Source organism: Ictalurus furcatus, chromosome 26 (assembly GCF_023375685.1).
Source record: "Ictalurus furcatus strain D&B chromosome 26, Billie_1.0, whole genome shotgun sequence".
Taxonomy (NCBI): Eukaryota; Metazoa; Chordata; class Actinopteri; order Siluriformes; family Ictaluridae; genus Ictalurus; species Ictalurus furcatus.
The window spans coordinates 135,999-206,159 of NC_071280.1; the positions used below are offsets into that span (position 1 = coordinate 135,999).

At 41.0% G+C, this 70,161-nt stretch overlaps 8 protein-coding genes and 1 long non-coding RNA gene across 12 annotated transcripts in view; 4 read left to right on the plus strand and 5 right to left on the minus strand.

Annotated features, from left to right (window-relative positions):
- Positions 1-2,203, minus strand: part of rnf175 (ring finger protein 175) — a 5,295-nt gene extending 3,092 nt beyond the window's left edge. The window contains exons 1-4 of one of the 2 annotated variants that reach the window (XM_053615172.1): positions 2,107-2,203; positions 1,218-1,255; positions 597-738; positions 1-134 (exon numbers count right to left, since the gene is read on the minus strand). The exon at positions 1-134 is cut by the window's left edge and continues 21 nt beyond it. In XM_053615172.1, the coding sequence (XP_053471147.1) occupies positions 1-134; positions 597-738; positions 1,218-1,255; positions 2,107-2,127 (335 nt within the window). In that variant the 5' untranslated portion in view covers positions 2,128-2,203. Of the gene's footprint in view, positions 135-596; positions 739-1,217; positions 1,256-1,947 lie in introns of both variants that reach the window. The other variant, XM_053615173.1, reaches the window with a different exon arrangement.
- A 1,922-nt stretch (positions 2,204-4,125) lies between these two features.
- Positions 4,126-18,460, plus strand: ifi44b (interferon induced protein 44b). The gene is made up of 9 exons (XM_053615572.1): positions 4,126-4,268; positions 5,355-5,399; positions 6,307-6,382; positions 8,072-8,105; positions 13,027-13,237; positions 14,282-14,434; positions 16,392-16,563; positions 17,351-17,451; positions 17,692-18,460. The coding sequence occupies exons 2-9, from the start codon at positions 5,379-5,381 to the stop codon at positions 17,863-17,865; spliced, it is 942 nt and encodes a 313-aa protein (XP_053471547.1). The 5' UTR covers positions 4,126-4,268; positions 5,355-5,378; the 3' UTR covers positions 17,866-18,460.
- A 613-nt stretch (positions 18,461-19,073) lies between these two features.
- On the plus strand, positions 19,074-29,107 carry LOC128602044 (interferon-induced protein 44). Its single transcript, XM_053615571.1, has 10 exons — positions 19,074-19,313; positions 19,616-19,683; positions 21,050-21,100; positions 21,257-21,320; positions 26,329-26,362; positions 26,475-26,679; positions 26,870-27,022; positions 27,127-27,298; positions 28,019-28,119; positions 28,395-29,107. The coding sequence occupies exons 1-10, from the start codon at positions 19,274-19,276 to the stop codon at positions 28,599-28,601; spliced, it is 1,095 nt and encodes a 364-aa protein (XP_053471546.1). The 5' UTR covers positions 19,074-19,273; the 3' UTR covers positions 28,602-29,107.
- A 9,089-nt stretch (positions 29,108-38,196) lies between these two features.
- On the plus strand, positions 38,197-41,348 carry LOC128602268 (uncharacterized). Of its 2 annotated transcripts, none has more exons than XR_008384824.1 (4): positions 38,197-38,357; positions 38,627-38,695; positions 38,881-38,992; positions 41,266-41,348. It is a non-coding gene; the product is annotated as an uncharacterized LOC128602268 (long non-coding RNA). The 2 variants fall into 2 exon arrangements; XR_008384823.1 differs by lacking the exon at positions 41,266-41,348 and adding an exon at positions 39,756-40,094 and having other exon boundaries at positions 38,199-38,357.
- On the minus strand, positions 38,986-42,819 carry si:dkeyp-75b4.8 (lipopolysaccharide-induced tumor necrosis factor-alpha factor homolog). Its single transcript, XM_053615961.1, has 5 exons — positions 42,714-42,819; positions 41,816-41,939; positions 41,286-41,381; positions 40,003-40,177; positions 38,986-39,857 (listed from the first exon to the last, which is right to left on the minus strand). Exons 2-5 carry the CDS (start codon positions 41,931-41,933, stop codon positions 39,752-39,754), a joined length of 495 nt encoding a protein of 164 aa, XP_053471936.1. The 5' UTR covers positions 41,934-41,939; positions 42,714-42,819; the 3' UTR covers positions 38,986-39,751.
- Positions 42,820-43,559: 740 nt separating this feature from the next.
- Positions 43,560-49,269, minus strand: pdia2 (protein disulfide isomerase family A, member 2). The gene is made up of 11 exons (XM_053615960.1): positions 48,886-49,269; positions 47,878-48,084; positions 47,608-47,741; positions 47,197-47,334; positions 46,965-47,081; positions 46,755-46,880; positions 46,482-46,676; positions 45,268-45,388; positions 44,957-45,138; positions 44,118-44,240; positions 43,560-43,885 (listed from the first exon to the last, which is right to left on the minus strand). The coding sequence occupies exons 1-11, from the start codon at positions 49,118-49,120 to the stop codon at positions 43,817-43,819; spliced, it is 1,647 nt and encodes a 548-aa protein (XP_053471935.1). The 5' UTR covers positions 49,121-49,269; the 3' UTR covers positions 43,560-43,816.
- Positions 49,270-56,184: 6,915 nt separating this feature from the next.
- LOC128602353 (protein PERCC1) lies at positions 56,185-57,219 on the minus strand. Its single transcript, XM_053616109.1, has one exon. The coding sequence runs from the start codon at positions 56,914-56,916 to the stop codon at positions 56,185-56,187; it is 732 nt and encodes a 243-aa protein (XP_053472084.1). The 5' UTR covers positions 56,917-57,219.
- A 3,665-nt stretch (positions 57,220-60,884) lies between these two features.
- Positions 60,885-68,221, plus strand: pgap6 (post-glycosylphosphatidylinositol attachment to proteins 6). 2 transcript variants are annotated; one of them, XM_053615706.1, is made up of 13 exons: positions 60,885-61,029; positions 61,338-61,515; positions 61,982-62,192; positions 62,491-62,615; positions 62,872-63,140; positions 64,075-64,364; positions 64,522-64,615; positions 64,744-64,861; positions 65,128-65,279; positions 65,375-65,553; positions 65,724-65,870; positions 65,994-66,110; positions 66,204-68,221. In XM_053615706.1, exons 1-13 carry the CDS (start codon positions 60,966-60,968, stop codon positions 66,495-66,497), a joined length of 2,238 nt encoding a protein of 745 aa, XP_053471681.1. In that variant the 5' UTR covers positions 60,885-60,965; the 3' UTR covers positions 66,498-68,221. The 2 variants fall into 2 exon arrangements, with proteins under 2 accessions (XP_053471681.1, XP_053471682.1); XM_053615707.1 differs by having other exon boundaries at positions 65,140-65,279.
- Positions 68,222-68,544: 323 nt separating this feature from the next.
- rgs11 (regulator of G protein signaling 11) overlaps positions 68,545-70,161 on the minus strand; it is a 10,676-nt gene continuing 9,059 nt past the window's right edge. Inside the window, exons 15-17 of the mRNA XM_053615709.1 lie at positions 69,761-69,899; positions 69,566-69,648; positions 68,545-69,402 (exon numbers count right to left, since the gene is read on the minus strand). Of these exons, the coding sequence (XP_053471684.1) occupies positions 69,294-69,402; positions 69,566-69,648; positions 69,761-69,899 (331 nt within the window). The 3' untranslated portion in view covers positions 68,545-69,293. The remainder of the gene's footprint in view (positions 69,403-69,565; positions 69,649-69,760; positions 69,900-70,161) is intronic.

A 70,161-nucleotide genomic window follows, 5' to 3' on the forward strand; every position in this document is an offset into this window, starting at 1 on the left:
GGTTTACGTGTGGCTCTGAATATCACGTAGCTGGTGATGACAGAGAACATGCCCCATGTGGACAAAAAACGCCACCAGTACAGCTTTATGGTAAAATACAGAGGCACCACCCACATCTGCAGGAGCGTCACTAACTGCAATCACACACACACACAGAAATATATGCAGCTGTTTTTTTTTTTTTAATTTATTTTAGAATCAAATTAAAGAATAAATATCTGTTCAGTGAAAAACCCCTGAATCCTTTTTTCCTCTTATAGTATAATATAAGATTCGTTCACTCCTGTTTGTTTTGTTTACACTCTCACTCTCTCTCTCCTGATTGGTTGTGGCTCCTGCCAGTCACTGTACAGACTTCTTTCATGTCTGAAGTTGGTGTTTGGACTGTGTGGAAATCACTGAAACATCATCAGAGACCCAACGTTACGTTTAGGAAAAGTTGCGCCGTGTGGAATTGAAACGAATCACTGATCCGCATCAGAAACTGTGAGTCATTACACACAGCGTATCTTTATCTTATAAACCTGTGCGCTGATAATCCTAGCCTCTTTCTAAACCTGACATGTCTAATCCATCAGTTCTACAGAGAGACTCACGGTGTAGGATCTGCAGTGTCGGTGTTTCCACTGGACCAGGACGATCTGAGCGACCACCAGCGTGGCGATGAGGATCAGGACCATCTCAGCGTGCATGGCCTCATGACCTCGGTGCTTAACGTGCAGTTTCTCATGCTGGACTCTACAGAGAAGTGCAGGTGAACACAAACACGTCATAAACACTCATATAAACCACAGGACACGTCTGCAGGGGCATGAGGAACGACCTCGCCCTGACACGAGCGTGCACGCTGGAACTCTCCTGTACACACTTTCATTTCACAGATCTGGGTCAGAGGAAGCTTTACTCATTACAGTGATATAATTATAACCACACACACACACACACACATCATTACAACAAAAACATAATGAAGTCTTGAAAACACACCGTGAGGACGTGAGTAACTCTATAAGTATAATGTTCTATAATCTATAACAATATAGATATTAAATCATCAGGATCACATTCCCAGCACTAACACCTGCTTCTGCTCAATAAAATCTCTCCGAGTCCAGAGCATAAAGATTATAAAGATTATTGATCTATAATAGAGGCTCCGTTATCTCTCACGTCTCAGAACGCAGACTGAACACAGGATCAATCAAAACCACACTCACTTCCAGTTTTCTCTGTAGGACATCTTCGAAAGCTCCTCCTGCATGAAGAATACACACAGTCTCATTTATACGTCTCAAAGGTTTAGATAAGAATACACACATCTTTTCTCCATCCTGTTAGTGATATTTTCCTCTAACAACATGCTGGGAAACGCTTTATTCCTCTTATTCCTCACTGATTTATCAACTATTCATGTTTCATCTGTTTATAGTTACTTTAATGTTGGGGAACGTTCGGTCAAAAACGTCCACATTCCACGTTCCTGTTCTTATCTTATAGCAGCTATAAACACTCCTTCCTTCACCATTCTCTCTCTATTCTCTCTCTCTCATTCTCTCTCTATTCTCTCTTCTCTCTCTTTATGCTCTCTCTCCCTCTCTATTCTCTCTCTCATTCTCTCTCTTTATTCTCTCTCCTTATTCTCTCTCTCTCTTCAAGTTAATAAAACATAAACACCTCTTGTTGTCTTTTGTTACAGAGAAACTGTAAAGAAGTGTAAACTCTCTGTGCTGAAGATGTGTGAGAACTTCCAGCTTCACCTCTGACTGTTACACAGCTCTGACACTGGAGACTCCTTCACCACATCACACGTGTTTAATCTGTTTATTATTAGTGGAGTGTTTATAGCTGCTGTAACACACACAGGAACTAATTTTTCTGTTTAAGGATGATGTTACATAGTTCAAGGTTATATTTATAAACTAAAAAATATAATAAAACCATGCTTACGTTGTTATCGCCACGTACACACGGATTAACGCTGCACACAACCGGATATCCGGTTTACGCTAACATATACTCAGCAATATCATGCATCAGAATAACACCGTCCCCGGATTCTACCCGAGGGTTAGAGGGGTATTTACAGTGCAGAGTGTCTGATGCTACCTGCGCCTGAAGATCAGCCATAGTCGGACATCTGATCTAACTACCGACATCAGACTCTATACTGAGCTTTGCTCATCATCATCATCATACCGCTGATCTACAGATAGTTATCACGGAAATGAGGAATGGGATATGAGAGAAAGATCATCAAAAGTGGGCGGGATGTTTGAACGTGGTCAAGCGGACACAAACTTCCGGTTCGACCACGGGTTTCAAAATAAAAGTCTCACATTGTCGGTTCCCTGTTTCTCCCTAATGCAGTGGTTTTCATCTGGACCGCAAGAGGGCGCAAAATCACAGAAAACAAATGTCTTAGGGAATGATCGGGGCGGATTCCCATCAAAAGTTATTTGGCTATTAGGTGAATCAAAACTTTAATTCATGAGACCATGGAGTTCTCATTAGGTGTGAAGTATTTTACAATCATTTTGTTTGGACTGATTGTATTATATACTGTAAATACTGTAAATAACAACAACAACAATAATACTTATTATTATTATTATTATTATTATTATTATTATTATTATTATCATTATCATTATTATGTTTATTTCTTTACATAAATACCTACAGCGTGCAGTTCTGTGTTATCCCCTGCAGTGATCTCTGGGTTTCAGCATGCAGCTCCGTATTATCTTCAGGTCAGACTGTGCAGTGCTGAGTAGCACCTCTAAACAAACAAACAAACAAACAAACAAAAAACAAACAAAAAAGATGGTCAATGTGGCGGTGGTTTGCATGGTCAAGCATCAGCTGTGGACGGAGAGCAGGCGGGTAACGCATGATGATTCTCACCTGTGTCTTATTACCGGCAGTCTACTTATCTGTGTCTCTTTGTGCTTTCAGATTTTCGCTGTAAACTGCGAGTTAGAGACAGAAACAGAGTGTGACATCGCTTGTCAGAGATTGTGAGACACACTCTCACTCTCACACACCGGGGTTCTACGGACAGTTCCTAATTTGGGAAAATATTGGTTTTGTAATAAAAGGATTTAAGTGTTAAGGTCTGTAGAGAATATTTATAGACTATTCTACTCAGCCTATTGCTACAGAATTTGTAGACATTTATAAAGCACACAAGCAAAAATGGTTTCTGCCATTTATTGTTGAACCCCTTAAAAAGTTACAGATATCAGTCCAGAGTGAATTATAACAGAAAGGTGATTTATTTACAATGAGATCCTCTATCCTGATGCCTCTGCCAGGTAAATTCATTACGGAGGTCCTTCATGCCAAAAACAGTTGGAAACAAGTACTATATCTGTCCATCATATCTGTACAGATACTCTAACCCAGTCATCTAGCCATCACAATTTGGCGCTTGTTAGAGTTGCTCGTATCCTTACATTTGCCGATTTTTCCTGCATTCAGCACATCAACTTCGAGAAGAACTGACTGTTCACATTCTGATGAATAAATCCCACTCCCAGAGCTTAATTTGTGCTGAATTCTGACAGAACAAGATCCGGCACCTTGAAAATGCATCACACCTGCGTTACAGAACCTTTTTATGTGGATTAATATGTAGCAGTGATGACTTATTTTCAAGGGAAAAATACATTTAAATATCAGGCAAAATAATCCAGACTATGGATTTTATAACTAAGCCTGTAGATAATATATAACCATATCAGAGATTATGTTTTACTCCCCTTCAAAAGACAGAACTAATTTAACTAATCATCAGCTTGTGATACCTCACCTACATGGGGTTCCCCCCCAAACAGATAATTCCAGAAGAAATCAAGCCTCTGCTAAAAATAATCAATTCTTCCCTTAGAACTGGTACCTTAATTCAATTCGAATCAATTCACTCGTGGGAATATTTTTTTCTTTTTTAACACATTTATTGGATAATTGAACACAACATGTATAGTATAGTAATAACACAAAAAGTGTGTAGGATATTAACACATCCTTTCTGAATGTGTATATGCACTCGTACGTCTTGATATACATTACAGGGCTGTTAGCACATTCATTTGTCTGCCAAATGACATGTAAATTTGCTGTGTCTCATAAATGTGTTTATGTGTTTCATAAATGAAAGTGAAAGGAAATATCTGGGAGGTGCCCAGGTACAACTTTATATCCCAGACTTCTTCAGTGAGGCAGACTCACAGCGTCAGAGCAGCTTTCCAGCCAGAGCAGAAGAAACAGTAAGTTAAAGAAAGACTTTCTGTAGCACTGAACATTAAGGTCAAAATATATTTGTTAATGTTTCTCAGTCTGAAATGGTCCTACTAACTGAATATATTACAATACCATGATTATGTTTCTGTTGTAACCAAGGATACGATTACATCCACTGGAAAATGAGATATTATGTTTATTCATTATGTAATTACATTTAGTCATTATATAAAAGATGGAGCTTGCTTTATTTACTGAGTAGAAAATAAAGCAACAATGCAAGCAAAATTTGCATAATCATGATTACCACATTAAAAAAAACCCTAAGAAAATAAAGCTGTTGATCTTGTTTGTAATTAAAAAGAAATCCAAGAACATTAAACTTTGAAAGGAAAAGTTAAAAATAAATTAAATAAAAAATACAGTAATCAACATAAACCAAAAGCTGATCAGAGAGGGAATGTGATATGAAAGAAGATATGAAAGGGATCACAAAGTGTGCCGTAAGCAAAATGGTGGACAAACACAATCTAAAGAATGCAAGGCAAAGAAGATTTATAATGGATATAATTTGGTTTTATTAAAATCTTAACATAGACCTCAGCATCAAATAAATCCAACACTAAATTCCTTATATTATAAATAGAAATGAATTCTATAAATATAAAGATAAATATATCATGGTCTAATCTTGAATTCCTCCTGTCCTTGTGTTATGGCTGACTGCTGCTTGTCTAATAGCCTTACTGTGCTACATTACATGTTATATAAAAATATGGTTTTTCCTCCTATACTGGTTTTAAGGTGAGGTCCTGCCATGGCCAGGTCTTTATTTTATAGTTCACTTTAAATAAGTCCCACCTCTTTCTCAAACCTACCACACAAAGGTGAAAAACAAGTCTAAAATTAAGCTTCACCCTTAGAGCCAACATAAAGGACGGTCCTCCGCTCTGCAAACTGGATTTAATTCTGTGCCTCTAGTGTTTTATACACTGCATTCAGTTTTCTGTACTGTAACATAATCAGATCTGTTTATGATGGTTGATAATTACTGTACAAGTGTCAAGGTGTTTTATAGTCAAAAGTTTACTGAGTGACACCTGTCTACACAGAACTAGAGCAACAACACATTTGCGATGATCAGTGTCATGCATCAGGTAAGAAAACTGACTACTTATAGAAACAACCACAGTTTTTTATTCCAAGTTTTGTTAACATTACTTACTTCCTAAATCATCATATGTCGGGTCGTATTCAGAGTAGAGTTAATTACTGAGTGAGGATTTAATACTGAAATTCCACACATCAGTATTCAGACCTTAGAAGTGACTACTGACTTTACTACAGCAGTGAGGTCAGAGTTACGCACATGGGGGCGGGGTTTGTCTAAAACAGAGACGTGTCTCAGAGTCAGGTGATTCCTACCTTGAGCGTTAGCACATTATTCTTGTGTGATATCTTCTCGAGCGAGGAGCAGTATTAACTCCAGCAGTATTAAGTCCACCATCTTACTGTTTGATGCAACCACAATGTGTCTTTTTTTTGGTACATCATATTATATTTGAGAATAAAGGGGGGAAAACACTTTTTCCCCCTTCAGTTTGCATTGTCTATCTCTGATTTATTTTTAGGGTTTTAGTGTTTAAAGATCTGTTAGTTTAAAATCTGAACATAAAAGCCAGAAAGTCAACTTACAAACATTTCCCAAACATAACTTTTGGACTAACGTGTGTGCAGAGGCAGGACCGAAAACGTCTTCGTTTAGGCTTCTACAAATCATCTTTATAATCTGATCAATGTTTGAACACATGCAGGCAGCATGAAAAAGGGATCATACATAATTATAAATGAAAAGCAGAAATGAATCAGGTGCACAGGCTCAGAGATGTAAATAAACGACTGAGATTTGTGACCTTCATCACAAACTCTGAATACGGCCCTGTGTGTGTATGGCAAAATACAGTGATAATACTTCAGATATTCTTCATGTTCAAAACCAGTGAAAGAGCAGTGAAATTTACGCTTGGGTCACAATGGTTTATACTAATATGCCAACTGGTTCAGTTGTTCAACAGGGTCATGAGTTTGAATTATCCAGCTGAGGGCGAGGGCTACCTCCAAGGCACAGGCCCAGGTCCTGGTAAGTTACTACAGACATGATATTTAAGTATAGTGACAACTTTACATTTACCGCTACTAAATTCTGTGCAAACAGTGTGCAATATACATGGTTGTTATAATAATGAAAGCACCCACTTCAAACACACTCACACAAATGTTTTGCCCATTCCTTCAAAATGGTGGTGCAGTGGCACCTGAAGTTTGTAAACACTTTAGAATTTTCTATATTTCTGCATAAATATGACCTAAAACATCAGATTTTCACACACGATCGAAAAGTAAACAAAGTGTCATGGTCCCAAGGGGCAAATCAAACCTGACTGTCCTTGCAGAACTTCTACTTCTGTTGTCTCACTGAGTTCTTGTTTTACCATGCTGACCTGTTTTTGTTGTTGTTGTTGTTGTTGTTGTTTTTATTATTTACCCTATATAAGTTCCCCATTATTCTCTCCTTTGTTGATGGAGCATTGCGTTCAGGTTATGGTTTGTGTTTGTACTTTATTTCCATTTGGTGTTTGTACTATTCATAGTCTTTTTGATAGTTTAAGTATTTTCTAGCCTTGTTTTTCTAGTATTGCTTAGTTTCTGGTTGTTCTGGTTCCCTGGTTTTCTGTTGTTCCTTGTTCCTCATGTCTGTTTCCCTGTGTTCTGTTCTTTTTAAATAAAGAAGTTCTGCATTTGCATCTGCATGGACTCACAATGTGACACAAAGACACAGAGACCAAAATATTATACTTGGTTTATTTATTGAGGAAAATGATCCAATGTTACATATCTGTGAGGGGTAAAAGTATGTGAACCGTTGCTTTCGGTATGTGGTGTGACCCCCTTGTGCAGTAATAACTGCAGATAAACGTTTGGGGTAACTGTTGATCAGTCCTGCACATCGGCTCGGAGGAGTTTTATCCCGTTCCTCACTACAGAACAGCTTCAACTCTGGGATGTTGGTGGGTTTCCTCACACGAACTGCTTGTTTCAGGTTCTACCACAACATTTCTATTGGATTAAGGTCAGGACTTTGACTTAGCCATTCCAAAACATTCTTTATTCTTCTTTAACCGTTCTTTAGAATGGTTAAATGGTAGAAGGACATGTGCTTCCATAATCATGTGTTGTGAAGATCAGACTCTGATAGATCCCTGTTTTTTAAATAAAACAGCACGCTCACTCACACCTGATCATCATCCCACAGACTGAAAACACCTGACTCTAATTTCACCTTCAGATTAAACTGCTAATCCTAGATGTTCACATACTTTTACCCCTCATATCATTTTCCTCAATAAATAAATGACACATGTAAGCATGTGTCCCTCCAGATGTGATGGAGAACATGCAGATGCCTTGGTGGAAGAGTGGAGGAACATCTCACAGCAAAAACTGACCAATCTGGTGTAGTCCATGAGGATGAGATGCACTGTAGTACTTAAAGCAGCTGGAGGTTACATCAGATACTGACCGTTCCTTCTGATATCGACCTCCACTTTGTTCAGGGACTCATTATTCCATTTCTGTTCATCAAACGTCTGCGAAACTTCTTGTTTACGTCTCAGTTGTTGAATCAATTTATGTTAATGCAAATATTTACAGTACACATGTTAAGAAATTTGCTGGAAATAAAAGCAGATGAATGTAAGAGGAAGGTTTATAATAATTTTATTGCTATAATTATAGTAAATATAAATATTTATTAATTATATTTTCACAGAATTTGATCAACCATGGCGGACAGTGACATGGAGGTAAGATCAATGACCATGGGATGTGTTTGGTGCTGAGTTCACCTAAATGCACTTAGTAGCAATAAGTACCACATTATAAAAAAATCTCTTGTATTAGCTAGGGTCAGAGAATGCTAATATTGAACCTACGAGTGTACTGATGTATATTGATGAAGAGACAGAGGGGTCACAGGAAGTTTATTTGGGTGAGGTTTGCAGGAGAAATTGGTATCACAATAAGTATACAATAACAGTAACAAATAACAAATCATCTTTTGTCAATATGGCTTATGCTGATATAGAACATTTTGCATAGTTATATAACTAATTGTTTAAAAAAAAAAAAGTGTACACTCATATCACTGTTATACAAGGAATGGTGTAATATGACAACATTAACTAATTTCCAAATAATTCATATGCACTAATATCTCAAGTCAAAGTACTTCCCCTGACACAACTAACCCAGCTAACACACACACACACACACACACACTTCTGGCAATATGCTCATTCACTATACTCTGTCTGGTTGATGCTTTCCATGTGATCAAGATGAATTGTATTGTGCAGTACGTGGATGAGAAGTAGTGCCACAGCAATACTATTAATACTGAAGTTGGCAGACATTATTGTGACCTGCTTGGCATCTAAAGTGTAAAATTGTAGAACAGCAGAAATATATTTAAGAAGGATAGTAATGAACACAATTTATTACAAAAAAATTATAAACATGTTTCACTGGATGTGCAGTTACAGCATCCTACTAGCATTCTGTCACGTAAGGAGGTTGAGGACAGATGCAAATGCAAATGCAAATAAGAGTTTTATTATAAGAGATCTAGGCAGACAAATCCAAAACATGAAACATTAGCGTGGTCAAAACAGGCAAATGGTCAGGCGATCAACAAACAGGATAAACTAGACTAAGACAAGACTGAATGCCTAGAAAGTCCTTTGAAAATGTGGTGTGATTGTGTGAGATTGGATATAGGTGTGGGTGATTAGAATGAATGTTCTTGGAACTGGGGCGGCTGTGGCTCAGGTGGTAGAGCAGGTTGTCCATTAATCGTAGGGTTGGCGGTTCGATTCCTGGCCCACATGACTCCACATACCGAAGTGTCCTTGGGCAAGACACTGAACCCCAAGTTGCTCCCGATGGCAAGTTAGCACCTTGCATGGCAGCTCTGCTACCATTGGTGTGTGAGTGTGTGTGTGAATGGGTGAATGAGACACAATGTAAAGCGCTTTGGATAAAAGTGCTATATAAGTGCGCCATTAAAAAAAAAAAAAAATTGCAGTCCATGGCGGCCATGTTTGTAGGCCGCAGTGCAGGATGGGAAATGTAGTCACTGGTTTGCTGTGATATGACAGAACTCCCCCCCCCGCGCGCCAAAATACACTGGCTTGAGAGGCCATCTCTTCGACCTTGGACATGAACTAGGCTTGGGAGGTCGTCTCTTCGACCTCGGACATGAACTTGGCTTGAGAGGTCGTCTCTTCGACCTCGGACAGAAACTTGGCTTGAGAGGTCGTCTCTTCGACTTCGGACAGGAACATGGCTTGGGAGGTCTCCTCGTTGACCTCTAGCAGGAACTTGACTTTATGCTGGAACTCTAGAGATGAGACAACCTCATGGGTCTCAGGTTGGAGCTCTGGGGATGAGACCACCTGTGGGTCTCATGCTGGAGCTCTGGGCAGGAGGTCACCACATTGACCTCCAACTGGAACTCTGGAGCTGAGACTACTTTGTGGGCCTCAGGTGGGAGCTCTTGGGAGGAGGTCTTCACGTTGACCTCAGACTGGAGCTTGGCAGGTGAGACCGCCTCGTGGGTCTCAGGTTGGAGCTCTGGGGAGGAGGTCGCCACATTGACCTCCGGCTGGAGCTCTGCAGAGGAGACCACATAGTGGGTCTTAGGCAGGAGATTTGAGAAGGAGGTCACCCAGTTTGCCTGCTCATAATAGATGGTGAATGGCAAGTCAGGTTTATCTGTGAGGCAGGCCTCCCCCAAAAGATCCTCCAGGACGGCCCAGGATTCTGAACTGCTGAACACCATCACGAATAGTCCCACAAACTGAGTTATATTCTCAACTCCCCTGGATCCCATGGCCACTAGACGCTGTGCCCACTGGTGGGCTGGGCCAAAAAAACTGGGACAACATGAACCTTAGCCTTTGCCTCTCGCCGGGCTTGGGGTCCGCTAGGCTTGCAAAATAGATCTGGCAGTCAACAAGAAAATATTCAGGGTAGCCTGATAACCCATCATACGGCTCTGGGAGATCTATGACCGTCCACTGAAGAAACTGGATCGAATCCACAGCTGGGATGGTTTGCTTTTTTTCCCCTAGCGTGACGTCTCCTCCTCTTTCCTGCTGCTTCCATGTTATAGGCGAAGTATTCTGTCATGTAAGGAGGTTGAAGATGGATGCAAATGCAGATAAGAGTTTTATTATAGGAGATATAGGCAGACAAATCCAAAACATGAAACAACAGTGTGGTCAAAACATGAATATGGTCAGGTGATCAGCAAACAGGATAAACTAGACTAAGATAAGACTCAATTAACAAGGACAAGAACCAGATCAAAACCATGAAACATAAAGCTATGAATAAAGGCTTGGTACACGACAGAGACTATGGCAACTGAGCGTAATACTTCGCAAAAAGTGAATGCCTAGAAAGTCCTTTTAAACTGTGGTGAGATTGTGTGTGAGATTGGATGCAGGTGTGCATGATAAGAATGAATGAGTGTTCTGGGAATTACAGTCCATGGCAGCCATGTTTGTAGGCCGCAGTTCAATTCAATTCAATTCAATTTTATTTGTATAGCGCTTTTTACAATAGACATTGTCTCAAAGCAGCTTTACAGAAATATCAACATGGTATACAGATATTAAAGGTGTGAATTTATCCCAACTGAGCAAGCCACTGAGTGGCGACGGTGGCAAGGAAAAACTCCCTAAGATGTTTTAAGAGGAAGAAACCTTGAGAGGAACCCGACTCAGAAGGGAACCCATCCTCATCTGGGTAACAACAGATAGTGTGAAAAAGTTCATTATGGATTTATATGAAGTCTGTATGGCCTTAGGAGCAGCCGTAGTCCCAGCAGTCTGGAATTAGAGAAGATTTGAGCTCCATCCAGAGGCAGAAAGGATCTGGATCTCTAGTATCTCCATAAATTCGTGTGGGGCTCGGCAAAAGGAGAGAGGGAGAAAAAAGATAATTATGACTGCGAAGTAGTAGAACAGAATCTAGTCAGGGTAGGCTTGAGTAAACAAATACGTTTTAAGCCTAGACTTAAACACTGAGACTGTGTCTGAGTCCCGAACACTAATAGGAAGACTGTTCCATAACTGTGGGGCTCTATAAGAGAAAGCTCTTCCCCCTGCTGTAGCCTTCACTATTCGAGGTACCGTCAAATAGCCTGCATCTTTTGATCTAAGTAGGCGTGGCGGATTATATAAAACCAAAAGGTCGCATAGATACTGTGGCGGGGGGCTGTTTAGTGCTTTATAGGTTAATAAAAGTATTTTATAGTTAATGCGAGATTCCACTGGGAGCCAATGCAGTACTGATAATATTGGTGTGATATGGTCGTATCTTCTGGTTCTAGTTAGGACTCTAGCAGCTGCATTCTGGACTAACTGGAGTTTGTTTATGCTCCTACTGGAACATCCAGACAGTAAGGCATTACAGTAATCTAATCTAGAGGTGACGAATGCATGAACTAGTATTTCTGCATCATGTAGTGACAATATATTTCTTATCTTAGAAATATTTCTGAGATGAAAGAAGGCTATCCTAGTAATATTATCTACATGAGCATCAAATGATAGGCTGGAGTCAATAATCACTCCAAGGTCTTTTACTGCTGTACATGATGAAACAGAAAGTTCATCCAGAGTTACTGTGAGATCAGAAAGATTACTTCTAGCTACACGTGGGCCTAATAAAAGTATTTCTGTCTTATCAGAATTAAGAAAAAGGAAGTTAGTTAGCATCCAACGTCTAATGTCCTTTACACATTCCTCAACTTTACTAAGCTTCTGTCTGTCCTCTGACTTCGCTGAAACATACAGCTGTGTATCATCAGCATAACAGTGGAAGCTAATTCCATGTTTACGAATAATTTGTCCTAGGGGTAGCATATATAAAGTAAAGAGCAGTGGGCCTAAAACAGAACCCTGTGGAACTCCAAAAGTAACCTCAGTACGCACGGAGAAATCACCATTTACATCTACGAACTGATAACGATCGGTCAGATAAGACCTGAGCCATGAGAGGACTGTTCCCTCTCCTGTTCCCGCAGTGCAGGATGGGAAATGTAGTCACTGGTTTGCTGTGATATGACAGTATAGTTACAACAACCTAGCTTTGCTTGATAATTTAGCTTATAAAAATATGGGCGGCTGTGGCTCAGGTGGTAGAGTGGGTTGTCCACTAATCGTAAGGTTAGCAGTTCGATTCCCGGCCCACGTGACTCCACATGCCTTGGGCAAGACACTGAACCCCAAATTGCTCCTGATGGCAAGTTAGTGCCTTGCATGGCAGCTCTGCTACCATGTGTGTGTGAATGGGTGAATGAGACACAGTGTAAAGCGCTTTGGATGAAAGAGCTATATAAGTGCGCCATTTAAAAAGTTCTTTTTGGCTAAGCTAAATTCCAGAAGACACTGAAAGAAAGTTTTTATTAAAAGTGTGTTAGTTTCTCGGGGTTGGTATTTTGATTGATTTCATCCTTGTGTTTCTGAGTGTGGGCGTATCTCTTCAGAGTGGTGTGGGGTTAGATAGTTACAGTTACTGATAGCTGTGTCCCCCTCACTTTTAAAATAGCTGCTGCTAATGACTGCAAAATGACACAAACCTGTGTTTTTAAAGCCTAAATTAATAGATCATGAGTTGTTTACTGTACAAAAATCTCTTGGTTTACTTCTTAAATAGTGAAGATTACAAGAATCAGATGTTGAAAAAACTGAAAGATTTCCAGCCAAGCACTGAAGAAATCCGTGAGCTGAAGATTCTGCTTCACGGACCAATTGGAGCAGGAAAGTCGAGTTTTATTAACTCCATCAGTACCGTCCTCCAAGGATACCACACTGCTACTGCACTGGCAAATTCTTCCAGGTCTTTAGGTCACAGCTTTAGTGTAAAGGTAATAACCAAACAGTAAAATATTTACTGTAGTGACTTCAAGCCTAGATATCTTTTCCCTGAACTTCAGTGAGTATTTGAAATGGTTTTGAATTACAGTGGTGTATGAAAGTTTGTGAATCCTTTAGAATTGTCTGTACAGGTGCATCTGAAAAAATTAGAATATCGTGGAAAAGTTCATTTTTGTCTGTAATTTAATTCAAAAAGTGGAACTTTAATATATTCTATATTCATTACACATAAAGTGAAATATTTCAAGCCTTTTTTGTTTTAATTTTGATGATTACGGATTACAGCTCATGGAAATAAAACATCCCGAAATATTAGAATAAAGAATTTATAATAAAGAATTATTACACGATATTCAAACTTTTTGAGATGCACCTGTATATCTGCATAAATATGACCTAAAACTTCACCAGATTTTAGGGTCGTTGTCTTGCTGCATGACCCACTTTCTCTTGAGACTCAGATGTCCTGACATTTTCCTTTAGAGTTCGCTGGTATAATTCAGAATTTATTGTTCTACAAGTCGTCCTGGTCCAGATGCAGAAAACAGGTCCAAACTATGACACTACCACCACCATGTTTCACAGATGGGATAAGATTATCATGCTGGAATGCAGTGTTTTCCTTTCTCCAAACATGATGCTTCTCATTTAAACCAAAAGTTCTATTTTGTTCTCATCCATCCACAAAACATTTTTTCAGTAACCTTCTGGCTCGTCCATGTGATCTTTAGCAAACTGCAGATGGGAAGCAATGTTCTTTTTGTAGAGCAGTGGCTTTCTCCTTGCAGCCCTGCCATGCACAAACTTTCAAGCACCACTGTATCTAATATGCTAAAATATTTATTGTTCAGGGAAATATTGTATTTAGCTAAATATATTACATTATTACTCTCTCTCTCTCTCTCTCTCTCTATATATATATTATTATTATTATTATTATTATTATTATTATTATTAAAAAAGATTACACTGTTTTAAAAAATCATCTAAGGCATAATATTTTCATAAGATACACCTCTGTATGTTGTGTCCAGTTTAAAATGCACAAGCTGAAGAAGGATGGTCCTCGATCTTTCTATCCATTTGTCTTTACGGACATCATGGGTCTGGAACCAGAGGACGAAAGAGGAGTGCATACTGACGATATAAAAAGTATATTACTGGGTCATGTGAAAAATGGCTACACTGTAAGTTCATGCCCATCATTTATTATTATTATTATCATTGTACTCTTCAGAATATGACATTGCAGAAGTATTTGTAAATACAGATAATGAGTCTTTATTGGTCACATATACAGTAGAGCACAGTGCCCTGTAAGGAAGCTGGGGTCAGAGTGCAGGGTCAGCCATGATATGGTGCCCCTGGACCAGAGAGGGTTAAGGGCCTTGCTCAAGGGCCCAACAGTGGCAGCTTGGCAGTGCTGGGCTTGAACCCCCGACCTTCCGATCAGTAACCCAGCCTTAACCTCTAAGCCACCACTGCCCCTGCCACTGTTTGCATGTTCTCCCCATGCTGCGGGGGTTTCCTCTGGGTACTCCGGTAGGCTGATTGGCGTGTCTAAAGTGTCCGTAGTGTATGAATGGGTGTGTGAGTATTTATGTGATTGTGCCCTGTGATGGACTGGCACCCTGTCCAGGGTGTACCCCGCCTTGTGCCCGATGCTCCCTGGGATTGGCTCCAGGTTCAACTGCGACCCTGAAGAAGGAGTAAGCGGTAGAAGATGGATGGATGGATTTACATTTACATTTATTTAGCAGACGCTTTTATCCAAAGTGACTTAAATATGAGGAAATACAAGCAAAGCGATATATCAAGCAGAGAACAATACAAGTAGTGCTACCATACAAGATCCGTTATTTGAGTTCCAGAAGAAGCAAAGTGCGCAGAGTAAAGGTGTAAGTGCCAAAAATGTATTTATTTATTTATTTATTTATTTATTTTATGGGTTGGTTAGGTGTTCACAGAAGAGGCGGGTCTTTAGCTGTTTTTTGAAGATGGTGAGAGATTCTGCGGTCCGGATTGAGGTTGGAAGTTCATTCCACCGCTGAGGAACAGTTAGTGTGAAGGTTCTGGAAAGGGACCTTGAGCCATGCTGAGTAGGCACTACTAAGCAGTGTTGTTGATTGATTGATTGTTGATTGATCACAGATTGCATGAGGGAACGTAAGCCTTCAAGAGAGAGTTGAGGTAGGAGGGTGTTGTTCCAGACAAGGTCTTGTACGTGAGCATCAAGGCCTTGAATTTGGTGCGGGAGGCTACAGGAAGCCAATGGAGGGAGATGAAGAGGGGTGTGACATGGGTTCTCTTGGGCTGGTTGAAGACGAGGCGTGCTGCTGCATTCTGAATCATTTGAAGGGGTTTGATGAGCTGGTCAGGAGGCCCGAGAGTAGTGAGTTGTAGTAGTCCAGTTTTGAGATAACAAGAGCCTGGACTAGTATCTGTGTAGCCTGTTCCTGAGATAGGGTCTGATTTTATTGATGTACAGGATGAACTTACAGGACTGTGCAGTTGTTGAGATGTGATCTGTAAAGGTCAAGCTGTCATCGAGAATCACCCCAAGGTTCCTGGCCGTCCTGGTTGGCTTGAGTGTGGTTGAGCCGAGCTGTACAGTGAGGTTGTGGTTGATTGAGAGACAAGCAGGGATGACGAGAAGCCCAGATTTTGCGAGGTTGAGCTTAAGGTTGTGTTCCCTCATCCAGACCGAGCTGTCTCACGGGCAAGCAGAGATACGTGCAGAGACGGATCGATCGTCAGACTGGGAGGACAAATAGAGCTGGGTGTCATCAGCATAGCAGTGATATGAGAAGCCATGAGACTCAATCACCTGCCCTAGAGATGTAGTGTAGATAGAAAAGAGCAGTGGAGCCAGAACTGACCCCTGTGGAACGCCAGTTGTGAGTTGCTGAGTTTCAGAAATACCTCCCCTCCATGATACCTTGAAGGATCTGTCTGAGAGATAACTATTTAATTCAAGTGATTAAATAGTTAAAGACCAGTAAAACTAATACAGCATAAATATATGGTATTTTGATATATACTGCACTTTGTTTGATTGTCCATTTCATGTATATTTTAAGGAAACTTGAGGTTGTCCTCCTCACCCCTGATCTTTAATTATTTTGACTATCTTTGCTTTTTCAGTTCACTGCACAAAAACCAATCGATAAAGATGACCCAAAGTACATCAGTGACCCTGGCCTGAAAGACAAAGTGCACTGTCTGGTGAGTGTTCTACCAGCTGACAGAATCTCCCTCATCAGTGATGAAGTTATGGACAAAATGAAAACTGTTCGGAAAAAAGCACGAGACTTGGGTGAGTTTTCACATACACTATCCAGCCAAAAGTATGTTTACCCCTGGCCATCACACCCATGTGAGCTCCATGAAGACATGGTGTGTGAAGGTTGGAAGAAGAACTCAAGGTTGGAAGAACTCAAGTGTCATGTACAGATCCCTGACCTCAACCCCACTGAACACCTTTTGGGTGAACTGGAACTGGAGTCTCTTCATGTCAACATTAGTACCTGACCTCAACCTCACTAATGCTCTAGTAGCTGAATGAACACGAATCCCCACAGCCACACCCCTAAATCTAGTGGAAAGCCTTCCCAGAAGACTGGAGCGCATTATAACAGCAAAGGGGAATAAATCTGGAATGAGATATTCAAAAGGACATATTGGTGTGATTGTCAGGGGTGCACTTGCTTTTGGCCATACTTTTCTGCACCTTGGAGTTTTCTACCCTAATACATGAGACTGTATTTTGTACATAATTACTGTACAATTTAATGCCGGAAATTGGGGATCAATAAAGTCTGTCTGTCTGTCTGTCTCTCTCTCTCTGTCTGTCTCTCTCTCTCCCTCTCTATCTGTCTGTCTCTCCCTCTCTCTCTCTCCCTCTCTCTCTGTCTGTCTCTCTCTCCCTCTCTCTGTCTCTCTCTCTGTCTCTCTCTGTCTGTCTGTCTGTCTATCTGTTTATGAGATATGGTTACCTACATTACTATTACTAATGTACCGTGTGCTATTACCATAGTCATTCATCTTCAAGATAAAAGTTAGACAAGATACACAAAATGTTTGTCTTTCTGTTGATTCATCAGAGATTCCTCAAGTCGTCATCATGTCGCTGGTGGACGAAGCATGCCCTCTAGTTAAAGACAACCTGAGTAAGATCTATACCAGCAAAAAAATCAAAGAGAAGGTGAGAACAACAGCAGCAGCCATCTCTTCCTCCGTGTATTCCTTCCTCCGTGTATTTACTGCCTGTAGGTCTCCAGGCTACTCTATGATCTTTTCCAACACCAGAGAACATTTTAACATCCATTTGCATTTTTTATACAACCTTCAAACTTGTAATTATTTGAAAGACATAAAACTGCACAGACATGGCTCCTAACCCCATTTCCGCAAATGTAAGTCATGTTGTATCTGTTTATTTTAGATGAAAGTGTGCAGTGATAGACTGGGAGTCCCAATGAACTGCATCTTTCCTGTGCAGAACTACCACGAGCAGATTACCAAAGACTTGAACATGGATATTCTGATTCTCATGGCAGTGTCTGATATCATTAGATTCGCCAATGACTATGTTGAAGATCAGGTTTACAATGAATAAGTTCCCTTACGTGTCTTGTTCAGTCTCCAACAGAGAAGCAACATGGAACTGGCTAGTTTCAGGAATTCACAATATGAACAGAGATGTGCTGAGAAATTGCTAAAATTTCATGTTTCATTTTCTCACAAATTTTCTGGCTTCATTTAAATGCAATTATTAACCTGTAATAGGGTATATTTATCTGTGCATGCAATAGATAAGGGATGTTGAAAAATCTCATCTTTTTGTTATTCTCTTTACCCCTTGTATTATTAGTTTAATGAAGCTCTCTTTAAGAATGAATTTTCCTGTATTATTAAGACAGATGTAATTAAAGAGAGACAAAAATCTTGAGTAATCTTTGTCTGTCATTATGGTATTATGGGCTTTATATATTATGTTTGATTTGTAAAAATGTTTGGTTAAAATATAAAAAATGACATTTAGTGCATTCATTCTGATGAGTATGATCAAATAAATAATCAACAGCAAATGCAGTTTTGTATGTTTTTGTATTTGGAGGAATTAGACGAGAAACAATTCAATTTGGTGAGTTAATGGTTTTAATATGTATTCATTCAGTAAGTAATTACATTCACATTTCACAACTGAGTTGTTTTCCTTAGCTTGACGAGAATTTCTATTTACTGCTTTGTGTAGTAAATGCAGTAGCCTGCACTCTCTGTACAGATCACAGTCATCAAATGTTGTGATGTTGTGAATCACACTACCTGACACACTGAAAACACCACAAGCTGTTGATTACAAAGAGCCATGTGTGTGGATTGTTGTGTTATAACATCTAGACAATGCAGTTCCTTCAGACAGCTCCCTGCTGTTGAACCCCAAGCCCAAAGAAAAGCACGGGCTGAGGTTCCTGTTGTCCTGGCAGCCAAGCCTGCCAGTAGGTGGAGCTCCTGGGTACCACGAGGAGCCTAGGCTTAGGACACATAGCCGACTTTGTATGCCTCCTGAGAGCAGTCTTTGGGTAGCCTGACTTTAACCCCGAATTAGACATTTTTTGGGGTGATGCTGAGGCCACTCTGCCATTTATGAGCTACTACGATGAAAGGAAGGCTGGAGACATAGAGAAGGCCTCTCTAGCAGATCTCCAGCCCGAGGCCAATGGGGTGGCCTCTCCAACTGAGCTCCCTCCCTCGCCAGCTAAGCCCCAGCCAGAGGCAGCCTCCCATGCACAGCTTCCTCCTGAAGACGGCAAGGTGGCCTCCACAGTCAAGCTCCTCCCTGAGGCTGACGGCAAAGCCTCCCAAGTCATATTCCTGCTTGAGGCAGATGGTGCGGCCTCTCACGACCTGCTCACACCAGAGGCCCTTGGCGTGGCCTCCCACATCCACCCAGGCCAGAATGCCATAGCTCTGCCACCTGAACCTGGCCTCCTAATTTATGACAATTAGATGGTGTAGATAATATGGAAGAAATAAGGAATAGTTGGGGTTGTGTTGTTATAGGTAAATAATGTTTCTATCTGAAAACAATGTGTTATTATAGAGTATATTTCATATTTATTTACACATGTAAGTAATATTTCTCACATATACAGTATTCTGATTTTTTATTTACCATGGCAACAACATTCATAACATTCAGATATAATCTTACAATTCTTGAAATGTTCACTGAAGCTGATGATTAAGATTTTTACAAAGCAGCAATCATTTCGGCTCATGAGTGTAAGAATTACTGCAGACCTGTGAAAGAGAAAGTAAAACTAAGGTACACAGGACCAGTGTTATACACAACACTTTTTCAGAGACGCAGACGCACACACCTGGAGCAGCGGCGTACAGGTACAGCTCTACAGCCAGAGCAGAAGCAACGGTAAGTGAAAGACAGACTTCATTCTGTACCACTCATTTATACTCATTTATTTATTTATCATTCATTCATATTAGATTTAACATTTCTCAGTCCTTCTTATTGAATATATTAGAATACCATGATTATGTTTTGGCCCTGGCCATGGATACGATTAAATCCACTGTAAAAGGATATATAATTATTTAATTCTATTTATAACATTAATGATGGAGCTTGATTTATTCACTAAGTAGAGTTAAAGCAAGATGGCAAGTTCAGCTAAGTTTTCATCACCTTCACCTTCACTTCCAGCTAAAAAAATCAAAAATAAACCTAAGAAAAGTAACCTTTGTCTCTTCTTTAGAATTTAAATCTGAAAAAAAAAAAAATTATATTTAAAGTAAAACTAATTAACCTAAAAGCTGGTCAGAGGATATGAAAGAGATTGTAGATAATGCAAATCCAAGCTCAAGATATTTGAATATTTGAATAATTACTTGAATATTTATTTGAATATTTGACCATGTTTGTTGTGATAATAATAATAATGATAAACATTCATAAAACCTAACACCAGACATGTTGTTGCTTGCTCCCGTCACTGGGATGTGGAGCAGCGGCTTCTCTTTTGCTCATTTAGCATTAACGCATTTCTAGTTAACTGAAATATATATGGTGTTAGGTTTTATGAATCTATTGTCGGGTTCCTTTTGAGTCTCATTCCTCTCAAGGTTTCTTCCTCATATCGTCTCAGGGAGTTTTCCTCACCACCGTCGCCTCTGTCTGCTCATTAGGGATAAATTCAAACATTTAAATTCTATATCCTGAATTTCTATATTTCTGTAACGCTGCTCTGGGACAATGTCCACTGTTAAACATGCTGTACACATAACACTGAACTGAACTGAAAATATATGGTCATTTCTCCCAAACCGGTTTGAAGGTGAGGTTCTGCCATGGTCAGGTGTTTAGTATACAGAACAACAGCTCCAGTGAAAATATGCCCCACCTCTTTCACAAACATGGAGCAGGAAAGGGTAGAAATGAGAACGAAGTTGAGCACAAAAGACAGCTCCACCTTTAGAGCCACCACAAAAGATTCAAGATTTCAAAGATTTCAAGGGCAGTCCACTTTTCTACAGACATCCTGAAAACACCCTGTCTTCTTTCCTAAAGTTGTCCATTACAGCTGCTTTTATTTCCGGTTTTATACACTGCAAAATTACAGAATTAGATCTGTTTATAACGACTGATAATCACTGTTCAAGTGTCACGGTGAAATAAATACACTAGTTATGATTCCCTGTATGTGTTTTATTGTCAGTTTATTAAAAAGTTTATTATATAACTTTATTATAAGTTTATTCAGTGACACATTTCTACACAGAACTACAGCAACAACACGTTTGAGGTCACAGAAGCCAGTGTCATGAGTTGGGTAAGAAAATGAACTACTAATAGAAACAGTTTTTAATCTAAACCAATAAGTTAAGCTTCGTTATTATATTATATTATATTATATTATATTATATATTTAAATCTAGTGAAAAACAATATCTACACTTATTTTATACTGATTTTGCATTTTGTTCAGGTACGTAAAGCAGTGAAAGGTTTGACAAGTCCATCTCAGAGTCCGGCCCCAGGCCCAAATCCTGGTAAGTTATTTCAGAAATCTGATGTTAAATAAAGGCCATAAAAATAAACACAACTTTATCTTTACAACTAATAACAACTTTAAATCTGACATGTTGGTAGCCCGCTAGCATCACCTACCGCTAGCTTTGTTTACGTTTCACATTTCTCACTTACCGCTGTTCTGTTTTTAAAAAACAACAAAAAAAAAAAAACAAACATGTCTGCTGTCTCTCCGGTTTTGAGTGCAGATGAGGACTCGCTCAAGCTTCACATGGTGCGGCTGGAACTGGAGGATGTGGAGAAGCAGATCCGCGGCCTACTCGACAAGCAGGCCCAGCTGCTGGAGCGACAAACTGCGCTGGAAACATCTTGTGCCTCTGCCCACATATCCAAGGTAAGCACACAGCGTGGTATTTCCACTCCCAGCCCCTCTACGCCGTGTGTTTCTCTGTGCAGGGACCGTGCACCTTTCCCAGCCGTGGTCTCCGTCACGCCGGCGCCAACACACCTCGGGCCTTGGGTGAACCAGCGGCGGAAGGCGCGGGCTGGACCCTCTCCACCTCCGGTGTTCGAGATTCCAACCAGGAACCGCTTCGCCCCTCTCCGCCAGACCAGACCCAACGCTGTGATCGTCGGGGACTCCATTGTGCGGAACGTCCGTGTAGCCTCATCTAAAGGTAAGGTGCGCACACACTGTTTTTCTGGTGCTTGTGTCCTTGATGTCGCTGCGCAGGTATCCGGGATCCTGAAGAAGGACGAGCACATTGGAGCGGTTGTGCTGCACGCGGGGACGAACGACACCAGGCTGCGGCAGACGGAGGTTCTGAAGAGGGACTTCTCCAGCCTGATCGAGACGGTACGAGGCAGATCACCCACCGCGAAGATCATAGTCTCTGGACCTCTTCCCACATACAGACGTGGAGCAGAAAAGTTCAGTAGACTTCTAGCATTAAATGATTGGTTAGTCTCTTGGTGTAATGAGCAGAATCTGGTGTTTGTCAATAACTGGAATCTGTTCTGGGAGCGTCCTAGGTTGTTTCGTCCTGATGGCCTGCACCCCAGCAGCCTTGGGGCGGAACTGCTATCAGACAACATTTCCAAGGCGCTACACTCCAAGTGACTGCCTAGCGTAAGTACATCTTCCAATAATAACAACATTCAGTATAATCAATGTTCAATTAAAAATCCGGCACCGGTAGTACATACTATAGAGACTGTGTCTGTTCCCCGAGCTATACAAATATATAGAAAATCTCGGAAAGTCTATCTTCGTAACCTAATTAACATAAAATTAAATCATATTGAATGCACAGCCAGCACTTTTGATCTGAAGCTAGGACTATTAAACATTAGATCTCTTGCGTCTAAGGCTCTTATTGTTAACGACATCATTACTGATCAGGAATGTAATTTAATGTGTTTAACAGAAACTTGGATTAAACCAAACGAGTACATAGCATTAAATGAAGCCAGTCCTCCTGGATACAGTTATGTACATCAGCCTCGTTCAACTGGTAGAGGAGGAGGTGTTGGTCTCATCCATAGTAAAAATCTAGTCGTCACACAAAAACCTAAGCATAAATTTAATTCTTTTGAAATTCTTTATACCAGTATAAGTTATGTAGCCACAAAAAATAAGTCAATTCCTCTAATTATTATTTACAGACCCCCAGGGCCATATACTGAATTTCTTAGTGAATTTGCAGACTTTGTCTCAAACCTGGTTGTGTCTGTAGATAAAGCATTAATCGTCGGAGACTTTAATATTCATTTTGATAACCTGGAAGACCCTCTAAGATTAGCGGTTGTGTCCATCTTAGATTCAGTAGGGATTAATCAGAACGTAATCGGGCCTACTCATAATGGTGGTCACACTCTTGACCTCATACTAACATACGGACTAAGTATAGAAAATATTATCATTCTTCCGCAGTCTGAAGTTGTCTCAGACCATTATCTTATCTCGTTCATAATACGAATTGATCATAATATTTCCACCTCGCCTCGCTACCGCGTAAAACGTACCTACACATCAGCTACTGCACCGAGCTTCATAAATAACCTCGCAGAAACATCAATTAGATTTGGATCACCGTCAGATCACATAGAACTCGATCAGGCGACTGAAAGCTTGGAGTCAACACTCCGCTACACGCTAGATAGAGTGGCTCCACTCAAAAGGAAAATAATTAGAGAAAAAAAATTAGCACCCTGGTATAACGATCAAACACGAACCTTAAAACAGACAACTCGACAATTAGAACGTAAATGGCGTCACACCAAACTGGTGATATTTCAAACAGCATGGAAGGAGAGCCTACTGAAATATAGGAAATCTCTTGGCGATGCTAGAAAAATCTATTTCTCCACCTTAATAGGAGACAACAAAAACAATTCTAGATTCCTTTTCAACACAGTAGCAAAATTAACTAGGAATAAAACCACTACAGAGAGAAACACTCAATCATTACATAGCAGTGAAGATTTCATGAAATTTTTCATCGATAAGGTTGAAAATATTAGACGTGAAATACAGGCCATTAAATTAAAACCGGACAGTACTGTAACAAACCCATTACATGACAATGTAGCAATATCAGATCAATGTTTAGAGTATTTTGTTTCGCTTAGAGAGACCGAACTAGCTACATTAATCTCTTCAGCCAATTCATCAACTTGCATACTAGATCCTGTACCTACATGTTTGTTTAAACAGATTTGTCCAGGAGTAATTGAACCACTTCTAAATATAATCAATTCTTCCCTAAGCACTGGCTATGTACCTAAATCACTTAAATTAGCAGTTATTAAACCCTTGATTAAAAAACCTGATCTTGACCCGTCTCAATTGTCCAGCTATAGACCAATATCAAATCTCCCCTTCATCTCTAAGATTTTAGAAAAGGTTGTAGCAAAGCAGTTATGCTCGTACTTAGATAGGAATAACATTCATGAAATGTATCAGTCAGGGTTTAGACCTCATCATAGCACAGAGACAGCATTAGTTAAAGTAGTAAATGACCTTCTACTGACCTACGATCAGGGTTGTGTCTCTCTGCTTGTGTTACTCGACCTTAGTGCAGCTTTTGATACTATAGATCACACTATTCTCCTTGATAGATTAGAAAATGTTGTTGGTATTAAGGGAACAGTCCTCTCCTGGCTCAGGTCTTATCTGACCGATCGTTATCAGTTCGTAGATGTAAATGGTGAATTCTCCATGCGTACTGAGGTTACTTTTGGAGTTCCACAGGGTTCTGTTTTAGGCCCACTGCTCTTTACTTTATATATGCTACCCCTAGGTCAAATTATTCGTAAACATGGAATTAGCTTCCACTGTTATGCTGATGATACACAGTTGTATGTTTCAGCGAAGCCAGAGGACAGACAGAAGCTTAGTAAAGCTGAGGATTGTGTAAAGGACATTAGACATTGGATGTTAACTAACTTCCTTCTACTTAATTCTGATAAAACAGAAATACTTTTATTAGGCCCACGTGTAGCTAGAAGTAATCTTTCTGATCACATGGTTACTCTGGATGGTCTTTCTGTTTCATCATGTGCAGCAGTTAAAGACCTTGGAGTGATTATTGACTCCAGCCTATCATTTGATGCTCATGTAGATAATATTACTAGGATAGCCTTCTTTCATCTCAGAAATATTTCTAAAATAAGAAACATATTGTCACTACATGATGCGGAAATACTAGTTCATGCATTCGTCACCTCTAGATTAGATTACTGTAATGCCTTACTGTCTGGATGTTCCAGTAGGAATATAAATAAGCTCCAGTTAGTCCAGAATGCAGCTGCTAGAGTCCTAACTAGAACTAGAAGGTACGACCATATCACACCGATATTATCAATACTGCATTGGCTCCCAGTAAAATCTCGCATTAACTATAAAATACTTTTATTAACCTATAAAGCACTAAATGGTCTCGCGCCACAATATCTAAGCGACCTTTTGGTTTTATATAATCCGCCACACCTACTTAGATCAAAAGATGCAGGCTATTTGACGGTACCTCGAATAGTGAAGGCTACAGCAGGGGGAAGAGCTTTCTCTTATAGAGCCCCACAGTTATGGAACAGTCTTCCTATTAGTGTTCGGGACTCAGACACAGTCTCAGTGTTTAAGTCTAGGCTTAAAACGTATTTGTTTACTCAAGCCTACCCTGACTAGATTCTGTTCTACTACTTCGCAGTCATAATTATCTTTTTTCTCCCTCTCTCCTTTCGCCGAGCCCCACATGAATTTATGGAGATACTAGAGATCCAGATCCTTTCTGCCTCTGGATGGAGCTCAAATCTTCTCTAATTCCAGACTGCTGGGACTACGGCTGCTCCTAAGGCCATACAGACTTCATATAAATCCATAATGAACTTTTTCACACTATCTGTTGTTACCCAGATGAGGATGGGTTCCCTTCTGAGTCGGGTTCCTCTCAAGGTTTCTTCCTCTTAAAACATCTTAGGGAGTTTTTCCTTGCCACCGTTGCCACTCAGTGGCTTGCTCAGTTGGGATAAATTCGCACCTTTAATATCTGTATACCATGTTGATATTTCTGTAAAGCTGCTTTGAGACAATGTCTATTGTAAAAAGCGCTATACAAATAAAATTGAATTGAATTGAATGTTGCACTGGTTTAATAAGATATTAAAATGTCTTTAAATTAAAGGCAGCATTTTTTCATATTAGGAGGTCAGGAGTTGGTAGTTGAGGCAGATGCAAGTGCAGAAATATGTTTAATTACGAGAAATAACAAGGTTAGACAACAGCACGAACATGATACGCATTAAGGTGACAACGACTAAAGACTGACCAGGAGTGCAGTACAATACGTGGCTTAAATACCAGACAACAAATGAGGTGTAGATGCTGGTGGGTGTGTGACGTGGTGTGTGCAGTAAACATGCGAGGTGCAGCGGCTGCTGTTGCTGTAGTCCTCTGCAATATTGGAGCTACTATGACACATTTTCTTTGATTGGCATTTAATATTTTATTGAATTGAACTTTCTTCACAGAATTTGATAAACCATGGCGGGAAGTGACATGGAGGTAAGAACAATGACTGAAAATAGACGCTATCATTGTGTGCTTGAAGTCAACATTACTAGATCACAAGACCTTGTTCACTGTACAAAGATCTCCTGGTTATTCTCCTTTTAAGTGGGGAAGAAAAGAGTCAGATTTTGAGAAAACTGAAGGATTTCCAGCCAAGTACTGCACAAGTCCGTGAGCTGAAGATTCTGCTCCACGGCCCAGTCGGAGCAGGAAAGTCGAGTTTTATCAACTCCGTCAACACCGTCCTCCAAGGATACAACACCACCGGTGCACTGGCAGCATCATCAGCTGGTAAAAGCTTCACTGTAGAGGTAATAACTAACAATAAAACATTTACTGCAAGTCTAAAGTTCATCTTCCTAAACCGCTGTCTGATGTTTTGATCTTATCTGACATACTATTGTTGTATGTAGCTAGATAAGATCTGACTCAAGATTACACTGTTGTAGAAAGTCTTAATAGAATCTTTGTATAAGATACACTCCTGTATTTATCTTTCAGTTTAAATATCACAGGCTGAAGAAAGATAAGCCTGGATCTTTCTATCCATTTGTCTTTACTGACATCATGGGTCTGGAACCAGAGGATTCAAATGGTGTGCAGACTGAAGATATAGTCAAAATATTACAGGGTCATGTGAAAGGTGGCTACACTGTAAGTTCATTTCACTTAGAAATATGGCATATTTATATTTACTGCACTTTGATAAGTAATATTCAGTCTCATGCACATTTAAAATGAGATTTTTGCTCTTTCAGTTCAATCCTTTAAAAGTAATCGATAAAGACGACCGGAACTACATCAGTAACCCCGGCCTGAAAGACAAAGTGCACTGTCTGGTGAGTGTTCTACCAGCTGACAAAATCTCCCTCATCAGTGATGACGTTATCAAGAAAATGAGAGCTGTTCGGGAAAAAGCTCGTGAATTAGGTGAGTGTATGTGTATATATATATATATATATATATATATATATATATATATATATATATATATATAGATATGTTTATGCACAGAGATATGGCCATGTACAGTGTGTTTCATAAGTATTAACACCCCCAGAACTTTCTGTGTTACAACATGGAGCTGAAATGGGCATAATTGGGAATACAGTCATGAATCTACAGTTGAGGCCAAAGGTTTTCAGACTGCCTCAGACTGTTTATGACCATATAATGTTAGTACAAAGAAATTAAAGAGTTGAATTCATGTCACGGTTTTTGTGTGATACATAGAATAATGTTATCACAGTGACTCCTCCTCCACTGCCTGTGGGACAAGGGCAAAGTCTTATATACAGGTGTATCAGGGAGGGGGCTGGGGAAGAGAGGGGTGGGGCGGGGCTAACATTTAATCCCTGATCAATTTCATTCTCAATAACAACTTTAGTTGCAAGAGATCTGCTTTTTAACAGTTCTAGCTTCAGATCAAATGTGCTGGCTGTGTATTTGGTTAATTAGGTTGCTAAAACAAACTTTAATTCAGGGAAGTTGGAACCTGAGTTTCGACTTGAGGCAGCTAGTAGATGAACGATTTAGCCTGCTTGTCTGCTCCCTGATCTGAGACTATGAGCTATTAGCCTACATCTTTAGGATGAAAGATATATTCTGTATGGGATAAACACAATGTTTGCGCTTTTGGTGATTCATCAGGGATTCCTCAGGTCGTCGTCATGTCACAAGTTGACAGCGTGTGCCGTCTAGTTCAGGAGGACCTGAGTAAGATCTACACCAGCAGAAAAATTAAAGAGAAGGTGAGAACAGCAGCAACAGCCGAGTCTTTCTCTGTTTATTTACTACCTGTAGGTCTCCAGTAGGGATGTCACGAGAACCGATACTATCGTGACATCCCTAGTCTCCAGTCTACTCTATGATATTTTCCAACACCACAGAATATTTTAACATGCATACGCATTTTTCTTTTAATCCTTAACTTGTGGATATTTAAAATACAAATGAAACGACATGGAACATGGCTCCTAACCTGATTTCAACAAATAAAACTACATGTTGTATCTGTTTATTTTAGATGAAGGAGTGCAGTGATAGACTGGGCGTCCCGATGAACTGCATCTTTCCTGTGCAGAACTACCACGAGCAGGTTACCAACGACTTGCACATGGATATTCTGATTCTCATGGCAATGTCTGATATCATTAGATTCGCCAATGACTATGTTGAAGACCAGGTTTACAATGCTAATGAGTATGCTAAAAACCAGCTTTACAATGAATAATTTCCCCCATGTGATTGGTTCAGTCTCCACCAGAGAAGCAACATGGAGCTTGATAGTTTCAGGAATTCACAATACACTGAAACAGCATGTTTAATCTTTTGACTTTATTAGATGTGATGGACATGGCGTATATTTATCTGTGCATGTGATAGGTGTTTTATTGCCACTCATCTCTTCTGTTATTCTCTTTACTACTTTTTGTCTTATTGGTTTAATAAAGATCACTTTAGGATCAGTGATAAGTCACTGTTACCTGGAGTGAGCTTTACTATAATCATTATGGGCTTTTGTAGAACCCTATGTGTGTGCATACAGGCTAACTTTAGACCTAATTATGGGAGGATTTTTGACAGAGCTTCGGGGCTCACATTACACTTCATCTTCAGCACTGGTCTTAGTACACTTTTCAAAACTCAACAGAAATACGAACTAAAATACCATCAGTAGTTCACAACTTTCACCCAGTGACTGTATAAATGTGGGGTGGATTGTAAGAAAAGTGAAATAAAACATGTCTGATGCCCTCTAGTGGCTGGCTGCGAAACAATATTTTAACCCCACGGATTACTATGTTAGTCAACAGGACAGGTAGCAAATTTTAAGTTACATTTTAAGCTCCACAAATTATTTCCGGGAATAGTGATCTATCATTTTTACAGGCTCAGCTGACCATGAGATCTCCCCCAGTATTTTTCCTTATGATAAACGCTTTCATCTGAGTCATTTGGTGATAAATAAAAGGGGCGGGGTCGATGAGACAGTGTTGGACTTAACAGTCGAGCCTCATGAACATCCAACACACTTTCCAACATGGACCTGAAGCTCAAGCCATGTCCTGTTCCTCTGTAAACTGTTCTAACAGAGCCTCAGTGGGGAGGTCTTTGCAGTTTTTCCTTGTATGTTGCTCATTTTGATGTCTTAGCTGTAGCTTGTTGTACTGATATTATAACTAGCAAATCATGACCTTAGCAGACACTCAGGGTAGCTTGGTATTCATTGTTAAATGAATTCCAGCGTCAGAAGGACCAGAAGTGTCAGAAGAGTGCGATTCAGATGGGTATCTTACTGCAGGTGTCAGAGCTGATGAAAATCTTGAAAAGCAGTGATTTTTTCTTTCACAAAAATAGTTTGTGTCGAGAGTAAATGGTGACGGTTTATATTTATGATCGGTATGTTACATTAGTTACTTACATGACTTTGAATACAATGATGGATAATGTCTGCTAGATAAAGTCTAGACTGTAAACCTAGTCCAGTGTTGTGTTAACAGTTTTGTGTTCGGTAAAGGTGCGGATCTGGAGGGTCCGTGGGTGTTTTTGGTAAACTGGGATGTTTGGATGCTGCCGTGACCCCCATATACTGTAAATGTAAACAATTTTATTTCAGTATAAAAAAAATGATACTGTATAATTACTACACTTGTTCTGATCAATATGCTAAGAAAAATAAATGCAACAACAAATACAGCATGGTTTTGAATGGGTTTTTTATTTGGCTCTTTATCGTTATTAGGGGAGGAACACCCACGAGTGAACGTCTCTGTCCCTCAACATCAATAAATCTCATTCTTGACTACAGTGAATGGATTATTTGCATTTGGATATCTGAATATACTTTTAGATTTACCTTCATATTCATGTCTCATTTTCATAAAGCACAATTTTTCACAAGTGTTGCTATAGTGAGTGAATAAGAAACCTGAGCAAAGAAGGAAATGACCTCTGTTCTGCTCTTTTGTATTTGCCTGGTTGCTCATCCCGTTTCATGTGTTTGATTATAACCGCGCTCTAATGTTTTAATACTTAACTAATGATTTTATAATGATGAATTAATACCTGCACTAATCCTTATCACAGGAAATAATGAAGCGTACACAGGAACAGCCTCAGTCATGTGCTGTGTAAACAGGCATTAATAATGGTAATAGTTTAGCATTAACATCATGCTAATTAATATCATTGTTACGTCACGGCCGGCAGATGGCACTGCGGCGCAGCTTCGGACTATACACGTGACTCTTGTTTTGGTTCTTTCGTTTCCTGCTTAGACATTGGCTTATGGGCGAGGCTGTAGCTTGATTTGAGGCAGGTGTCTGTGTTTAGTTTAATTATGTAGGCTATTTAATCTCCTCCTGTGGCTGCGCACTTCGCGCAGTATTGGTTGCAACGTTCGTAATGTTTAGCGCGTGTAGCCATAGCGCCGAGTGTTCGTGCGGTAGCTAATGCGTGTAGCATGCTAGCGGTCTCATGTCCCTGTTCTGTTCTCGAGTAATGCCTAGACTACAGTCCCATGTCTGATCCTGATAGCCCTGTTCAACATAGACCGCGTTTCTTGTGTTTGTTTGTTTATTAATAAAGACAGCGCTCCTGCGCTTACTTCCTGCCAACTGTCCTGTGTATCGTTACAATCATGACTTTCCATTATTAATAAAGATCTTTCACATAAATAATGGTGTGTAACAGTTATAGGTAAAGCTCATTATTATAATTATTATATAACTGTGTAACAGTTAGAGGTAATGACCTGAGTAATCCACTTGATTCTGTATAGTGACAGAGTTACTGCAGTGCTGTGAAATGAAATATCCCGTTACACCCAGTTCCTGTTCCATGTTGCCAACAGATGGCACTATGACTATAACTGAATATTGAGTTACAACAACTTCCTGTTTCATGGCATTAATAGCATCCTTTAGCACTTAGCTGTGGTGTGACATGCTTCTAGCATGTTGCTGGTACATTTTGATTTGTTGTTAGGAATGTATTATAGTGTAGAACGTCACTTCCTGTTGGCAGCAGGTGGCACTATGACTATAACTGAATAACTGTGGGTCTCAAAGCGGTAGTCATTCTTAAACGTGACCCGAACTCACAAAAAGGTTAAGAACCACTGGTATACAGTTCTAGAACAGTAATGATTTGTAATTGCACTCTCTGGTGTCACCCAGAAGACGATGGGTTCCCTTTGGAGTCTGATTCCTCGTCGATGAAACGTCATCGTCACGTTCGCTGGGCTGATTTCCACCGAAACCCTCACCCAGGTGTTCCACGGCGGATCGGAGAGAGAAGCAGAGCACGGCTCGTTCCCGGAGCAGTTCGCTGTAATCGCTGAGCTCTGGCCCAAAGAGGCGGAGCCTAACGTGATTGACAGCGAGCAATTGGTCACGGGAACAGTCTGTACAGAGCACGACTGGATAAAGACGTCCAGCTTGGAGGAGAACTCAGGAACAAAAACCCTGCAGCAGAAGATTAGACAGAAATATTTAATAAGATAATACAGTTCTGTGTTAGTGATATATCTCTCAAACACCATGGCAACGTCCTATTGCCTCGTTTACATGACAAAACACAACACATTTAAACAATTCGAGAAAGTAAAGTGTTTGTGAGCAGGAGATTCGGGTTTATTTCAGTTTAATGGGACTATTTCTCAACACAATAATGTTTATCTATACTTTGAAAAAGAGATGCAATAAGAAAACAGTTTACAGGAAAAGAATTAACTTCGAGGGTCATAACAGAAACTCTGTTGTTAATTATTTTCCTATAACAGCACACCCCATGTGTGTTATTCTTTATTCACGTTTTATACAAATCATACCTTTCAAACTTTAGAAATCAAGCTTTTTTTAAAAGAACTTTTAAGCATGTGTACCAAGCAAGCTGGTCTATAATTAAAAAATTAAATCAAATTAAATAAAAGTATTACGACACTGACAGTCAGAGCTTAGTTTAGCTACAAAAAAGGTTCCTGATCTCCAACATTTTCAGTTTTATAGAAAATGTAGAGTTTCTCTAGAATTCTATTCATAGTTCACACACACATCATTGTTTCATACTCGCATGCCTGAGATGGTTTGTGGAATGTTGGTTTACAGGTTTGGAGTGTCATCAGATCTCCTCACGTACATCTGATGTCCCCCCCCCCCCAACACACACACACACACACACACACACACTGAACGGAGTCTGCTGATTCTCTGCTGAGTCTGCTGATGTCCCTGATTCTCATCAGAAGAGAGCAGTATCAGCACTCAAGTGATTCTTGTTCCCAAATAAGACCATTAACAGTGTGTGAGTCGATCTCATCCTCGATCATACTTGAGTATCTATCATCCTCAAGAAAAAACAATATGGATGATTTAAGGATGGAAAAAAGGTCCAAATTAAGGCACTTCATGTATGTACTGTCCAGGAAATACAGCAGGAAGTGTTAGGAATGTGACGACTTAGTATTATCACTCGGCTAGGCAACACATACACACTAAAACATCACTTGCGATGGAAGGAAAATGCCCTGGCAGACCCCGACTTATCCATTCAACCATAGATGCTTAAATAATCAACTTTTCACGTTTTTATCTGTTGAATTCAGCAATAGTGGCATTTTTCTTTTTAAATGAAAGCATACCAACAACCCTTATTCTCATAAATACACACCTAAACGAAACAGCATTTTTAAAATACCAGTTTCACTGCAGTTAAACTGAATGTTCGCTGATAAGAACATTTGAGGTGGTCCTCCTCACCCCTAAATATTAAGTATTTTGAGTATTTGAATATTTAGCATGAGTATTTTTGCTCTTTCAGTTCAATCCTTTAAAAGTAATCGATAAAGACGACCCGAAATACATCAGTAACCCTGGCCTGAAAGACAAAGTGCACTGTCTGGTGAGTGTTCTATGATGAAGCATAGAACATTTTAACAGGTACGTGCTCCAAACTTGACTTCCTCAAATACTGTGTAAGTCATGTTGTATCTGTTTATTTTAGATGAAGGAGTGCAGTGATAGACTGGGCGTCCCGATGAACTGCATCTTTCCTGTGCAGAACTACCACGAGCAGGTTACCAACGACTTGAACATGGATATTCTGATTCTCATGGCAATGTCTGATATCATTAGATTCGCCAATGACTATGTTGAAGACCAGGTTTACAATGCTAATGAGTATGCTAAAAACCAGCTTTACAATGAATAATTTCCCCCATGTGATTGGTTCAGTCTCCAACAGAGAAGCAACATGGAGCTTGATAGTTTCAGGAATTCACAATACACTGAAACAGCATGTTTAATCTTTTGACTTTATTAGATGTGATGGCCATGGAGTATATTTATCTGTGCATGAGATTGGTGTTTTATTTTTTAATTGCCACACATCTTTTCTGGTTTTCTCTTTACTACTTTTTGTCTTATTGGCTTAATAAAGATCACTTTAAAATGTTAACAAATTTTAAGTTACATTTTAAGTTCCACAAATTATTTTCGGGAATAGTGATCTATCATTTTTACAGGCTCAGCTGACCATGAGATCTCCCCCAGTATTTTTCCTTATGATAAACGCTTTCATCTGAATCATTTGGTGATAAATAAAAGGGGCGGGGTCGATGAGACAGTGTTGGACTTAAAAGTCGAGCCTCATGAACATCCAACACACTTTCCAACATGGACCTGAAGCTCAAGCCATGTCCTGTTCCTCTGTAAACTGTTCTAACAGAGCCTCAGTGGGGAGGTCTTTGCAGTTTTTCCTTGTGTGTTGCTCATTTTGATGTCTTAGCTGTAGCTTGTTGTACTGATATTATAACTAGCAAATCATGACCTTAGCAGACACTCAGGGTAGCTTGGTATTCATTTTTAAATTAATTCCAGCATCAGAAGGACCAGAAGTGTCAGAAGAGTGCGATTCAGATGGGTATCTTACTGCAGGTGTCAGAGCTGATGAAAATCTTGAAAAGCAAGATTTTTTTCTTTCTCAAAAATAATTTGTGTCGACAGTAAATGGTGACGGTTTATATTTATGATCGGTATGTTACATTAGTTACTCACATGACTTTGAATAAAATGATGGATAATGTCTGCTAGATAAAGTCTAGACTGTAAACCTAGTCCAGTGTTGTGTTAACAGTTTTGTGTTCGGTAAAGGTGCGGATCTGGAGGGTCCGTGGGTGTTTTTGGTAAACTGGGATGTTTGGATGCTGCCGTGACCCCCATATACTGTAAATGTAAACAATTTTATTTCAGTATAAAAAATATATATTCATGTTTTAGATAAATCAAACCTTTAAAACTTTAGAAATCAAGCTTTTTTAAAAAATAAGAATTTTAAGAATGTGTACCAACCAAGCTGGTCTGTAATTTAAGCCTATTTAAATCAAATTAAATTTCTCTAGAATTATATTCATAGTTCACACACACAAGTCATTGTTACATACTCGCATGCCTGAGATGGCTCATGGAATGTTGATTTACAGGTTTGGAGTGTCAACAGATCTCCTCACGTACATCTGATGGTGGATCTCAGACACCAAGGTTATTATAGTTTTGCATTTTCATTAGTTTTTATTTTTATTTTGTTTTGACTTTATGTTTTCAAATTCAGTTTAGTTTTAATTAGTTTTTAAAGCGGGTTTGCTAGTTTAGTTTCAATTGAAAATGCTTAGTTTTAGTTTAGGTTTTTATTAGTTTTAGTCTTTTGTAATATGGGTTATTTGTCAAGGCCAGAAAAAGTATTGTGTAATTAAAAACTTAACAAAAACATCATACAATTTTAGAAATATGTATTCAACAATAACACCAGTACATAAAATGTACATATGGGCACAAATTTGTAAACAGTCTACACAAGACGCCGCTGTAAGTGCAAAATGTGTTAGTGACGTGTGCCAGGAAAAACCTAAATAGGCAATAGACTAAAGAAGACATACATGAACAGCATGTATTCAACTCATTCGTGAGCCACACATGGCATTGCTTAAGAGCCAGGAGTGTCAGGGAGCTCAATCTGAGAAAAGAACATGAAATAAATAAATAAATAAAAAAAATTCTAGAGGGTCAACTCATTTAGACCATCTCAAAATTAACTAGGCCACTCAATGAACTGGACTGCCCAGCATTAGATGCATGTGCTGCAGCACTATGGCAAATCATTGCAGTTCCATAGCAATACAATACCGCATCATTAATTAACAGTGAATATTTTGGACACTTCAAGTACACATGTACCTGGTAGTACACTGAGAGCCAGACAGCTGGCAAGATACTGCTCCATCTCAGCTAGAAGCTGATGTGGTTTGCCTTTCTATGTTAAGTTTACATAGACTTGTGTCCAACATTGTAAACAAAAAATGTAAGTCCCTTGCATTAATGAATCAGCTGTTTCAAATACAGCTTTTTAATATTTCAAGTGTGTGTGTGTGTGTGTGTGTGTGTGTTTGCATGGGTGTGTGTGTGAGAAAGACAGAGATGGCTTTGGTTCGAGTAAAGTGGTGAACTTTTTAAAGGCAATCGACTCACACAGTTGTGTAGACATCCCAGTATCAATAAACATATTAACCAACGCTTCCTCCTGCTTGTGGAGTTCCTGCGTATTTACAGCAGCTATCGGTTAGCCGGTGGAAGCTCTGCTGTAGTGTTCTCTGTCCTGCGGTAGTCTCCGTCATGCTACCTAGCTCTGTACTCTGTAGCTTCTGTTTCGGGGGAGGGGGCGTGGCGTTCTCCTTTACCTTATTAAGGTAAACTAGGTTAGCCTCCTTGTGCACGCTTCTCAAATGTACTTTCAAATTCGTGGGATTTTTCCCTTTAATAAATTGTCCACATATTTCACCGCCTTCCACTGCAAGGCACTTGCTTTAATCTGACACACAGTCATATTCAAAGTAATCCCAAATAAGACTCTGCGCTTTCTCCCGACTTTCAGTACCGCCATGATCACAGGCGAGGAGCATGGACTATGCTGTGTTCAATTTGACATGGAATGTTGTAATTTCTGGGTTCCCAGTCGGAATTGTCAACTCTGAAAGATATTTGCTCTATGAAAGACATTGTCAAAGACGAAAACTAAGGACATTTACTCTATAATTGTATTTTATTTTAGTTAGTTTTGCAAACAGACAATACAATTTTAGTTAGTTATAATTTTTTTTGTAATGAAAACCTAGTTTTCGTTATTTCATTCATTTTCGTTTACGATTATAACCTTGTCACACACACACACACACACTGAACGGAGTCTGCTGCTGAGCGAGTGTTTGATTGAGTAGCCATGCACTCCTTCTACTCTGGCTATCTACTGAATTCTGGATTCTGACTGGTAAAAAGGAGAGCAAGAACAAGCCTTCTCTCTCCTCTAGGAGGCATTTACTACTGCCCTCATCCATCAGCACCCAGACCCCTCCAGAGAGTTCTTCGTTGAGGTTGAGACAGAATTGGGGCTGTGTTGTCTCAACGATTTGAAGACAAACCCAAACTTCAGCTTGTCGGCTTCTTTTCAGAAATGATCATCAGCTGAAAGGAAAATATCCATCCATCCATCCATCTTCTACCGCTTACTCCTTTTCAGGGTCATGGGGAACCTGGAGCCTATCCCAGGGAGCGAAACAAAATATGACACTGGTAATTGAGAACTGTTAAACTGGTACTGGAGGAACGGCGCAACTGGCTGGAGGGAGCCAGATATCCTTTTACCATCTCTACTGACCACAAAAATCTTGAGTATATCAAGAAATCAAAGCATTTTAACTCTCATCAAATAAGGTGGACTCTATTCTTCTCCACGTTCCACTTCTCACCTTTCTACAGGCCAGGGTCCAAAAACACCAAATCACACTCTTCCCTTTCCCGCCCAAAACACCCAATGAAGAATGCATTCTCCCAGAATCATGCTTTATGGGCATGATTTCCTGGGATACTGACATAGAGATAACTCAATGAGAAGATCATAGGAAGGATGTATGTGCCCACCATGTCACACCTCCCCTGCCAATGAACATCCAGGGTTTCACAATACCTACCAGCTCCTCCATAATAATTATTGCTGGCCAAGCATGTTTACTGACATCAACAGGTTCCAGCATTATTATTATTAATTAATTAATTAATCAATTAATTAATCAATCAATTAATTAATTAATTAATTAATTATTATTTTTATTATTGACTTGCATAAAACATTTCTGACTGTTATAACTCCACTAACCTGTTCATTTTCAGTAGTGCGTTTTAATCCCCAGTAATTCATACAGTTCGCGTAGGGTACAGGACATAAATGAATATGCCTTGGTGAATTGGGAACTTTTTCAAGATCTCAACTCAGGAAATTACTCAAAACAGTGCGTCAGCTACACTCTTCATGTATACCGTTCTCAGAGGCACAGTTTCAGGATATCGTACCACATCGTCACCACAACTAATACAAAGAGATATCCCCTGTGCTAAGCTGTCTAACGGCCTGTCAAGATCCATGCCAATTCTTTCTAAAGGAATATCGATAAGAAGGTGAGGGTGCAATGGCATGTTTGCAGTAGCCAGTGAATTCACTAGCTGGCATTTGCGGTAAAACACACACCACCGACATACATTGAGTACACTGAGGTGGTACCGGTGAATATTTACAGATAAATGTTCTTGTCTTCGGTGGTTAAGGCCAAATGACACACAGACACGCAGAATTCGAACGGCAAGATCTTTGATGTATTCAAAGAAAGACAGAGTGTATTTATCGTGCTTGACACACAACAGAGAAAACGGGTTAACTATCGATTGGCTACTGGTGGAAGAGTTAAGAAAGGAACAAAGAGGAAAAAGAGATAACAAGGGAACAGAGAGTGTAGAGTGTTCATAGTAAACTTATCAGATAGTGAAAGAAATATTAAATATGTGGGTGGTGACCAGTTCCTGTTATATATCCAACACTTCTTCAGACTTACACAGTCGGAGCAGCAGCGTTCAGGTACAGCTCTACAACCAGCGCAGAAGAAAAGGTAAGTGAAAGAAAGATTTGGACATTCATTTATATTATTTCTCAGTCCTAAATGTTTTTACTTATCAGATATATTAGAATACTAGGATTATGGTCAGCGCATGTTAAAGAAGTCCCACTTCTTCCATAAACATTTCAGGATTTATAACCCCAAGTCTTAGGTGTGTTTCGCATTGCATTCAGTTTTCTCTACTCTAACACAGTGACTATTTCCTGTATGTATGTGTTTTATAATGAACCAAGTTTATTCAGTAACACATTTCTACACAGAGCTACAGCAACAACAGATTTGAGGCGCTGTTCACAGAAGCCAGGATAACTCCAGACATGTGCTCGCGTGTAAGAAAATGAACTCCTAATTGATATGATCACAATTATTATTATTGTTGTTTTAACCATTTCTGAATTCCTAAGTTAGACTTTATGAATATGTCAGATTACAGTGACAGTACTACAGTGTTTCTATTTAAACCTACTAAAAGAGGAATTTAATTTATGCTTATATTCCACTGGTAATGCCTCAGTGGGTGTTCGATAAACCACGACAACAAGTACAAACCCGATCAAGAGCCCAAACACCAGTCCAAACACCAGCATACATACCAACTGAAACAGCAGTCCAAACACCAAATCCTGGTAAGCTACTGCATAGTCATGGAAGTAAACACTTGCTTATAGTGACAGAGACAATTTCATGTAATATTTAATATTTAATCTAATGAAATTCTTTCTTTATTTTCTGTGATATTGCATGTTGAGGTCATGTTAAAAGGTATTTTCCTGTACTCGTCCTGTAAAGTCATTTTGGGTCATTTTCAGGGTATGTAGTGTAGAAGCAGTGAGTTAGTGAGTAATCAAGACTTGCACCATTACAGCCTAGACACTGTACAATAAAAACTGCACACATTCATGTTTCATATACAAAAAACACCATTTACTGCAGAAACACAATGAAATCTATACAGGAAGTGACATCTACAGTAAAGAAATGTACAGGCTGGAGTAAAACGAGTGAGCTTTATATAGCAGATGCTTCAGACAGAAGTCACAATGCAGTGTGAGAAGTGTGTTATTAATACAGTAAGTTCACCTCGGTCCATCACTCTGTAAATACCCAAATCCAACCGAGGCTCATTATTTAATAATATACAAGAATTCATATTCTGGGTATTGATTAGATTCATTTTAGTTTCTGCGCCTATTAATTCATCAAACGCTTCTGCTGTCTACATCCACTCAGAATGCATGAGCGCGTCACATTTATCAATTTAGTGTTCATACAGATCATACCATGATCCAAAATATTTATATATTATAGTTTATAATATATATATATATATATTATTTATATTATAGTCATGTGTGTGTGTGTGTGTGTGTGTGTGTGTGTGTGTGTTAGCGAACATATGTCCCTAAGAATCTTTTACAGTCAGGACATGAATGATGAACATCCTGGAATGCTTGAATGCAGCAGGGAATCAAGCAGCATCCACAGATGAGCCTGAAACACACAGTAGACGTCTATCAGTGTTTTTCCACATGAAATAATCACAGTCTCACCTCCACACTAACTCCTCTGTGCTGCCAGGACTTAATCACGTGACTGACTGAATTATTTCCGGAGTTACTCTGATGTTGTGTCTTACCCCAGAAGTGTAAGCAGACAGCACATGCCCCATGCTGCACATCCGGGTTTATAAAGCACACTGGTGGTAATTTGGTGATGGCAGTGCGGGCAAATAATCACAGTGGGAGCATCACCCAGTCTTCCACCCAACAGCTGCGGTGGATTTACCTGATGGGGTGAAGGCTGAGCAAACACTGAGGGACAGAATACGACACACATTCTGTCAGGGTGCAGAAGAAATTATTTGTAAGACAGAACCTCAAGTGGGATGTCACGGTCACAGATTTGTGTACCAAATTGGGCTTGATTTGGAATAAGAGTTCGGGCGGAGGTGTTTTGGACTAGTTTAAAAATATTCCGCGGCTGCTAAGACCTAGCATTAAGAAAAGAATGAAAATCATTGATATCTCGGGAATTTCCTCAACAAAAACTAGGAAAGCACTAACACTAGCTCTGTAGTCTGAAAGGAGATCCAACAATTGTACTTAGTTTTATCAAGTGTCTTTTATTCCAAATTAAGAATGTTTATTGAGATATGAAGAAAATGAAGCATGTTTATTCATTTCCGTCTGGTGACTAAAATAATTACTTGGTTTATTTATTTTTTTTTTTAGATGAATGATTGAATGAATATACTACTCATATACTGCCGGGATTGTTGGGCTGTTTTCAGATCTTTTTGCTCAGGTTTTGAGATGTATTTGGGCTGGATATGTTGCTGACACCTGGCAACCCTGTGTATAAACAGACAAGACTGAAATAACGCTGCGTTGTCTGGCAGATACAAGATAAAATAAAATGCCATGGTGTGTGCATATTTCTTTATTTGTTTACTTAAATTAATGTCCAAAACATTCAAATAAACACACTGTACTTCATTCATTAATGGACAAACGCATGACAGAACAATTGACATGTTCTGACAACGTTGTTGTAACAGAGAGCTCATTAAGGCTGAGTGAGGGTCTGTTATCCAAATCATAAGCAAGAAACAAGGCAAGGTCACGAAACCAGGAATCAGAGGCAGCGTAATAAACTACCAGACTTCATGTCCATGTGCTTTTTACAGTGTATGATGGGGAATGATGGGAATAAACGAGGAAGTGGTTTAAAACTGGGGCGAGGGTGCCCTCTGGTGCTGTGTAGGGGAATTGAATGGGCTAGATGTCACAGTTGTATCTTCATGTAGATATTTCATAGTAAAGCTATTCTGAATAAAGCTAAATGATACTGAATAACAGTAAATATAGTTTCATAATGGAAAGTATCAATCATTTCGCAGGTAAAAACCGAGTCACTGACCTTGCTGTGTTTGATGTACGGGCGTGACCTCTGTGGGAATGCTGAGGATAGGATAAGGAGACATGGTGTTGTTCAACTGCAGAGGCGGGACACCCACTACAAATAAAAATCTAATGGATTACTTACTTACTTCTGGATTGTGATTGGGTCAGTAGGTGACCCTAACCCTAACCCAACCCTTCTTTCTCCAAACATGATGAGCTGAATTATTACCCAAGAGTTCTAGTTTAAGTCTGAATTCATTTGAAGTTTGTTTAAATTTTGGGAAATAGAACCAAGTAAGTAAAATATGGCAAGTAGATACACACAAAGATAATGATAAAAAAACAAAAAAAACAGTCCATTATCAGTTGAGAGCAATTATGAGCTGGAGTGATGCAGTTGAGTTTGAGGAACTGTCAGAGCCAGAATTCACGCCCCATGCTGATTCATGCTGATCGCAGTAATTACATTACACCTCGAGTACAAAAATAAGATGTTCATTACTGAGAGCAGAGACGTCACTGAGCTGCATGACGCCTCAGACTCACCTGCTTCCCCATAAGTAGGAGGTGGTGTTAAAGATTGTGGACTCTGAATAGCTTCAGTATATGAGGGCAGTGGAGGCGTGAAAGCAACTGCAGAAACAGTGGCTTCAGGAAAATCCATTTACGCCTTGAAAGGAAGAAAAAGACATTCATTCATTCAGCCATGTTGATACGCCAGCTGTTATTTCACTGTCAGTCCATCACTCTTAATAAACCGAAGCATCTCGATCAAACAGATCAAATACATAAAAACAAGAAAAGAAAATACTATATGTACAGTACATAATGGCTGAACAATACATATCCTGTAGCTGCTACAGCAAACACCCAAGCAATACGATATATCTTTAAAAACAACTGTAATGGGACATAATGTACAGTTCTTAATTATTTAGTAAAGTTGCGTATAAATTGTCTTCTGGCAAAACTGAACTAAAAATTCACCAAAAAAGTTTGCACGTGCGCTCCGAGTCCAAATCCAGCAACCGGCATGTTATTATATGGGACGTGGGAGGAAACCAGAGAATGCAGAGGAAACTTTAAGGCAAGAAATCCCAGGACCCTGATCTAAAGCAGTTTTTTTCCCCAACTCTCTACAGAATACAGAGAATAAACTCTTAAGTGTTGGTCTGTGTGTAGATGGGTTTTACTGCAGGTTTTGTTCTAGTTCAGCTACAGATCTGACGATCAAACAGGCGCTGAATGAGCTGACGCTGTGTCTGTAAAGGTTTCCCAGGACTCTCTGATGTTAGGAATGACAATTCTACAGCGTTATGTTATTATTCACATGGTAAAGCAGGAAACACCAACCGCAGTGATCTGCGTTAGCTCCCTAAATGTCTTACCGGATTATTCTGTAGCTTCTCTGCAAACCTGCTGTATTTATTACTGAACAACTTACCGCACTTTTCTTTTGTCTTCTTTTCTTTTTTTTTTACTCCTCCAGCGTGTCATTCTTCCTCGACGATTTACTTTTATCTCTTGCTCTCATGTTGATCCTCTCACTGCTGTGTGTTTATCTCCGAACCATCCGTGTCAAATGTACTTCCATTGTATTTATGATCATTAGCATACAACATACCGACCAAACCAGTTCACCTATCTGATTTTGCATTCCATTGCTATGAACTGCCATGGGTGTGTGTGTGTGTGTGTGTGTGTGTGTGACAAAAATTTTGATTGAAACACGCAGTTATATTTGACTAATCTCCTGAAGCTTCTCTAACCCACTCCAGCGTCGCTTATTCCTGTAATGGCTCACGTTTTTACACCTGCTGCTCAGGTACGTAGTGGTGGCGAGTTTCCGTGTCTGAATCCTCACGGCTGTCCAGAACAATTATCATATACTGTATAAAGCTCCTTTTTTAAAAAAATAAACTGTAGCCTAAAAGTACTCGAATGAAAGAAAAGTTATCTAGTAAAATAAAAATCTTATATATGCTATACGCTCAAAAGTATGTGCACCCCGATTATCTAACCCACATGTCTTTGTTGAACGTCTCATTCTCCACGCACCACTCTTCTGGGAAGGATTTCCACTAGATTTTGGGGCGTGGCCGTGGGGATTTGTGTTCATTCAGCTACAAGAGCGTTAGTGAGGTTGAGGTCAGGCGCTGATGTTGACGTGAGGAGACTCCAGTTCCTGTTTGTCCCCGCCAGCCGAGATTGCGTAGAATGATTCAACATCAATAAATGTTTTGATTTTTTAAAATTCCGTTTTCAACAGGATTTTTAAAGATGTCTCAGATCAAACTGTTTAAATGACTGGACACAAAGCCTTTAGACGGCAACCAGCGGGTGTTTTTTATTCATTTTATATTAAAACAACACGTTGTACATGATCGATGCTTTTCCCAAGTCAGATGACTGAGATTGAATGGAATGTAAGGAAAGACGACGAAGAATTGAATTTGTTCTTATCCATAAACAGATAATACTGAGTACATTCAGTTTCAGTAGTTTCACACAGATCTGAATCAGCGTTAGTTCACGTGGGAGATGTTTTCAGAGCTCGTCTTTGCTGCTGGATCTGTTCGACGCTTTCTCTGACTCTTCTGTGGATTCACTTGAGACCTGAACAGAAAAACAGTTCAAACATTACAGAAAGGCACCTTCCAGGTAAACACAGCGATTCTCTCGGGCGTAGAGGATCGTTTTTGTAATAAGGGCACTATTACACCTCAGAGACCAAGCTGTATTACAGACATTCCTTGAAATTAAAGTGGAAAATGTATACTGTATTTACACTTTATTCATTAATCGATTTTACCCAAGATACTCGGCGGCTATATAAGACATGACTAACCTCATCTTTGCTTTCCTGGTCCTCATCTTCATCCTCATCGTCTTCTTCCTCTGGCAATACTCCACCGTTATCCAGGAATTTAACAAACGTCTCCAAATCCCTGTTTCCGTTATAATCAATCACCTGATGTCACAGGGTTTAAAACTGGACGTGATCCTTTTGCTCAGAAACAAATATTTTATATATCACACATCCACAAAGTTAACACACACACACAGAAAGTTCTAGCATCGGCACTACGCCGTAAGACCAGGGTTTTACAGCTGACATGTTTTATGTCATCAGTTAAGTTCTAGGATTGAAGATTTGACTTTATTTTGTAAGAGTGCATTAAGACGTGGTCTAATATGTAAACGTACATGTGAATGCTCGCTGCTGTTTGAATATGTTAATGACTCGTGTGTTATTTTACGCTCGTACTGCTGTTAATAATATATATACAGTTCTGTGTAGGTGGTTTCATGATTATTTGCACTTATTACCGTAAAGGTAATATGAAATAGAGTTGATCAAACATCATTGGCTTCTCAGCAGGTGTTATTTCTGAAATCTGGCCCAAAAATACCTCTTATGTTTTCTTATGACTTTAAATTAAAGGTCAGAATTGTGAGAGGCTCAATTATTTTGGGTAAAAATTAATTAATTTGGGTAAAAACTCTCCAAACAGCATTAAAGCTATATGTTATTATTGATATTAACTCAAAACTGTATGCAAACAGAATGCTTAATAACCAGCCACTGAGTTCAAATGTTGATGGAGGGATAGTATGTGATGAACACGGTGCTAATGTAGTAGAAGCGGTGAGAAGAGTTCAGTGTTGGTGCAGTTGGTTGCTGACCTTCCTCTCAGTCCCTGCTGGAAAATATTTCAGGGTGGGATAACCCTGCACCGTCACGTCCTCTACGTCATTGGCCGTGGCATCCATCTTGGCTATGATGATGTTTTCATGGTCCTTGTACTTTTCCCCAAGCTTTTCCCATTCAGGGGCAAGTTCCTTACAGTGGCCACACCAAGGGGCATCTGAGAGAATGGTGTAATATCACACATACACACGCAGACAAACACACACACCGTTCAAACACTTGACCGTGTACACATACACATGAAGCTGACTTTAGGAAAAATTCCAGAATGACGATTCCCGCTTACAGAATTCCACAAAGACGTTCCTGGTTTCATCAAAGACGACTTGTTCAAAGTTTTTTCCCACGAGGACTTTGACAGGATTCTTATCCCAGTCCTCGGGAATGTCTTCACTCTTCAAATGAGGCTACATTATAATAAAAAAACATTAAAAGAGTAATAATAGAGATCATTTGGAAACTAAGCAAGACATGTATGATCTTAGAGTTTATAAATCAATGTTTAACACTTTCTTAACTCTGTTAACACAGGAAATGTGATTTTGTCCAAATCATTTTTTTTAAAAGCACAAGCCTTTATGATAGAAATCATGCACAAGAAATCCTTTAAATTGTGATAATGTATTGCAGATAGTCTTAGTATTAAAATGTAGGAAAAGTTCATTAGTGCTATATTAATGATCTGATTTAACATTCAACACAGACATGTCCATGCCTGGACCACCAGAGGGCGCCCTCCTCTGTATTTCAAACATCTTTGGTTGTCATAATTATTTCCTGTTTGTTGTGTATAAAGGACACACAGAGCCGTGGTTTTGTGGATGGGTGACCTGTGCATGGCCTTTGCCCTGTCTTGGCTGGGGTTTTTTTGCCCCTGTCTGCCCCTCTGGATTTGTTCTCACCTCTGATTTCCGGGATTTTTGCCCTTCCCTGTTTTTTCTCACCATGGTTTTCGATGTTTCTGATCATTTGGGGTTGGACCTGGGATGCTTTTGACCTTGTGTCTTGTCTCAATAAACCTTTACGTATGGTGGAACACCTTGTCCGAGAGCCTTTTGTCACATGGACACGGGGAATTTTAACCTACAGTATTTTTGAAATTTAAAAAACAACACACGTCTGTGACGGAGGATTTTGTTTGTGATTGTGTACCACGTACATACAGGGAAGCAAATTAATAGACTGGGACAAACAAATTTTGTGTCTAGGGCTTGTAGTTTTCAGTCATAATTTCATAATGCTGACTATTTCTTTGATAGAAGAAAAGGATCACACACTCCTTCATTACTGTTAGTCTATGTTAATGCGCTAGCATGCGATTCATTATTAAATTACACTAGCTACCCCTTTTTAGCCTAGTCACATTTAAGGGCAGCCAAGAAATGGGACCGAGCGGCACACTGGCTTTCTGCGTGAACTACCAAGGGTCCAAGCCTGCCATCTTCTAGGTCGCATCCGAGTCTTTGATCATTTTATCAAAAGAGCGATGAAATGCCTAACCTTGATTTTGCCATCCAGTACGTCCTGACAGAAGGTTTTCAGCGTGTCCTTGTTGATGGCTGTTTCTGCCATGGCGAACTTCTTCAGTGTGTCGGTGTTAATCAAACGGAGAACTGGGGCTTCACTCGCAGACAGACCAAAATAGTTTAGCACATGGGAAACATCTGTGGTGATGTCTATCTTGACGAACAGGATCTATAATCACACAGAGACACATTACTGTAAAGCATAATAATGATGGAAGGCCAACGTGGCTGCTTGCGGGAAACGTACTTTCTCTTTAAAGTCCTTGGCTACGGCTCTGTAGACCTCCAGCAGAGCATTGTGGGACTCGATGCTGGTGTTGATGAAGAGAAGAAGGTGGTTGTGGACTTTATTAGAAAAGATCTTGTCTGCATTCTGTAGAGACGGAACAGGAAAGAAATGTTACGTGATCACATTGCAGCAATTATTTACTGTGCTTTAATTGGTTTAATTAATTACCTCTTCATTAAACTCAATAATGAGCTCAAGGCTGTTGGTCTTGATGAACGAGACGAGCTCATCCTTGTCCAGCTTGTCCTCCTCAGACAGAGGCATGTCTGCTCGCTTGTCATCAAACTGCAACACACCAAAAAAAAAAAAAAAAAAACATGACCGTTGTTTAAACTCATTGAAATTCTTATTTTAATAAGAGTTAATAAAAATGGCTGAACGGTTCGATTGATCACATCACCTTTTTGAAAAGCACGACGGATTCCTTTTCTACTTTGTACTTCTCGAAGAGCTCAGGACTGCTTGTGATGCCGAAGTTAATGTCCACGATGTCCAGCGCAATATCATTAAACATTTTGGCTTTCTCTCCTTCCAAGTCCTGAACGAGAGAGAGAGAGAGAGAGAGAGAGACAATATCAGTGAAAAACACGCCCCATGATGGAAGAATAAAAAACAGATAAATAGAAAATAGTCCTGAGAAGCTACACCAAGTACTATAAAGAATGACAGAAATTAAAGTGGGCTTGAGTTAACCTGGATTGTGAAAAGCCTCGCAATTAATCTGCTGAAAGAACTGAGATTATTTAGAAGGTTTAAAATACAGTAAATTGGATATTCCTGCTTACTAAAATAACTTCTACGGAAATTTTACCTTAAAGAATCCGACCACGACCACACTGTGTGCATCGAGCAGCTCCTGAGCGGCTGCGTAGTCCTTCAGAAGAGCAGCGCTCGGTCCCATGCGCCGCTGCAGCCACTCTATAATCCCCTTAACATTGCGCTTTCCTTTAACGCATGAAACACGCGCGTGAGTACTTTCATATACGTAGGTTGTATTAACAGTCACTACATCCGTACTAAATCCATTAATTCCTCAAGTAATTGTTTTAAGAAAAATTCCAGCTTCACCGACTTCACGTACCTGTAAACTCGGTGGCATTCTGTCTGCGGCCTTCCGTGAACAATTTCAGTGTCGGAAAGTTGTTGACCTCAAACTCTTTAGCAAGTTCCTTCTCCTCCGTCGCGTCGACCTTGGCCAGTCGTACAGGAGAGGACTGGTTCTTCAGCTGCGCTGCGGCTTCGGCGTAAACCGGCTCAAGGGCCTGACAGTGGCGACACCACGGAGCGTCTGCGTACGCGAGAGGAAGAGTGAACACCAGGCACGGATCTACAGGACCTCTTACTGCTGGACGATGGAGTCACCGTCACGTTCACACAGAAATAAATAACGCCGTAACACACTCTTAATACATTCATAATTAAATATATTCCATCTTCATCAGTAATGTTGATTATAACCGAGATCCCGCGTGCTTTTCTGAGAATTTTTACTCTGCATTGTTTAAAGTGGTTTAAGGGGCAGTGTTTGAAGCCACGGGTAAATCAACAACCGAGAGTGATACGTGTCCTTCCTAATCTCGGCCATGTCTAACCTCACACCATGGGAGAATGTACATCTGTGCTGGTGGACCTGCTCTAGATAAGATCTAAACCTGGACGTTTTCTCGCAGTGTGCTAGGCCAGCTGTTCGGGAGAAAGAAGAACTGGAGGCTGAGACATTTCTATAGTCTGAGACCAGAAAAGTGTAGTAAAGTATCTATCTGCAGCATAAAAACGTCATCATCATCATCATCATCATCATCATAATATTAGGGTTAGTAGGGTTAATAGTAGCCGGAATAAAAATAAAGTGGTAGTAGTATTAGTTTTAGATGCAATAGCAGTAGTAAGAGTAATAATTTTCTTAATATCTGTGAAAATAAATACAAACATGAAGGATTTGAAAAGAGCTTTTTAGAGGAGCACAGCGTCACCAGGAGAAAATAACATCTGTCCGGTGTAGTCAGCATTTATGACGTATATTCGTGTTTAAATAATAATTCAACGTAAGGTATTATTGTCCAGGGGTTAAGCAGGCGACAACACTTACAGAATTCCACAAGCAGGTACGTGTTCTCACTCAGAGCCCTCGCGAAGTTCTCCTCATGCAGCACCAGGACATTCTTCTCCTCAGAAATTTCATCTGTCTTTTCCTTTTTCTCAGTCTCAGTCTCAGTCTCACTGTGGGTTTTGTCCTCTGTGCTGGGATTCTCCTCAGCCACCTCGGGCTCGGCCCGCGTGCACAGCAGGAGAAGAGCGAAGATCAGCGCGCATGAAGGCTTCATAACTCACACTTTTGTCCTGACACTCTGTCCTCACACCGCTGATAAACACGTGTGAACAGTGACGAGTCACACACAGGAGAGTGCGTGGAGCAAATCTACTGGCCCTCTGTTCAACTCTGCACTCACTGAGAGGAGGACATGTCTGATCTAACACACTACGGTCAGTGAGAAGAGGAGAACATGTCTGATCTAACACACTACGGTCAGTGAGAAGAGGAGAACATGTCTGATCTAACACACTACAGTCAGTGAGAAGATGAGAACATGTCTGATCTAACACACTACGGTCAGTGAGAAGAGGAGAACATGTCTGATCTAACACACTACGGTCAGTGAGAAGAGGAGAACATGTCTGATCTAACACACTACAGTCAGTGAGAAGAGGAGAACATGTCTGATCTAACACACTACAGTCAGTGAGAGGAGGAGAACATGTCTGATCTAACACACTACGGTCAGTGAGAAGAGGAGAACATGTCTGATCTAACACACTAAGGTCAGTGAGAAGAGGAGAACATGTCTGATCTAACACACTACAGTCAGTGAGAAGAGGAGAACATGTCTGATCTAACACACTACAGTCAGTGAGAAGAGGAGAACGTGTCTGATCTAACACACTACAGTCAGTGAGAAGAGGAGAACATGTCTGATCTAACACACTACAGTCATTGAGAAGAGGAGAATGTGTCCGATCTAACACACTACAGTCAGTGAGAAGAGGAGAACATGTCTGATCTAACACACTACAATCACTGAGAAGAGGAGAATGTGTCCGATCTAACACACTACAGTCAGTGAGAAGAGGAGAACATGTCTGATCTAACACACTATAGTCACTGAGAAGAGGAGAATGTGTCCGATCTAACACACTACAGTCAGTGAGAAGAGGAGAACATGTCTGATCTAACACTACTGCAAGTGAGAGGATGAGAACATGTCTGTTCTAACACACTACAGTCAGTGAGAAGAGGAGAACATGTCTGATCTAACACACTACAGTCAGTGAGAAGAGGAGAATGTGTCCAATCTAACACACTACAGTCAGTGAGAAGAGGAGAACATGTCTGATCTAACACACTACAGTCAGTGAGAAGAGGAGAACATGTCTGATCTAACACACTACAGTCAGTGAGAGGAGGAGAACATGTCTGGTCTAACACACTACAGTCAGTGAGAAGAGGAGAATGTGTCCGATCTAACACACTACAGTCAGTGAGAAGAGGAGAATGTGTCCGATCTAACACACTACAGTCAGTGAGAGGAGGAGAACATGTCTGATCTAACACACTACAGTCAGTGAGAGGAGGAGAACATGTCTGGTCTAACACACTACAGTCAGTGAGAAGAGGAGAATGTGTCCGATCTAACACACTACAGTCAGTGAGAAGAGGAGAATGTGTCCGATCTAACACACTACAGTTAGTGAGAAGAGGAGAACATGTCTGATCTAACACACTACAGTCAGTGAGAAGAGGAGAACATGTCTGATCTAACACACTACAGTCAGTGAGAAGAGGAGAATGTGTCTGATCTAACACACTACAGTCAGTGAGATGAGGAGAACACATCTGATCTAACACACTACAGTCAGTGAGAAGAGGAGAACATGTCTGATCTAACACACTACAGTCACTGAGAAGAGGAGAATGTGTCCGATCTAACACACTACAGTCAGTGAGAAGAGGAGAACATGTCTGATCTAACACACTACAGTCACTGAGAAGAGGAGAATGTGTCCGATCTAACACACTACAGTCAGTGAGAAGAGGAGAATGTGTCCGATCTAACACACTACAGTCAGTGAGAAGAGGAGAACATGTCTGATCTAACACACTACAGTCACTGAGAAGAGGAGAATGTGTCCGATCTAACACACTACAGTCAGTGAGAAGAGGAGAACATGGTCTGATCTAACACTACTGCAAGTGAGAGGAGGAGAACATGTCTGATCTAACACACTACAGTCAGTGAGAAGAGGAGAATGTGTCCAATCTAACACACTACAGTCAGTGAGAAGAGGAGAACATGTCTGATCTAACACTACTGCAAGTGAGAGGAGGAGAACATGTCTGATCTAACACACTACAGTCAGTGAGATGAGGAGAACATGTCTGATCTAACACACTACAGTCACTGAGAGGAGGAGAACATGTCTGATCTAACACTACTGCAAGTGAGAGGATGAGAACATGTCTGATCTAACACACTACAGTCAGTGAGATGAGGAGAACATGTCTGATCTAACACACTACAGTCAGTGAGAGGAGGAGAACATGTCTGATCTAACACACTACAGTCAGTGAGAAGATGAGAACATGTCTGATCTAACACACTACAGTCAGTGAGAAGAGGAGAACGTGTCTGATCTAACACACTACAGTCAGTGAGAAGAGGAGAACATGTCTGATCTAACACACTACAGTCATTGAGAAGAGGAGAATGTGTCCGATCTAACACACTACAGTCAGTGAGAAGAGGAGAACATGTCTGATCTAACACACTACAGTCACTGAGAAGAGGAGAATGTGTCCGATCTAACACACTACAGTCAGTGAGAAGAGGAGAACATGTCTGATCTAACACACTATAGTCACTGAGAAGAGGAGAATGTGTCCGATCTAACACACTACAGTCAGTGAGAAGAGGAGAACATGTCTGATCTAACACTACTGCAAGTGAGAGGATGAGAACATGTCTGTTCTAACACACTACAGTCAGTGAGAAGAGGAGAACATGTCTGATCTAACACACTACAGTCAGTGAGAAGAGGAGAATGTGTCCAATCTAACACACTACAGTCAGTGAGAAGAGGAGAACATGTCTGATCTAACACACTACAGTCAGTGAGAAGAGGAGAACATGTCTGATCTAACACACTACAGTCAGTGAGAGGAGGAGAACATGTCTGGTCTAACACACTACAGTCAGTGAGAAGAGGAGAATGTGTCCGATCTAACACACTACAGTCAGTGAGAAGAGGAGAACATGTCTGATCTAACACTACTGCAAGTGAGAAGAGGAGAATGTGTCCGATCTAACACACTACAGTCAGTGAGAAGAGGAGAACATGTCTGATCTAACACACTACAGTCAGTGAGAAGAGGAGAACATGTCTGATCTAACACTACTGCAAGTGAGAGGATGAGAACATGTCTGATCTAACACACTACAGTCAGTGAGATGAGGAGAACATGTCTGATCTAACACACTACAGTCAGTGAGAGGAGGAGAACATGTCTGATCTAACACACTACAGTCAGTGAGAAGATGAGAACATGTCTGATCTAACACACTACAGTCAGTGAGAAGAGGAGAACGTGTCTGATCTAACACACTACAGTCAGTGAGAAGAGGAGAACGTGCCTGATCTAATACACTACAGTCAGTCAGATGAGGAGAACAAGTCTGATCTAACACACTACAGTCAGTGAGAAGATGAGAACATGTCTGATCTAACACACTACAGTCAGTGAGAAGAGGAGAAGTGTCTGATCTAACACACTACAGTCAGTGAGATGAGGAGAACATGTCTGATCTAACACACTACAATCAGTGAGAAGAGGAGAACATGTCTGATCTAACACACTACAATCAGTGAGATGAGGAGAACATGTCTGATCTAACACACTACAGTCAGTGAGAGGAGGAGAACATGTCTGATCTAACACACTACAGTCAGTGAGAGGAGGAGAACATGTCTGATCTAACACACTACAGTCAGTGAGAAGAGGAGAATGTGTCCGATCTAACACACTACAGTCAGTGAGAAGAGGAGAACATGTCTGATCTAACACACTACAGTCAGTGAGATGAGGAGAACATGTCTGATCTAACACACTACAGTCAGTGAGAAGAGGAGAACATGTCTGATCTAACACACTACAGTCAGTGAGAAGAGGAGAACATGTCTGATCTAACACACTACAGTCAGTGAGAGGAGGAGAACATGTCTGATCTAACACACTACAGTCAGTGAGAAGAGGAGAATGTGTCCGATCTAACACACTACAGTCAGTGAGAAGAGGAGAACATGTCTGATCTAACACACTACAGTCAGTGAGATGAGGAGAACATGTCTGATCTAACACACTACAGTCAGTGAGAAGAGGAGAACATGTCTGATCTAACACACTACAGTCAGTGAGAAGAGGAGAACATGTCTGATCTAACACACTACAGTCAGTGAGATGAGGAGAACATGTCTGATCTAACACACTACAGTCAGTGAGAAGAGGAGAACATGTCTGATCTAACACACTACAGTCAGTGAGAAGAGGAGAACATGTCTGATCTAACACACTACAGTCAGTGAGAGGAGGAGAACATGTCTGATCTAACACACTACAGTCAGTGAGAAGAGGAGAATGTGTCCGATCTAACACACTACAGTCAGTGAGAAGAGGAGAACATGTCTGATCTAACACACTACAGTCAGTGAGATGAGGAGAACATGTCTGATCTAACACACTACAGTCAGTGAGAAGAGGAGAACATGTCTGATCTAACACACTACAGTCAGTGAGAAGAGGAGAACATGTCTGATCTAACACACTACAGTCAGTGAGAAGAGGAGAACATGTCTGATCTAACACACTACAGTCAGTGAGAAGAGGAGAACATGTCTGATCTAACACACTACAGTCAGTGAGAGGAGGAGAACATGTGGAGTACAGAATGGGAAAACTCACATACATTGGATGTGTAGCTTCACGTGAACAATACGGGATCTTGTGAAAATAAATGAATCACGTGAGGAAAAACAGAAACACGGAAATCTTAACAGTGAAACTACACGCCCTCCGTGTGATAATTAATGAATTAATTAAATGATGAATACAATATGTTTACGTATAAATAAACACAGGCACTAAATGTGTAAAATGTAACATGTGAAGTGTTTAAAAACTGCATCAATTAAATGAAATGTAAATTTAATGCATCAAAATATTGATTGGAGTAAAATAAATCTACTAACACACAACTAAAAAGATGAGAAAACACAAGACACAAAAAACACAAGTTTTACACAAGAACAAATATGCAATAAAAATACAAATAAAACCCGGGAATGGGATAAAAGGCTGTAAGTAAAATAATAAGTGATTGTAATAAATACACACACACACACACACACACACACACACACACACGGACGCACACTCTTATAACACACTGGTGTGTTGTTGTATTTGAAGAGAATTGTTGTTGTGTTTAATGTCATTTCTCTTCCTCAGACTTCCACAGGAACTAAAGTGGATCAGACGTTAGGAATTCACACATTAATGCATAAACATTCAGACTTCTGAAGTACTTAATGATTATATTTGAAGGAAAAGTGTAGTTATAGTGTTTTATTCATATATTTTAGTGACTGAAACAAGAACATGAATTGTTGAAGGAAACTTTACTTGTATTTAAAATATCTTTTATTTTCTATAAACAAACAGGTTTGTAAATGGAGCATCAGTGGATCAGAGAGAAGAGAAGAGCTGCATTACTTTTATTACATTACAGTGTTGGACGGTGTGACTCGTGCCTCATGTTGGTCAGGATGCTAAAAGCTAGCAGTAAAACATGTAGTGCCTGATTAGACACTCGTTCACATGTTACAGCTTACTGTCTCACACTATCTCACATTATCTCACACTGTCTCACACTGTCTCACACTGTCACACTGTCTCACACTATCTCACACTGTCTCACACTATCTCACATTATCTCACACTGTCTCACACTGTCTCACACTGTCACACTGTCTCACACTATCTCACACTGTCTCACATTATCTCACACTATCTCACACTGTCTCACACTGTCTCACACTATCTCACACTCTCACACTATCTCACACTGTCTCACACTATCTCACATTATCTCACACTGTCTCACACTTAATCACACGGTCTCACATTGTCTCAAACTGTCTCACACTATCTCACACTGTCTCACACTGCCTCACACTGTCTCACACTGCCTCACACTCTCACGTTATCTAACACTGTCTTACACTATCTCACATCATCTCAGTGTCTCACACTATCTCACACTGTCTCACACTATCTCACACTGTCTCACATTGTCTCACACTATCTCACATTATCTCACACTGTCTCACATTATCACACATTGTCTCACACTGTCTCACATTATCTCACACTGTCTCACACTTAATCACACGGTCTCACATTGTCTCACACTATCTCACACTGTCTCACACTGCCTCACATTCTCACGTTATCTCACATTGTCTCACACTGTCTAACACTGTCTCACACTATGTCACACTGTCTCACACTATCTCACACTGTCTCACACTATGTCACACTGTCTCACACTATCTCACATTATCTCACACCGTCTCACACTATCTCACACTCTCACATTATCTCACACTGTCTCACACTATCTCACACTGTCTCACACTATCTTACACTGTCTCACACTGTCTCACATTATCTCACACTGTCTCAAGTTATCTCACATTGTCTCACACTATCTCACACTGTCTCATTTATTACAGTAAGATATTTGAATGACAAATTTACATGTTTTTATTTGATGAACATCACTGTGTATTGTGTGTATTTGTGTATTGTTTGTTTTTGTGTGTGTGTATGTGTGTGTGTGTATTTGTATGTGTGTATTACTGTATGTGTGTATTTGTGTATTGTTTGTATTTGTGTATTGTGTGTATTTGTGTGTATGTATGTGTGCGTGTATTTGTGTGTGTGTTTGTGTGTGTGTGTGTGTGTATTAGTGTGTGTGTGTATTTGTGTATTGTTTGTATTTGTGTATTGTGTGTATGTCTGTGTGTATGTGTGTGTTAGTGTGTATGTGTATATGTGTGTGCATTAGTGTGTGTGTGCATTAGTGTGTATGTCTATGTGTATATGTGTGTGTGTGTGTGTATTAGTGTATGTGTGTATTAGTGTGTGTGTGTGTGTGTGTGCGTGTGTGTGTGTATTAGTGTGTATGTGTATGTGTGTGTGTGTGTGTGTGTGTGTGTGTGTGTGTGTGCGTGTGTGTGTGTGTGTGTTCATGCGTCCTCGTGTGTATTTCTGCTCCTAAGGAAGCTGGTATTCACAGCTGAACTCGCCGGCGTTGTCTCTCTCTGAAGCCCAGTGCGCGAGTAAGTCGCTGAAGTCCGGAGTACTGGAGCTGCTCAGGCTGATAACCGGAATGTTGGTGTTACTGCTCATGGTTTCTGTGGAGCAAATCCCCACATCCTGGATATCAGCACCGACACAGAGGTGTTCAGGATGAGGCTCAGTCCAGAAGCTGCTGGGGAGACGCCGCTGAATCATGGGTAATCCCTGCTTCTTCACCTGGGTGTTCTGGAAGAGCTCTGCGAGCGGCCCGAGGTTTTCCGGCTCGTCTCCCCGATCCGATGATGCCGCTCGAATGAAGTCGGAATAGTACCGCTGCCGGCCGGTGACCTCAGGACGCGACCTTCCTGCGTAGACGTCGCACGTGTCCGAGTCTTGGTTCCGTCCGAAATAACGCTGCACGTCGCTGCTGATGAGCTCGGCGAATCGTAGCAAGCGATCCGTCATCTCAGTGTACAGATCAGAAGCTAACGCATCTGTGACCTGAGACTCGACACCTGTGGAAAACTCCTCCTCCTCCTCCTCAAAGCTGTCCTCCACCTCGTCCCTCAGCTCCTCTTCATATTCGTCTTCAAGCTCATCTTCATCAGCAGGAATGAAGCAGGTCTGAGCTGGACGGCTCGCTCCGAAACCACTCAGGGTTCTGATTACACTCGCTGCCATCCTACCAATAACACATTCCAACAACATGAGATATGACCTACACTCTCAGAAATATACATACCAAACCCTACGGGTCCTTGTCACCGGGTCGGTACCACCAAGGGTCCAGCTTGTGTTCCTGTAGTATGTGTGTTGTACCTGGGAAGGTGTGTGTAAAGTATTTATAAAGATATATCAATGGTTATTAAAACCCAATTATGAATCTTAAATCGTTTTTAAAGGGTCCACATTTCCAGGTAAAAGACACATTAAAGGTACAAAAGTCGTACTCCTGATGAATCCAGCGCCGTTTATTACTTTCTTTTAATACAGTATTCATTCGGTACATTTTACTATTCACAATTTAGTATCATTGTAAAGCCTTCCAAATATTTTAGCTTGTTTGTCTTATATAGAGTGGAGCATATGAGATTTACCTCAAATGAAAAATGCAGTATAATTTCTTCTTCTTATTATTATTATAATTATAATTATTATTAAATATGTACAGGGTTTTGTGGTAACCGTCAGGCACTTTGGAGAAGAAACACAGTGCTGCTGGTCTGTTTTAGTTCAGATGTACACTTTACTTGAACATTTTCTCATGTATTACTCCACAGAACGTCGTGTTGCAGAACGTACATGTTTAAGAAACGGATGTAAATCTGTCGTGATGTATAAAATAATAAAATAAATCAACGGCTCTGCTCTATAAATCCATGATGTATTTAATGATTTAATTTATTTAACCAGTCTCTGCTGTGTTGCTCTTTGATATGAAATCATCTCATTCTGAAGGAGAAATAAAGAATTAACGTAGCAGACGTTCAGCATGCAGAACCGTGATGTGTTCAATAAATATGACACTCTTCTCTGTGGAGAACTCTCCCAGAAAAATAGGTACTAAAAGTACCGTTCCTCCTCCTTGTGGTGGTACCCTTATCTTCGTACATTTAATATGGAAATGTTGCTAAAAGAAAAAAAAAAAGTAAGGTACTGAACTAGACTATAAAGCTTTAAATGTAAAAGAAACGCACTAAAGGTACTAAAGGTACTAAACTCAAAGACAAGGAAAGGTACTGATTATTTTGTGTGTAGTTATAATCAGATTTGAGATTAATGATCTTTAAGGTGTGTTAAATCATGTTTAAAGGTTTTAAAGGTAGTCTCGTGCCCACTGCAGCGTCAAGGTCAAGTACACTTTGGTACCTTTAGTTCTGAGAGGTTCCGTGTTTATATATTCGGTTCTCAGTGCATGAGGCGAGGTTTGTTGTTGTTGTTGTTGTTGTTGATTTGTTTTCTTACCGTGCACCGGTGCAGGTCCGCGCGCTCGTCGGTCTCGCTGTTGTACATGGCTATCTGCGGGAGCATTTTATACCCACCGGCAGTGCGGAGCGCGCGCGCGCACCCCCGTGCCTCTGTGTTTTCTCAGCAAATATTTGCGCGCACGAGGCTGTGTAATTGTGCCTGTGCGCAAACAGAGCGCGAGGCGAGCCGCGGCGCCCGGCAACCGGAGGAGACAGCGGAAACGGGCGCGGAGGTCGCGAGCTGCCGTGATGGTGCGCGTTTGCCGGGGGACGCTCGAGTGTCTCTGCGCCATGCAAACACACACACACACACACACACACACACACACACAGACACACACACACACACAGAGCGCAAACACGGCCTTGCGCAAACAGCCAGGAGCGCAGCCGTTATCGCTCACTTAAGGCGGACCTAAAAAGGCGTGAAATCGGATCTCACGCCATTTTGAGTTCTGAATGAGCCCCTTTATAAAATCCCATTAAAGAGATAAGGAGAGTCAATTCCGCGTGTGTTTTGTGTACTGTTCATTTTACACCAAACAAAAATCCACAAAGATGTGATTTAACCATTCTGATCATATCGTGTCCAAAATAAACTCAGAAAGAGAGAGAGAGAGAGAGAGAGAGAGAGAACCAAAGAGCTTAAAACTGAACATCTGCTCCAACATCTGCCACCAGGAGAATAATGCCTTTAATAAAAATATATAATAATAATACTTTCATCACTTTCATTACAACACTAAAGTCACAGAAAGATAACAATCTTCAGCGCCAGGACATTTATTCCATTTGGCAGACGCACTTATCCAGAGCGACTTATACATTTATGTCAGTGTTATATCTGAGCAGTTGAGGGTTAACGGCCTTGCTCAAGGGCCCAGCACTGCCAGATTGGAGGTGCTGGGATTTTGAACTCACGACCTTCTGATCAGAAATCCAATGTCTTAACCACTGAGCTTCCACCACCACCACCTCAGACTTAAACACTGAGACTGTGTCTGAGTCCCGAACACTAATAGGAAGACTGTTCCATAACTGTGGGGCTCTATAAGAGAAAGCTCTTCCCCCTGCTGTAGCCTTCACTATTCCAGGTACCAACAAATAGCCTGCACCTTTTTAATTGAAGTAGGCGTGGTGGATCATAACAGACCAAACGTTTGCTCAGGTACTGTGGCACGAGACCGTTTAGTGCTTTATAAGTTAATAATAGTATTTTATAATCAGTGTGAGATTTCACTGGGAGCCGATGCAGTGTGGATAAGATCGGGGTGATGTGGTCGTATCTTCTGGTTCCAGTTAGGACTCTAGCAGCTGCATTCTGGACTAACTGGAGTTTGTTTATATTCCTACTGGAACATCCAGACAGTAAGGCATTACAGTAATCTAGTCTAGAGGTGACGAAAGCATGAACTAATATTTCTGCATCATGTAGTGACAATACATTTCTTATCTTAGAAATATTTCTGAGGTGAAAGAAGACTATCCTAGTAATATTATCTACATGAGCTTCAGATGATAGACTGGAGTCAATAATCACTCCAAGGTCTTTTACTGCTGCACATGATGACACAGAAAGAACATCCAGAGTTACTGTGAGATCAGAAAGATTACTTCTAGCTACACGTGGTCCTAGTACTTCTGTCTTATCAGAATTAAGTAAAAGGAAGTTAGTTAACATCCAACGTCTAATGTCCTTTACACAATCTTCAACTTTAGTAAGCTGTTGTCTGTCCTCTGGCTTCGCTGAAACATACAGCTGTGTATCATCAGCATAACAGTGGAAGCTAATTCCATGTTTACGAATAATTTGACCTAGAGGTAGCATATATAAAGTAAAAAGCAGGGGGCCTAAAACAGAACCTTGTGGAACACCAAATTTTACCTCAGTATGCGTGGAGAAGTCTCCATTTACATCTACGAACTGATAACGATCGGTCAGATAAGACCTGAGCCAGGAGAGGACTGTGAGGTGGGAATACACCCTGCAGCCACCCCAACTCTGACCTTAAACCAGATCTCAAAAGATTACTCCTAAGACAATGAATATCTTGTTAATGTTGTAATGTGGCCATTTATTTTGCACAAAAGACCAATTAGATTTTCTGCTAATAAAGTTTAGCTCTCTATGCACAATTATGTGACGTCATTCATTAGTAATGCACCAATTAATACTGTGCTACTTTATGCAAACGCTAATCACTTAGAAAGCCTATTATTTATTCAGAAACGCTCGAAACAGCTCTCTGGCGACATCTGCTGGCCAAACACCTGTACATACCCTGAATATATGAAACAAACAAAAACAACAACAACAAAAAAAACACCTACACCTCACACGTTTTAGTACAGGATCGTTTCTGTAGTAACAGCTCATTCAAATATAGTGTACAGAGAAATTTCTTTACCAGTTCTTCTTTGTAAATGTAGAAAGTAGAGATCCTACTAGAAAGAATGTGGAAATGAACAACAGAAGAATAACTGTTCTCTGAATTCTTACACACACACACACACACACACACACACACACTCACATCATAAAAAAGTAAAAAGTATCATTATCAGGGTAATATCTATGGAGTATTTGATTTTGTTATTAAGAGTCAAATCAATCTGTTCAGTAGCCTACTTAAACTCAGTGGCCAATCACAGCGCAAGCAGTTGGGCGAGGGCGTGGCTATGCCGGTGAGGAAACAGACGGAACCCGGAAGTACGCCGCAGCAGTGTTCATGGCAGCAGTCGCCTTCGACACTGTTCAAAACAAACATGTGATTTATTTCAGTTTGTAAAATGGCAGGGATTTTATTTAGGTGCCTTTTTCTGTTTCACGCGGTGGTTTGCGGTTTCGCTGACGGTGAGTTAGTGACATATTCAGCTTTATTTTAGTGTTACAATGTTTGCGGGTGTTAGCGAGTCTTAGGAGTTTATTTGTAAACAATGCTCGTGTAGTTTATTACTATAATGTTTATATTCTGGAAAGATGGAGCACTTTACAGGATTGTTACAGAATCTCTAACAGGGTGAAGTTTAGTATTAATACAATTATAAAATAAAAGCAAATTGACGTGAATGGACATGAATGAAAAATAAAAGAATGACTTTTGTTGTTGTTTTTGTTTTTGTTTGTGAATGCCGCCCCGTGACGTCACTTCCCCTCCGCAGATGTCAGCTACGTCAGCGGGTTTTATTCCAACACGCCTCAGAGGTTGTCCATGTACAGCTGGTTCGGGAACGCGCGCCTGTTCCGGTTCCGAGTTCCGGAAGGGGCGGAGCTTGTGCGCTGGTCGCTTATAGTGATGCGCGGTTCCGGGTTCAGCTGCGGAGACCAGAACATCTCAGTGTGAGCCACACAAACTCCTCCTTCACACACCTTCAACACAACAGTTACAACTTTCACACACTCGTGTGTTCAGTGATTCAGACGATGATCTGGTGATTGGTGTTGTTTAAAAATAACGAATAATGAATTAAGATAGAATAAATAAACAAATAAATAGAGAAGTATTATCGCAAAAAAGTACGATAAAATATTACGTAAAATTAAATAAATACGACTCGCCAATCTTTATCGCTTAAAAATATGCAGTCGTTAACGCCCCCCCCCCCCCCACCGATCTGAAGTGATTGACAGTTGTGTAAGTGAACGCTCCGATATTATCTCAATCCTGACTGGAAGCTCCACCCCCTTCTTCCGTCTCACGTTAGTAATCGTATATCACGTTTGTGATATAGTAAGCTCAAAAACACTGAGTGTGTGTTTATATATGTCTAAATATGTTTGTTCTGTTTGATAAATACTCTAACAGGCACTTTCGGGCCGGAGCTCCGCCCGTCATCAACCCCATTAACACGGCGTTCCCGAACTCCACGGCCTTCTCTCTGGCCTATAACCTGAGCGTGAGTGTGAGTCAGGGTCAGACCGCCAGCGTCACGCTGTTTAACGTCACGCAGCCTGAAGCTGGAGACTGGTTCATCGCCGCGCATCTACCTAAAGACGATGGCAAGATACAACAACAGGTACAGCACTCGCTCAGCGTCTCCAGTGTCGGCGCTTTGTAAGAGTCCGAGGTAAAGCCGTAACTTTACTCAGTATATAGTGATTACTGGCAAATTTGTTTGCTGTAGTGTAAGAGAACTGCTTCTGACACTGGAGACTCCTTCCATAAACATCTCCTTACTGTAAGAGAACTCTACTGTTTATTATAGAGCTGTTACTATGGAAACGATAAGGTATTAGAAGGAGCGCGTTAATGTAAACCTGCGCTACAGTCAGAGCTGCTGTTGTAGAGAGTTAATGAACGGAGGTGTTGTGCAGGGGCTGCCGTCGTGTTCGTATTCCTTACAGCCGCAGATGTACGTGAGGAGAGCCGTGGACACGCCCATCCTGCAGACCAACATTCCACTCGCTCAGACACTCACTCAGCAACACGCTCAGTTCAGGTGTGTGTGTGTGTGTGTGTGTGTGTGTGTGTGTGTGTGAAATATTCATCTGATCTCCGAGGCATGTGTACACGTAACAGTGATCTGTTTGTGTGTGAGCTAAGTATAGAATTCTAGAAAAAATTTAAACTGTGGAGTAAACGAGGAAATGAGACGTTGCCATGGTGACGAGAGATGTCATGGTGTTTGAGAGATATATCACGAACACAGAACTGTATTATCTTATTAAATATTTCTGTCTAATCTGCCGCTGCAGGGTTTTTGTTCCTGAGTTCTCCTCCAAGCTGGACGTCTTTATCCAGTCGTGCTCTGTACAGACTGTTCCCGTGACCAATTGCTCGCTGTCAATCACGTTAGGCTCCGCCTCTTTGGGCCAGAGCTCAGCGATTACGGCGAACTGCTCCGGGAACGAGCCGTGCTCTGCTTCTCTCTCCGATCCGCCGTGGAACACCTGGGTGAGGGTTTCGGTGGAAATCAGCCCAGCGAACGTGACGACGACTTTCAGCATCTCGGCAAACTATACAGGTCTGTCCGCATAACTCCGTGGAGATTACGGTCACATGACCAGGACGTGGGCGTTTCCTCCTCACTGTCGATTCTGAATAAAGCGTGAAACAGCTCAGGATGCAGGTTTGATCTGTGTGAATGTAGTCCTGCAGTCAGTTGAATTCAAGAGAGCTTTTTTTATTAGATGACTGTGTAGAGGACAGTACTGAGGGATGTGCCCGGCTGAACAGATTCAGGAGTGTAGGAGACGTGTACTGACACCAACATCAGCAGAGAACAAGGAGAAACCCAGTACTCAGACAGATTAAGTCATAAAGGTGCGTTCACACATGGCGATTTTATCGCTGCAGGTCTCCGGTCACTGTACTGTGAAGTCGCAGGCATGTAGGCGTTCCTACTACCGGTTGCCATAGTAACTTGGGTGGCGCAACTAACATTCCACTTTTGACAGCAAACCAGTTTTCTTGCTGCAAATCTGAAACATTCTGGAGGGAGAGCGATCTTTAAATAAAATTCACCACCAGTGTGTATGTGCATCATATCCTACGAGATGAAGGAGAAGCAGTGTGTGCGCCGGCATTTAAACCCGCTAAGATCCTAAGCTAAGCTAACCCGCTACAGCCGCAACGGCGCGGCTTCTGCTAGCGAGGACGGGAGGCTACGGATCACGTGCGCTTTACCGTCTTCACTCCTATTGGTAGCTGCCACACCGAGTCGCTCCAAATGTCAGTCGCTGGACACGCCCACATCTAGTCGCCAGGGAATGGTCTCCGGTTGCTTTGTCGCCGCAAGTCTCTGTATGTGTGAATAATCCACCTCGAGCCTCTGAGTTCTGTCAGTTTAGTAAAATATGGGATTTTGTATATTTAAAAAAAAAAAAAGAACTCATTTCTCTCTCTGGCTCTCTCTCTTTCTGTCTCTCTCTCTCTCTCCCTCTCTCTCTCTCTAACAGCTGGCTGTAAACCCTCGAGCGTCCCTGGAGGTGTGAACGTCTCCTTTCCCCTGAGCAGCTCGTCTCTCATCTCGTCCCCCAAAAACTCCTCCGGTGGCGTCTCTCTCTACTCTAACAGCTGCATCCAGACCCCAGCTGTGTTACGGGAGGCGCAGGACGTCTTTTCAGTTCAGTTCACCATCGCTAACGGCAGCGTAACCGCTCTGTCCCGTCTCCCCACCCTGCTGACCCTGGAGCTGGACTCTGCAGACAGCGGGGGGGTGCTAATCCTCCAGCTCCACCTCAACACGGTGTGTGTGTGTGTGTGTGTGTGTGTGTGTGTGTGTGTGTGTGTGTGGATTGGGACTATTGGGGTGGATTTTCCCTGCAGGTAGATGATCGGGGAAACCGCTTATAGGGAGAAATGTCTCAGAGGGAAGTAGTGAATGAGACACTTTTATATTCTAGACCTCCGTGATTGGTCCATTAGACAGTGTGAGGGCGTGTCTAACACCTTCTGCTCCTGTTCTTCAACTCAACACCACCAAGTCATGTGATGCAGGTGTGTTACCACATCAACACACACACACACACAGTGACCACATGGACATGTAAAAGACTTTTTAAGTAAAAACCACGGAGTGTTTACATTTTAAGTGTGTGTGTGTGTGTGTGTGTGTGTGTGTGTAGCTTTCATGAAGGGGTATCCACTCCGAGTGAACAGTAATGAAACGAAGGCGTTGTTGAGGATTCCCTTTCCTAAAGCAGTGACCTGGTACCTCAGTCTGCAGAGCATCTGTAATAACAGGTACACACACACACACACACACACACACACACACATATATTGGATGGAATTCCCGAAATGGTTTTGATTGCCAGAAGAACTTCCGTACTGTCTTTACTGATAATAAGTGATCCTGTATATTTACACCACTGCTCTGCTGAGTTCTGGACTCTGATTGGTCAGAAAGTGGTGATTTAATTCTCTATAACAGTAGCACTGACCGTAGCGCAGCTTTATATTAAGGCGCTCGCTCCGATGCGTTATCGTTTCCATAGTAACGGTAGTAGTGGTGTTTTCAGTGTTGTGTGCAGTAACGTCTCGGCCGTGGTGAGCGTGTCGGCGAGTGTGAGCGCGTGTGTAGATGACTGCGGTCCGTACGGAGACTGCAGGCTGCTGCGCACACAGAGCTACCTGTACGCTGCCTGTGTGTGTAAAGCAGGTGAGTCACACACACACACACACACACACACACACACGTAATGTGATGTAAAGTTTTGTACTCATTTATAATACTCTGTGTGTGTGTGAGACCAGGTTGGTTGGGATGGAGCTGCTCAGACGGATCGAGCGCTCTGTCGTTCTCTCGGCAGTTAGCCGCCGTGCTCCTGCTGACGCTCAGTAACCTGCTCTTCCTCCCTCCCATCGTGGTGGCGCTGTACCGCGGCTACCACGCCGAGGCCACCGTCTACCTCTTCACCATGTTCTTCTCCACCGTGCGTATCGTATCGTCCTCGCGCTCCACACCTGCATCTGATCGCCTCCACCTCAATACAAACCGAATGACTGTTTTATTACGTGTGAAAGAGAACGAGAACGTTAATTGTATGTGAGAGAGATATAACATCTTCGTGTGTGTTGTTGCTGCTTCTGTGTGTGTGTGTAGTTTTATCATGCGTGTGATCAGCCCGGCGTGACGGTGCTCTGCATCATGGACTACGACACGCTGCAGTTCTGTGACTTCCTGGGCTCGGTGGTGGCCGTGTGGGTGACCATCGTCTGCATGGCGCGACTGCAGTACACGCTTAAATACGTAGGCGTGTTTAATAAACTCAGACGTGTGTGTTACACGTCATATTCCTGGATTTAAACCCAGCGCTGCTGGAAAATACGTTTACGTCATGGTAAAAAATTTCCCTTCTGTCCTATCCTCCAGGTCTTCTTCTTGGGTGGGACACTCTTTATTGCCATGGCGATGCAGCTGGACCGCAGAGGCTTGTGGAACCTTCTAGGTCCTGTGCTGTTTGCATTAGTGATCATGCTGAGCGCCTGGGTAAGAGTCGAGCCCGAGTCTGCTGGTGTTCAGAAGTCAGTGCTAGTGCTGCCGTGATGATCTTATCCACATCATGATGATTATCTGTTACAGATTTACCGTGGCGTAAAGCGTCGTCAGTGTTATCCGCCCTCCTGGAAGCGCTGGGTTTTCTTCCTGATCCCCGGCATCGTATCGGCGCTCATCGGGTTGTGCGTGTACGCCTTCGCTCAGACCGACAGTAACTACTACTACACACACTCTATCTGGCACGTCATGGTGGCCACCAGCGTGGTGTTCCTCCTGCCGTCGCGCGAGAAGAACACGCCGCCCTGGGGCTGGCCACACAAACTCTGTGGATATAAACTGTGTCTGAATCAGAAGGAAGAGCTTCACACCATCTCCTAAACACACACACACACACACACACACACACACACACACGTGTAATGTGCAACGCAACAGCGAATCAGAACGCACATTAGACTGTGGAACACAACATGACCTGAGAACAGAAAGGGGCGGTCCTTACAGACAATCACGTGCTCGTTGCTGATTGGACACGGTGTATCACATGACCCTCACAAGATAAAAGAGTGCCACTTTTTCAGTCTGTTACCTAGTTACTGACGAGGACTTCTGATTTCCACTCGACTCACGTTCACGTGTGTAAAGTAAACCAATAAATAAAAACGTTATTTATTTAAGTGTCAAATAAATGAAAGAAAGCGTACATTCGTTTTTACTGGCAAAGGTACGACTGGTCCGTCGTGCTCTTAAACCCCACGCGTTAACTTCCAGGAAACAGTACAAGGTTTAAAGGAATGTAGTATGAACGCACTAAACGCAGCAGTAGAGTCGTTTAGGCTTGTTCAGAGCTGTGAAACATTCTCCAGCCAATCAGCAGCGAGCATGCGATGTGGAGTAAGGACCGCCCCTTTCCGTGTCCATTTCATGTCGATGTGTTTGTGATTGTTGTTGTTTTTGGTATGGTGTAATACAGGAAAGGTGTGACGTCACAACTCCCAGTCTACTCCCAGTCTACTCCCAGTCTACTCCCAGTCTACTCCCAGTCTACTTCCAGTCTACTCCCAGTTTAATCCCAGTCTACTCCCAGTCTACTCCCAGTCTACTCCCAGTCTATTCCCAGTCTATTCCCAGTCTACTCCCAGTCTACTCCCAGTCTACTCCCAGTCTACTCCCAGTCTACTTCCAGTCTACTCCCAGTTTAATCCCAGTCTACTCCCAGTCTACTCCCAGTCTACTCCCAGTCTACTCCCAGTCTACTCCCAGTCTACTCCCAGTTTAATCCCAGTCTACTCCCAGTCTACTCCCAGTCTATTCCCAGTCTATTCCCAGTCTACTCCCAGTTTACTCCCAGTCTACTCCCAGTCTACTCCCAGTCTACTCCCAGTCTCAGACACACGGCCAGTAGCACTTCATTCTCTTCTTTATTACAGTGATACCTTTACTGTGGCCAGTGTGAATATAATTATATACACTACACACTAATACATGTGTGATATCTATTCAGGATCGGGATTAAATCAGGAGAAACACGATGCAGCTTTATTCCCCCTTTTTCTTAAATAAATAAATAAATAAAAACGGAAAAATACTGGATAATGCACTTTTATAAATTGCACATACATTTTTGGTTGTGTGTGTATTTGCTTAGACAGTGAGACTGTGTGTGTGTGTGTGTGTGTGTGTGTGTGTGTGTGTGTGTGTGTGTGTGTGTGTGTGTGAGAGAGAGACCTTTATTCTTTGGTTTTCTTGATTCTTTTATGGTATTTATGGTTATGAACCTGGTGTTAAGGCATATGGACTATTATGGATGATGGACCTCTTCAGCACTTCATTGCAGTTTTACGTGTGTGTGTGTGTGTGTGTGCGTGTGTGTGTGTTCACACTCAAATGTTGCGATGGTAAGAACGTACCTATGTGACTGTGTGACGATTGAACAGTGGCCAGTAAGAGCCCGGGTTCTGCAGAGGGGAATATAATGTGATTTCAGTGTGAATGAAAAATGTTTGATTAATAAAATAAATTGTACTTTTTTGTTAATTAGTTTGTCATTTGCTTTGTAAGCAAACTCTGATCTAGTCCTAATAAAGTGATTATTAATTACGTACTGTAAAAGTCCTTTCTCATCCTAAGAATTCTGATACCTGAAGATATGTTGTGGTTATAAATGAAACCCGTGTAAGGAACCGGGCTCGTGGGTGTTCCGGGTCGTTCTTACAGAACCGCGAGCGGTGGTGTTTCTGGCGTCTGTATCCGCAGAGGAGACGTGAAGGAGGTCAGAACCCAGTTAGTGTTTTGTTGCACACGGTTCGAATGAAGGCCAAAATATCCGAGGGTCAGAAGGTCTCCTGAGTCGTTTTCTTATCGATTGCGTTCCTTTTTTTCCGCCAGCGTCTGAATATTTCATAAAGAAGACGAGCGGGAAACGTGAGCTGATTGTGATTGTGCTTTATTCTGCGATTTATGAAGAGAGAAGTTCAGAAAAACACAACAACACTGAGACTGTGGAAATAATGTAGAGGTGATGTATGATTAGGACACATTTACAGCAGAAACTACGGATAGTGTACTGCGCTAATGTGTGTGTGTGTGAGTACTGGCGTGTTAATGTGTGTGTGTGTGTGTGTGTGTGTGTGGGTGTGTGTTAGTGCCGTTCGAGCTGCAGGACTCCAGTCCAGTCTTGAGATGGATTTGATCTGGGCGTGTGGTCTTTTCTGTTCTGATGAAGACGTGATTCCGGGTCAGTGATTGGAGCTGGAGTAACGGTGTCGAGTCGTTCGGACTGGAGTCTGACTCGGTCTCGGCTAGTCCGGGTCTTGAACCTGACTACAGCTCTGTAGTTAAACGTATGAAGTGACTCATACACATACAGAAGCTTTATTACCGATTTACCTTCACGTCTCCTCAACACACTACTTCCTCAGTGCTCACGTCATGAAGAATCAGTGAGATTAGATTAGATTAGATTAGATTAGATAAAAACTCTTATTCATGTATTTAGTGTGAACTAAACGACAGAGTAATACACTGATAAATAATAAAGAATGATGAATAATATATCATGTGAGAAAAATCTTATAAACTGAGATTAGAAATGTGATTTAGTGCATATTATTAGTTATTGCTATATTTTAAGTGTGTGTGTGTGTGTGTGTGTGTGTGTGTGTGTGTGTGTGATTAAATCTGTGAAGCAGTTCCAGCGTTGGTCTTCCCATTTTCATCTCCTGTTTGTACCAGAGCTGGTGCGTAGCTTGAATTTCGCTGACGACGCATACACGGAAACACACTGCACACACACACACACACACACACACACACACACACGCACACACACACACACACACACGCACACACAGGGTGTCAGTGGATTCTTTGTTTGAGACTAATGTTAAATATTTGAGGTTTGTGTGTGTGTGTGTGTGTGTGTGTGTGTGTGTGTGTGTTTATACCTCTTCTTTGTTTCCTGGGGTACTACAGCTTTCGCTAACAAGCTCTTGTACTGTTCAGACTTTATGTAGCGACTGTATGAGTCCTGCACACACACACACACACACACACACAGTACAGAGTTATCCTCATCATTGCTGTGAATATTGAGTGTGTTGTGGTGTTTAATGTTGTGTGTATCTCTGCTTGTGTAAAACCTTCTTCATGAGGACGTAGATGTGCATCTGTGCGCTGTCGAAGACGAAGCGATTCGGGTTCTTCATTCCCTCCAGAGTGACGGCCATCGTATTACCGTCGATGTTGACCGAGTGTGCGGCTCCGGGAGCGAGGTACTGCCTGTAGAAACACACACACACACACACACACACACACACACACGACAGTCCACCAACAACATCACAGACGATATCACTTTCAGGATGAACACACTCTGGGGTGAAAATAACAAAAAGTCTTCAGTGGGCGGCGTGTGGAGACTTTGTGTTTTATATATGTGTATACGTAAATTTTCATTTGCTTTAGTAACTTCAGTCACATATTTCAATTTTAATCATTTTATAATCATCAAATTTAAATACTTTGTTATTCAGAACATATC

Coding starts and splice junctions, on each gene's coding strand:
- si:dkeyp-75b4.8 (XM_053615961.1), bottom strand. CDS start 41,933: ATGGATTTTCCTGAAGCCACTGTTTCTGCAGTTGCTTTCACGCCTCCA. Junction 40,178..41,285: donor CGTACATCAAACACAGCAAG/GTCAGTGACTCG, acceptor TCTGTCCCTCAG/TGTTTGCTCAGCCTTCACCC. Junction 39,858..40,002: donor TGTCTGCTTACACTTCTGGG/GTAAGACACAAC, acceptor TGTGTGTTTCAG/GCTCATCTGTGGATGCTGCT.
- pgap6 (XM_053615706.1), top strand. CDS start 60,966: ATGGCAGGGATTTTATTTAGGTGCCTTTTTCTGTTTCACGCGGTGGTT. Junction 62,193..62,490: donor ATGGCAAGATACAACAACAG/GTACAGCACTCG, acceptor GGTGTTGTGCAG/GGGCTGCCGTCGTGTTCGTA. Junction 63,141..64,074: donor CATCTCGGCAAACTATACAG/GTCTGTCCGCAT, acceptor TCTCTCTAACAG/CTGGCTGTAAACCCTCGAGC.
- LOC128602353 (XM_053616109.1), bottom strand. CDS start 56,916: ATGTTGTTGGAATGTGTTATTGGTAGGATGGCAGCGAGTGTAATCAGA.
- pdia2 (XM_053615960.1), bottom strand. CDS start 49,120: ATGAAGCCTTCATGCGCGCTGATCTTCGCTCTTCTCCTGCTGTGCACG. Junction 46,677..46,754: donor CCAAGGACTTTAAAGAGAAA/GTACGTTTCCCG, acceptor GTGTGATTATAG/ATCCTGTTCGTCAAGATAGA. Junction 43,886..44,117: donor ACCAGGAAAGCAAAGATGAG/GTTAGTCATGTC, acceptor TTTTCTGTTCAG/GTCTCAAGTGAATCCACAGA.
- LOC128602044 (XM_053615571.1), top strand. CDS start 19,274: ATGGAAGAAATAAGGAATAGTTGGGGTTGTGTTGTTATAG. Junction 26,363..26,474: donor TGGCGGGAAGTGACATGGAG/GTAAGAACAATG, acceptor TCTCCTTTTAAG/TGGGGAAGAAAAGAGTCAGA. Junction 28,120..28,394: donor GCAGAAAAATTAAAGAGAAG/GTGAGAACAGCA, acceptor TGTTTATTTTAG/ATGAAGGAGTGCAGTGATAG.
- ifi44b (XM_053615572.1), top strand. CDS start 5,379: ATGATCAGTGTCATGCATCAG. Junction 5,400..6,306: donor TGATCAGTGTCATGCATCAG/GTAAGAAAACTG, acceptor CAACTGGTTCAG/TTGTTCAACAGGGTCATGAG. Junction 8,106..13,026: donor TGGCGGACAGTGACATGGAG/GTAAGATCAATG, acceptor CTTCTTAAATAG/TGAAGATTACAAGAATCAGA.